At 39.1% G+C, this 71,154-nt stretch overlaps 1 protein-coding gene and 1 long non-coding RNA gene across 2 annotated transcripts; both read right to left on the reverse strand.

The window, feature by feature from the left end:
* Nucleotides 1-10,805: 10,805 nt before the first annotated feature.
* Nucleotides 10,806-46,262, reverse strand: LOC131690230 (clavesin-1-like). Its single transcript, XM_058975821.1, has 2 exons — nt 46,045-46,262; nt 10,806-12,318 (listed from the first exon to the last, which is right to left on the reverse strand). Coding segments are annotated over exons 1-2 (975 nt in total). The 5' UTR covers nt 46,046-46,262; the 3' UTR covers nt 10,806-11,344.
* Nucleotides 33,343-33,929, reverse strand: LOC131690231 (uncharacterized). Its single transcript, XR_009305536.1, has 3 exons — nt 33,604-33,929; nt 33,462-33,530; nt 33,343-33,408 (listed from the first exon to the last, which is right to left on the reverse strand). It is a non-coding gene; the product is annotated as an uncharacterized LOC131690231 (long non-coding RNA).
* Nucleotides 46,263-71,154: the final 24,892 nt, after the last annotated feature.

Consider the following 71,154-nt stretch of genomic DNA (forward strand, 5'->3'; position numbering starts at 1 on the left):
TACTACCGACATTACACGGTTTATCTTGCTCGAGATTTTTATTTATTTTTATTTACGTGACTTTAAAATTATTCATTCATTCGTCACGTTTGCTCGAGAAAGAAGCTGACATCGAAGGACAACTTTCATAGATGACCAACCAGCCGGAATATAGTACCAAGGCTTTTGTCTAGTAGTTCTAGAAAGGCAAATATAATAATGTCTATGTAGATTTTTGGGAAAAGCCATTTTTCAATCGTTGTCAAACGTAGACGTTTCTTAGAACCCTCTTTCTAAACTTTCTAAAAATTGAAGAACATTTCACAAAAAACTGGAAAATATCGTGCATAACGGAATGTTTTCAGAAATTTTTAGCAAACATCAGAAAGGTAAAACGATTTTTTAGTTATGTTAAATTTTCATCCCACTTATGTCCCGATTATGGAGGCCAATATTACAAACACGTGCCTTAACTTGACGTCGCGCGTCGGCGCGATTCGTAAGTGGATAAACTACGGTGCTAGAAAGAAGAAACAGAACCATACGCAACATCAACTCATAATTGGCACTTGAAAAGTTATGCATATCGACGGATGATACGAGGTCAGCTTCGATTGGAGGTCAAAGTTTCGGCAGGATGATCCCACTTATAATGAGTCATGAAATGCATGGTGCAAGAAAACGAGACTAATCGTGATTCCGCTGGAAGATCTTTATCGCTACTAATTAGGACCACGGTGAGTCACAGTCCCGAGTAACAGTTGCATGTGGTTTGGGCGGGCGGTTGGTAACTGATGGAGGCTGAAACTTCTAAACGGTTAATGTGTAGGTGTCGCATTGCGGTTGAAAATCAGTCAGGATCGCGTCGGGTATGGTGCGATGGTTATATAATTAGTGAATAAATAACGAATCAAGTTGTGATTTTTTTTATCGGTGAATGCGGTTATGCTGCCAACCGAACGCGCCGATTGTGTTGGAAAGGTTGGACAAGTTGACCTACCTGTCTGGCATAGGGGCTCCGTCAGACCGGGTGTCTGGTGGTTTGGTGTGAAGAGATGACACATTCGAACGTGCCGATCGCAGATGTGTAGTTTTGAATGAGGTGTTGAAAGTACATGTTATGAGAAAAAATATATAGTCAAGAATGTTGCATTCGTCGCGCTTTATCCGTCGATTGATTTTATGCTGCAGGTAAGGCACGACCCATTCAGTAGACCGTTTGTTTGTTATTCAATAAAATTTACTACTTGTACAGAAATTTTGCAGTTTTGTTCTGTTTGTTCCAAAATTATTGCGTACTCACCATTCCGTTCCACTAAACAGTGTGATGATCACGAAATCGCATTACAGTAATTGTAATTATATTTGTAACCCATGGAAAAAATGAATCAATCTCTGTGGCAGACTGGCTTTTGAACTGGTACGGAGAACTTACGAAACTGCCAATATATCGCATGCTCGAATGAATAAAAATGTGCCTGGGATGCATATGGTATGTTCGAGCCAAGATCATGAAGGACTTCATTTTCACCAGTACCGTAAATCTTCTGTGCACTGGACTGCGAGATTTTTCGAAACAAAAAATAGAATGTAAAAATTCCGCAATAGGATAGCAATACCAAGTCTTTGTGTTTATGAATTGTATATATTCACTGAAAGGTATGTATGGAGGAAAATGATCCTGTATAGTGGTTATAGTTATAGAGTGAAATTCTACTTTATATATGTTTTCTACCATTTAATTTCACTATGTTTGTTTTTTGTTTTTAATTGTCCATAAACTGTTGCTATTTTGTTGTAGTAACCAATCCTCGAAGAGGTTAATCGAATCTTTTAGAGGGACACTTGGGCATATTGCGGTTACGTCAAAGGAGACCATAATCTCATCGTCTAACTAAAGCAAAGTAAGATCTTATATCAAACTTACTCGTCTTTGCATGGAAGAAAATTATTTCACATTCCGAGATGTCTTCTACAAACATACGATACGTTGATGATATCTTCTGTATCATCAAACGTAAAAATTCATCCCGGATGTTGGAAACCATTAGGAGCATCCATAAAATTATCAATTTTACACATGAACAAGAGAAAGATAGAAAATTGCCCTTTTTGGATGTGCTTGTTAAAAGAGAGGGAGGGTCCTTGTCTTTCGAAATATATAGGAAACCTACAAATATCGAAACAATTGTACCTTCAAACCATTCTTATCAGCATAAATGGCCGCTTTTCATCACATGGCCCATAGAATGCTTACTTTACCATTAGGGGAAGAAGGAAAAATTAAAGAAACAGAATTCCTTTTCGAAATAGGCAAGCTCAACGGGTATCCAGAGCAAACCATCCAATAAATAATCAATAAAAAATCTAGAATGCCTTATAAGCGAAATCTCACAACATTAGCCCCAACAACTGAAAATTTAAAAAGGATGGCTTTCAGTAGTCGAAACTTCCAACTAAAATCAAAACTAGGGTTCACAAAGGATCCGACAGAAACACTGAGCAAATCGGAGGTATATAAAATATCATGTTCACATCGCGATAAAGTATATATTGGACAAACCAAAAGAACATTACAAATTCGGCTAAGAAGCATATTGCAGAAATAGCAAAAACTTCTAGGGAATCTGATAAAGATTTACCATTTCACCTCAAATCCAAGGTAGCGGAACACGCTTTTTAAAAAAAAACATTACCTAACTATAGAAGATATTAAAATTCAACGTCAAATCTCCAATCCCTGGCAATTAGACGTAGCTGAAAGCCTAGAATTTTTCGAACACTCCTCTCCTTCCTTGCTAAATCGAGACCAAAGGATATTAATGGCTCTCTGAAACATTACCTACGTGCAAAAAACGGCCAGCTTCACGCACCTAGGTATCCGCTGACCACAGCCTACCCATTTTTTCCTAGATAAAAGACTTAGCAATCCCGTAAATTACCTATAAACTGATACAAATGCTGAAGAAGATTACAAGTAGTAATCGAAATACTAGGTATCGGTTAACTAGTGAAGTGCAAGTGCATTTAACTAAAAACAAACATAGTGGAATTAAATGGTAGAAACATATATAAAGTACGTTCATTCCGCTAAGTCCTCCGTTCGCATATTGAACACTGAGAACTGACATACAAGTAAAGTTTTCAACTTGTGTAAGAAATTAAACTGTCGCTTTGAAATGACATCAGCAAGCAGAAAACTTGTCACTGGTCGGCGCTTCGATCGGCTAGCAATCGCTCTGCGGAACTTGTATGCAAACTTGGATGCAATGGTGACTCACATATACGAACCTGTAGGCGATGTTTTTTTGTTTTGATTAACGATATTTCGATGGTGATTTTCAACGTATTTTCATTTAAATGTTTACACAGGTTTTTTGGGAAAGTTTGTTCTAGCTTATATGTCTGTTCTCTGTGTATTGAATACTTTACGGTGACGTCACAAATGAACTGAGTGTTCATTTTTGACAGTTCGCTTGTACTGTTTACATGGACTTAGAAAAATCCTTTACGATTTGCTTCGAACGAATCGAGTCGTCCACAAATTTTTCTAAGTCCATGTAAACAGTACAATCGAACTGTCAAGAAAAGTGAGGTTAACTTTTTCAGTAAAGAACCTAATAGATTGTGAAATTCTAACAAAAATCATTACCGTCACCGCATATAATGGAGGTGCCGCAAAGCAGTCAAAGTCATCCATGAAAATTGTACTTTTGATGCCAAATTTCTAAAAAATAAATAAAACGTTAAAGGTGTTTTAAACACTCGGAGTTGCGATGAGATTAGAGTTTGGAAATGTAATTTTTGTTTTATTTAAAAGTCTTAGGAGTGTACGAAAGCCTTATAAATGCAGGAGATTTTCAAAACATTTTTCCTATTTTTTTTTCGAACTGACAACAGTTTTTGATACTTCATGCATTTCTTAGACATTTGGCATAAATAAAAATATTAAAAGTTGCATTGCCAAAGTTATGTGTCATCTTAACTAAAAAGTCCCAGAATGGCGATTTTAAAACATCCTTATGACACCAGATCCCCATGTTTCATCCGTTCCAGAAGCTTTTAAATAACGAAATCAATTTCCAAAATTTTGAAGGAAGTCTTTGGTATTTTTTGGTGATTTCGTTTTGAAAATTCAACGGTCACTTTTGGCCTTTACCTTCCATGAGCAACCTAATATAAGCTTACATTATAGCAACCCAACTAAACACGTTGCTAGCTTTTTAGCTGAAAAATGAGTCACACCAGAAGTAAGAGTAGTCAACTCTATTTTCTCACGGATTAACGATATCATCAACCACTATTCGAATAATTCCAATGAAGATGGGTGCGAACGGTGGAAATAATGGTGAATTTACCCACAAAGCTAAACCATTTGTAGCCTACATAAGGGCGCATTCCAACGATGTGGTGGGAATCAATGGCAATTGCATTGAAGCTGGTTTTCATGATTGATAGGGGCAAGGGCAAGAACGGCTCAACTCCAAAAAGCTTGTTTCGAGCTACCGTATTCACAGATTTTTCAGTGATGTCTCAGATTTTTTCATAATTTTGGATCACAGATTTTTTTTCACAGATGAAAGATTTTTGGCTAAATTAGTTATGGAATTTACGTTTTGACTCCGTCTTATCAGAATTCGACACTAACTTAGTTACAGGACTAAGTTTGTGCCGGATTGACACTTTGTCCAAAAAACGGACACACAATTTGTGTTCCTGACGAATTTAGTTATAGGTTTTGTGCTCTTCGCGTACAAAGAAGGTTTTAAATAATGTTCGCCTTAAGGAGGGGGGAGGGTGTCAAGGCTTACAAAACATTATTGAAATGATACAGTATATTGTACAAAAGTTTTAATCAATTTTCTTCATCCAAATTTCTAAAACAATTTGCAAAAAAGTGTTTTTTCCCGCGAAACCCTTGCAACCTCCCTCCCCCCTTAAACACCATTGTTCACAAATCGAAAGAAAATCACTTAACACTGATTACTACTATCGTCTAATTTACGTAAAATTTGTGCAATGTATCATTAATGATACCATCAAAATAACTAGTAACTACAAATATGAGTAAGCTCAATAATTTCAGCATCTCTTGTCTCCGACACATGGAAGGGAATAGGCATCGCACTTATTTCATCTTTCCGGAAGAGTAAGTAAGGGGTAAGACCAACTTTCTATGACGATTTCGGTTACACTTTCTAAGTTAATTCGTTACTTCGTTAAACAAATGTATTGACACTAATCTGCTAAGTAATTCGTTTGTTTTCCTTGAATAAAAGCAATTTGCTCTAATTTTTTCACCCAAGTACTACAAAGATTGCAAGATGTTCGACTACTTACACAAAGTTGTACTGTCTGTTTGTTTACAGGTTCATTTTACCACAATTTGAGAAACAGTTTCGATTATATATAATTAATATAACTATATAAGTTATAACTGTTGAACTTAACGCATCAAAGTCCTGCGGATAACGAAGACATAAGCGCCTTTCAGAAATGAGAGGATCAGACCACAATTCCGAAAGCACTTGAGTTGAGTGTATGGAAAAGATATAAGTGCTTTTGAGTCGATTTCAATTGATTGATTCTTTTTTTTCTTTTTTATCCGTGATTTTTGACAATCTCTCTCATTTTATTCCATAGCTAACAAAAATAAAACGAAAGACTCCCTGCCAAAAACAAAATGCGGACGAACATGGTCAGGCGATTTAAAAAGTTTGACGTTTGACTCAACTCGCCTGTGCTAATTACCCCTAGGAACAAATGCAATTTGCGAATGCGATTTAAAGGCAATTTCAATACTTAGACAAATTTTCTGGCGGCTGAAATGGACTTGGTTGTTTTTTTTTGCGTTTTTCAAACATGGCGGTTCATGTTTGGCTTAAGTTTAAAATTGTTTTTTTTTAACAATTGGCGTGTTCCCGCTTGTATTTTGTTTGTTTAGTGCACTTAATTTAGCCAACGAATGTGGAATCGTGTGTAAGTATAGTGGAACAAGATCTCTGAGTCTAAATGAAAGTCAGATTGTTATAAGTTTTGGTGTGCAATACGTGTGCAATGCAATTTCACCATCGATTCTTCCTATAGTCTGGTGGTGATTACCTAGTGTACCGATAAATTTATGTGAGTAAATAGGGAATCCGAAAATAATTATTATTTTTAATTTTCATATCAGGCAATTAAGGGCGATAAAATGGCGCGTTCCCTGGGCGATTTAGGGACGATTTAAGGGCGGGTTGAGCGGCAAAAAAATGACGGCGGCAAATCGCCCAAATGTTGCATATAAAATAGCCCCCTAATTGCCAGCAAATTGCTGGCAAATTGTAGGGCAATTAGCGCATCCAAGTTGGCAAATAGCCCCCCGCTAGCCAGCAACTTGCCCTTTTTGACTGGGCTGTCACATACTGAAAACATGAAATCGAAACAATAATCTCAACTTTTTTTTTTTTTTTTTTTTTTATTTTGATTATAGAGGTTTTAACCTTAAGGTCATTCGCCTCTTCGGGTTAGAAAAATCTCTTATGAAAAATTTCTAACCCTATGTGCGGGGTCGGGAATCGAACCCAGGTGCGCTGCGTACAAAGCAATCGATTTACCAACTACGCCACACCCACCCCCTAATCTCAACTTGTTGACTTATAGATTCAACCAGTTACAACATTTTAGTCGCTCTCCGTGATAGCCCACTGATGTCTGTTCACTGTATCGTCGCGTCGTTTTCAAGCTCACATAGACATTAATTAGAAACCATCGAAAACGACTAAAATGCGCCTGTTGGTTTCAATATCCGATGAAAAGTAAAGATAAAATCACGACAGTTAGTCCTACGCCTACTGTGTACGTTTCTGTATATCAGCGAGGTTAGTAGTATACAAGTGAATTTAATTCGTGGGTATATGAACATTTCATTAAACCCGTTGTTCTACCACTTTTTGGCTTGTTTACTTTTCATTTTTTCCTTTCTTATTTTTCAATTGTTGAAAATATCACGGCTTTCCGGATTAACAGGGTTTTTAGTGCGAAACATAAACATAAACATGAAATTGTTATCAACAAATTGAAATGTTTTTTTTTGCCTAGCACGTTTGAGTGAGATGCTTGGTGTTTTTACTAAATGTACAGTCCACTTTTTGACATTAAAAATGTCTTACTCCACTACCTGGGGCTAAGTGTCATTCTAAAATCTAAACTATCTCCCATGTAACGAAACTATGTAAGGTTTGCACGTTTATAACTCCGATATTACTAGATGGATTTTATTCATTCATACACCAACCGATTCAGAAACACCTAACTTAAATATTGGTAATAATTTAATATCTCCCCAATAAAAGTAGACTTTTAGAAATTGGTAAAATTAAAAAGTTCACGAAAAACGGGAAAATTACCATTCGTGAGGCAGATTTCTCAGACTCAGCCGTCAAGAGAGGGCAGCTTAGTTGCTCAATGAAACACGAAAAGTCATAAATAGAAGCAACGCATGTCCGTTTAAATCAGTTGTTGCTCTTATCCCATACGAGCAACATCGTCCCCGGGCGATGCAATAAGCGCTATCGATTTTCGGCAACGTTGGCATTTGCACACACTCGCACCTAAGTGACTAAACCATATACGGTTAGTTTATAAATAGAGGTGACGCGTACCCGTTTGAATCAGTTTTTGTTCTTATGTCGAACGGGTAAGATCATGGCTGTAGCGTCTGGGCACTACAATAAGCGGTAGACGCTATGCATTTTCGGCAGCGGTGGCCGCGTGCGTGATTTGCAAAGTGGGTGGGCGGGGTGGTTTGGATTTAATTCAATACGGTGTGTGCTGCTTAAGAGTGTTGCGTTTGAATAAAATATATTTATTTTTATGCATGCGTGTGCGTTGTAACTTGTTAATCCATGTTTACGGCGCTTTGTAGCTGCGTAGGGTAAAGAGCCTATTGGTTTTCATGTTTCATATTTCGGTTATATGTTTTTTTTATCAGTAAGGCATCTGACAACGTGCTTCTGTAGTTATTGCACTGTTCAGCAGCGTAGTATTTTATATAAGAGAGTACACTCAGGTTTTTTACGCGGATTTTGAAATTTACGCGGTTTTCATTTACACGGCCTGTATCCCCTGCGTGAAAAATCTGAGTGTAATTGCATCGGAAACAATCACATTCCCAGCAGAACTTTTTGTGTTTTCTAATTTCAAACACTTTTGTTTCGTACTGCACACAACGGAAAATTTTAAAACAGAACTTACCGTCCCAGCAGCAGTTGAAGCGGGTGTTCTTTTTCGATTCAAATTCAAGCTATGTCTTAAGCGTTACTGGACTTAAAATTGTTTTCCCAGTTTATCCAGTCAGAATATCTGTCCTACCCTATGTATTTAAAACACAGTTCTAATTGCGTTTTAAAGTATACAACAAATAGAACGGTTGGGTATATTCATTTAAATTTTAAAATAAAGCTTTTAAATTATGAAACAAACCGCTCTACTGAAGACATAATTATGTCAGTCCTATTACCACATAAAACACCTATATAACATAAAACGCTGCAGAATTGGTTTAAAAATACAATGTTTACACTAAAGAGTTATAACACGTTTTAATAATTAGCAACAAGAAAAATGTCACCAAGATAGCATAAAAACCCGTTTTAACTGGTAGTGCGAACGTTGCATAACAATGTAATTTATCAAATAATTTCATTTTTTCCACCACTAATCGATCAAGAAATATTTAAACTTAAGATTGTTTACTTAAGTTCATTAGTACATTATTGAAAATTTAAATGGAAAATGAAATTTCATATTTCATGGAGAATCTGTATATTTCCGTTGGCGGGCGTGGGCTTCCTCATCACAGCTCTCAATATGGAACTTTTTTTTTGAATATATTTTCTGGACAGACCAGCCTATTTTTACTAGATGGATCAGCCAAATAATGCCAATCACCTAGTGAGATACTTGATTAATTAATAGATTACCGTTAAAAGACCTTCAATAAATTATGTTTTGATGGGGAGGGTATATAGCAAATTGTAACATATGAAAACAGGCGAGTGAACAAGAACGTGAGTCGATATGTGTGATAGATAAAATTAATTTGCACGCTCTTGAAAAAAGCTACATTTTTAATGTCACCGTGGTCGTGTCCTGTACACAACCCCTTAATTTTTTTTTGTTTATTCGATTCTTTTCGATGCGTTAGCTAAACGGAACTGTGGGTCTTTCTTATATTTCCATAATGATGTTGGAGACTATGATTATACAAAGATGTTATGTGTGTAATGATACTATCGCATTATGGTTTGTACGTGCAGGGTCAGGTAGTAGGTAATGGGTCGGTTTACCTAGATTCCTACCACAAAACACCGGTTGAAATACGTGGAATTACTTCCTAGATTTAAAATGAATTATGTGATATGAATCTTTTAATGGTTCCGGTGAAAATAAGTGCTATCAGTTCTTGAAACCGAGCATTGATTTTCTTGAGGTTTTTATATATGAGAATTTTAATTATACTCAGGATTTTTACGCGGTTTTTTTGCGCGGATTTTTGAATTTACGCGGATTTTTGAATTTAGGCGGTTTTTATTTACGTGGGTTTTTTAATTTACGCGGTTTTCATTTACGCGGATTTTTTATGTACGCGGGTTCCATTAATACTGTTTTCATTACCGCGGTTCTTTAAATTATACGGTTTTCATATACACGGTTTTTTAAATTCACGCGGATTTTTAAATTTACACGGTTTTCATTTACGTAGATTTTTAAATTTACGCGGTTTTTTTTCAAATGGTCAGTGTTAAGTCAGACCGGACTAAGTCGCAAAACATCAAAAAATGAGATAATTATAACAATGGATAAAGAATTTCGTCAGCTACATTCGACTCTTGCCAGATTTGAAATATGTAACAATAAACAAGAATTACGGCAAAAATTAATTTCCAATCATAATGTAAAGGATGCTGCGATTCAAACTTTAAACTCGTGTTTCTCGAAATCAATATTTTGTCACTTAGTCCGGTCTGACTTAACACCGACCAAATATACTCGGTTTTCATTTACGCGGGCTGTATCTCCTGCTTAAAAAACCTGAGTGTATAGCGGCATCACAGAAACCACGTGCTACAAGTTATCATGCGAAATGGCTGGTTTCGCTCTCAGCACTGAATGCCTGACATGGTAAAACTCAATATAGGCGACTTCCGTCAGCATAACCTTCTTTTACACCGCCAGCAAATGTTTCACTTCACGAATACCGTATGCATCTTATGCGAAAATCCAGAATCTTGATAACCTCCATATTTGGCTGAAGCACCACTTTTTGCTTCTGCGATTCATTCATCTCGACAGATCACCACAGCAAGAATGAAAGTAGCAGTTCAGTTTCTGTTGTCCTTCCGACGAGTCACACATTATGAAAGGAACTGTTTTTGTCACACTCAGCATACTGAGTAGGTATCGTGATCGGTGTCTTTGGTGGTTCGAAATAGCAAAATTCCTCAACATTCTCTCATTAATTTGTTCAAACACAAGTTACAATTAGAAGCAAAATATGGATAGTCTGTCCATTTTCAAAAAAATCAATGATCGACCAATAATCGTCGCAAAAAAACGACCATTAAATGATCGTCATATGCGGTAATCGATTGACCGGTGACATTTAACATTTCTGCAAAGGATCGCTTAGAGGACTTTATTCACTACAGACAGTAACAGAAGACACTTTTAACATTGGATGAGTTTACATAGTATAGAACTAACTAAATTGAGAGCAATAAAAACATAAAACCAATATTAATGATTAGGTATGTAGGAATAAAAATAGCATAGCATTGCTTTCCAAAATTTTATTTTCAATTAAAATGACGAGGATACAATTTGACATACATAAAAACTTTGATATCATTGGACAGGGATCATTTCAAGCTAAGGCTTATCAGGTAAAGTAATATAGTTCTGGGGGAAATAATTTAAGGATTAGGATCTTTGTATTTCTTTATACGCGCTAGTTTCCACACCTTCATCACAGAAATTACATTCGCACAAACTTGAATAAAGCGATTATCTATATAATTGTTAACTGATAGTTGGGTTAGCGCCAATTCTAACAATCTGAACATTTAGCACGATTCTTGATATTAGACTTTTGGTAACTTGGTTCCACCTGTTTGGGGAAAGAGAAGTGTTTAAAGATGAAATCATCCCTTTCTTTCGCATTTAACATTGTTCTATTAGAATAAAAAGTGATAAGTTACCGATACACTTCAAGTTTACTCGATAAATTATGTAATATTAAAAACAAAAAGTTTAATAGGTATTTAGGAATAAGAGAATGGAATCGAAAATTGAGCTTCTCAGTCTGTCTACAGTCAAATTCAACCTAGTCAACCTCCAGCTTTCGGAAGCTACCGATCACTCCGGCGGCAATGTCAGCATCGGTACTGTCAGCCCAGTACGGCGAGTTCTTGTTGATTTCGATCTGCATTTCATCGAGAGCAACCAATTGGTCACGCTTGGACTTGAGGAAGGACTTGAACTGGGCGATACAATCGGCCATGGGAACGGTACCGCCATACTCTTGGGGCAGTAGTTTCGGGTTGACCTTGGTTTTCAGTTCGTCCATGTTTTTGTGCACGAATACACGATTCTTCAGTTTATCGCTCAGCACGGACAAAATGAATTCAGACAACTTGTTGGCGAACGTAGGCAGGTTGACGAAGTGGTTCTCCTTTTGACGCATCGGTAATGAGTTTTGGACGCAGTGAGCTAGATTCTTGATGTCAGCGAAAGACCAGATCCCGAGGAATCCCATTGACAGATCGGAATCATCGATCACGTGAACGTAACCGGCTATTTGGGATTCCTCTTCGTCGAGCAATGCTTCGACTACGAGCGAATGGATACGGATCAGTTGAGCAGCCGTGAATCGACTTGTGTCGAATTTTCCCGCACTCGAGAAAACAATTTTACGGCCATATTCATCGCGTTCGGGCAATGCGAACAAGTACCCGGTGTCGATGATCGCTTCCAGTTCCGCATCGTTGATGTCCAGCTTGTGGAACCAGTTGGGATAGATCTGACGAATGGATAGGTACTTTTCCAGCATTTCGGTCGCTGCCGGGATGGAGAATTTCTTCGTTCGGAGGAACCGCAGCAGGAACGGAGCATCGGTGCGGCATTTCTTGATCAGCGGATGTTTGGCGATCCACTCGCGGAACTGTTTCAAAGCGTTCTCCCGAATGTCGTCCTCCTCGCGGAGCTCGTCCTGTGCCACCAGCTTGTACTTGTCGGGAAGGGAGAATGTGTAATCGTCGTACGACTCGGGTGCTTTGCACATGCTCAGAGCGGCTGCCACTGAAAGAAAAGAGAGAACGGTTATTGTAGCTTTGTGTTGATGTTTGAATATTTGAACTGCTTGACTGTTTCGAGTACAACTGCCTTTAAGTATACAACCCACATAGCTTAATAAAACTAACGCCTTGGTGCATTTTCAGTTAATTTCCACCATTGTTATTGTAACGCTGTTTGAGTTAGCTGGAACAGTTGTTTGTTATCTTTGTTCACTATTATTCCAGATAAACCATTCCGGAACGAGCTCAAATCGGTTATGTATGGTTTCGAAATCGGTTTCTGCATTTGAGTTGGAATCCATCATAGGTTCCGAATCAAATTCCGAATGGTTTGACCGGGATTGACATAATAATGAGAAAATATTTCACGGTACTTTTTATATTAATCCACACGCATGTGAAAATCTATTCCTTGGGTTGTTTTATGTTTCTTTGCATGTGATGTAAATAATCGTGGATTCTTGGTGTAAATTACAATTGCAGGGCTAATGCTACGGTCCTGTTGACCAGCATCAGTATCATAGGAATCGTTCAATCTCAGAAGATCTATAGAAAATCGCAATAGGTGGAGATAATGACAGAAAGCATAAGTAATGTTGAGAATTAAATGGAAGATAGGTCGAGTCATTTCATGGATCTAGCGAGTTAACATCAGGAAACTCGTGAGCAAGAGGCTTCGTGATCGCCAAAACAAACGTCGTCATCATGTGCAGCTATGACGCACCTACAAGGTGGATAGTGGAGCAGTTCACCCTAATATTGGAATAGTTAACCGAGCAGTTGATGCGCCGAAAGCCGGTAGTCATTGATGGTGACTTCAATGCCTGGGCTGTGAAGTGGGTAGTAGAGTAACCAGCACAAGGGGATGTATCCTGCAGGAAGCTCTAGTGAAGTTAGAGGTGCGATTCTATAATGGTTCCGTTAGTACGTTTCGGAGAAACGAGACGGACTTTATCATCGACGTCACATTCTGTAGTCCCTCACTGACGGTGAACATGGACTGAAGCATGTGAGAGGAGTGTACCGGTAGTAACCACCAGGCGATTCGCTACCACATCAACCAAGGAACTCTGCTGCAGCACGGCGTAGGAAGACCGGTGACCGAAAGTGGAGGCACCTCAGCTGGACAGCGAGATCGAGAACGTTTATGCGGAAGATTTAACAAGGATTGTGACGGCTTGTAACGCCACAAAACCGTGAAAACTGAAGGCACGCAGCAGACAGCGTCGAGCCTCCGGTCCGGAAGGAATACCATACACGACACTGAAAGCTGTGATCCTGGTATATCCGGTTATGTTCAGGATGGTGCTGCAGAAGTATTTAGAAGACGGCAACTTCTCAGAAATGTGTAAGGTACATCAGCTGGTGATGCTGCTTAAATCAGGGAAGATACCGGGCGATCCCGCATTGTACAGGTTAATATGTCTGCTGGATACACTCAGAAAGCTCGGAAAATTAATCGACGCCCGGTTGAGCGTCAACAACCACATCGACTACACCTGCGAAATGTCGGCAAAGGCATCGAACGGGATATCGAAGATCATGTCAATCGTCGGCGGTCCGAGAAGTAGCACGAGACGTCGGTTAGCTAGTGATTCGTCATCGATATTGTAATATGGAGTTCCTTCCTGAGGGCAGCGCTGAAAACCAAACGGAGCCGAGAAATGCTGTACAGGACATTCCAGCAGATGGCCGTACGAGTACAAAACAATATCGCCATGTTCATCACCCTAGCGGAGGTTATCGAGTGCTACAATCGGGGAAACACGAGAAGCGTGAGGAAGATGATTGGAATAGATCTGATGGCGAGATGGCTGCGGGAATGGGACAATACGATAAAAAGGTGGACTGCATTAGACTTCAATGAAGTTCATGTGTTGCAGGTTACCCTATATGCGAGGTTACTTGCAACAGGCATAAATGTTGGCCTTCCTGCAAACAGGGAATGATACTTTCACTTGATAAGTACCATTTAGTATTCTTCATACTACCATTAGCGCTTGAACATGTTGATTTTTTTTCTTAAATTTCCGCATTTTTAGTTATACCGCTTTGAAGTTGAAAAGTGTTGCAAGTAACCCCGTTTGACAGTAATCATGTGGAACGAAGTCAACAGAGTGGTGATGCAGATCATGACTGCCTTAAAGCGGAAATGGCGTGATGAACAGCGAGCAAGAGTTTTGGGAGAGCTATCACCGCCGGGAAACCTTCTGTCGTAGTAGACTAGATCAACCGTTGGGGATTAGTCGAGTGCAGTCGACAGAGCACCGGGTATGGGTCGTCGGGCGCCAGCGAACCGTACGCCATGCTCCTCCCGCAATCACCAAACTACCAGTAGGCCCGAGAGAACAATAGCAAAAACAGAAGAAGAATTGTTGTCGGGTGAATTTCTTCCGCCGGGTAACTCTCCGTCGGCGAGGGCAAGATTTACCGTTGGGGACTAGATTGTGTAGATCGCGACGAGATACCACGGGTCGTAGGGACACTAGTGAACCAAACGCCTTGATCCACCGGAATCACCGGACCGACCTCGGAACCTAGATGGGAGAACTTCTACTGTCGGGGTTTTCTCCGTCCGAGTAAGCTAGGTCCATCATCCCGAGTAGTTCACGAACAAGTCGAGAGTTTAATGAGGAAGTGATACTAAACGGAACAAGATGCCCAAGTAGCACACTTTGTTACTGTATAGTATTTGTAACAACTATGTTATGGAAAAAGCGCACTTTGTTTGTATGTTGTGCAACATGTTCCTAATTGCAACAACATACTGAAAACAATAGATGTACTATTTGTCGAGCACTGGGTAGTTGGACAGCTCTGTTTTAGGGTGGAATGGCAAACAAAGAGGTATTTGCAACTTGTTAGACTGTTTGTGCAAGTTAGCAAAATTTCTGATTAGTTTCACAACTGTTATTGATGTTTGCATACTTAACACTATTGGCCAGCTCTATAGTTACATAGTTGCACAATCAGTTTAAAAACCCGTGGAAATTATTTTCAAATATATCCAACAATAAAAAATATTGTATAGCAATTGTGCAACATTTAAAACTTTCAACAAGTTGCAATTGCTACTTGGGTGGTAGCCAAAGGGCTTTAACGAGTTTCGGTGCTATATGGCACCGGATAGAAAGCCAAAGGCCTCAAGATGTTGCGGTGTTGAATGGCACAAGGGAGCCCAAGGGTACAGTAAATTAGACAGTCTGAAGTTTGCCGCCCAGATTGTCCTCGAAGGGGAAGAGCACACATTCTCGATCCACAGCTAGCTTTCCTACTGCCATACAGAAATTTCCACGTTTTTGTGGATGCTCGAAAACTATACATATAGTAACGTATGCGGAATTAAATTTGGACAACCCTTCCAGCATTAAAATTTTTTTTGCAATCCTGTGCAATGCATCATACTAAATGTCATACTCGAGGCACACATATTTTTAACATCCAGTGTTGATTTTGACCCGCTAGGAAATACCTTGTAAACAAAATGGCAGCGAACGAGGAACAACGACGAATAAATATTTGTAATTTTTTTGATAACCATCCTGACTGGAACAAACCAAGGGTGGTCAATCATGTCATCGCAGCTGGATTAAGTCGCAGTACTATTTATAACATTCTGTCGACATACCAAAATCGAAAAACTACTGCCAGAAAGTCTGGTTTTGGAAAATCATGCAGTTTAGGGGATCCTAAGGTAAGACGTCAACTGAAAAAAGCAACTGTCAACAAAGTTGCAAAATCATACAGAGAACTGGGCAGAAAGTATAATTGTGATGGGAAATCAGTGAAAACTTAAATAAGTAAAAGATCGAGAAAAGTGAGGCCAGCGGTTTCTAAGGAGCAAGAAATTACACAGAAACATCGTTTGAATTCGCTAGTTCAAAAAGTTTTCTTCGAAAAAAATGATGTAATTTGCATAATGGATGATGAAACATATTTCACTATGGAAGGAAATGAATGGCAAGGTCATCATTATTACGAAGCAAATGGGGGCGTAACTGATCAAGTAAAGTATGTAGAGCACACAAAATTTCCAAAAAAGGTCCTAATGTGGCTTGCAATCAGCCCGCTTGGAATGTCGGAGCCGATATTTTTCGAATCGGGTTTAGCCGTCAATGACGATAGCATAAGCATAAGCATGAGCATGAGAGATCGCCCGTAGTTGCTACTCCGTTATTGACCAGAACCAAAATAAGGTTGCAAAATGTTGATTGGAACAACATGCTTGGGAATAACATGATGAGCCACATTGTACAATCTATTCCGATCCCTGCATGCTGATCAATACCGACGCCGGCCACGTCCGAATGCAGATCTTCTGGGAAAGGAAGGAATGTTAGTCCGATACATGTTGCTACTAGAGACCGAGGAATCCTCTGCATCTCCACATGTATCACGGGAAGGGGAGAGTTGTTAGTAAGTGTGCCAATAGCGTTATCATGTAATAATTGCTCTGGGCAGCCGGCTGCCGAGAATTTGGGAAATTTATCATTTGTTGTATTAATACGATTAGCAAAATAAGCAACTTGAACTCCGGATAGCCAGCTATAAGGAGCACTGCTTATATTTTTTTTATTAATATTCAATCACGCGACGAATTTATTCGTGGTTTCTATCGTGTCGGTGCTGATTTTACCCGGCGATCGTTTGAATAAAATGAGGAATCTTATACCGAAGGTTCATCAGACTCTTCCATAGGTGTCGCGGAGTTGGTGGTTTGGAAGGAAATAGGGTCTAGGATTCGCTCCAAGCAAGCGATGCGACCTGTAAAGCATAGTTTATTAGGGATCATCCATAAATGACGTAGCATTTTTTGAGTAATTTTTACCACCCCCTCCCCCATCGTAGCATTTCGTCACAAACCTCTAAATACCTCCTGGTAATTACGTAGCTTGACGGTAACTCTCTCCCCCCTGTCCCCGTGATTTTTTTAAATAAAAACCGATGTTAGTTATTCCCTTTTGAAAAAGCTACATAGCCTGACATGACCCCCTACCCTCCCGTCGTCACACATCATCACAAAATGCAAAACTCTCCCCTCCCCCATATAATGCTACGTCATTTATGGATGATCCCTTAGTTTGTAGTTCAGTTAGTTTTCGAAAACACGATCGCTCGAAAAAGATCTTGTTTAGTTTTTTGTTCTTTTAAAATGGGTAGCCGGCTACCGAGAGTATCCTATGTTTTCTAAACAAAAGCAATTTCAACTCCACACAGCGGATCGTGGGAGTATTGCCCAGAAAAACTAATCTTATCTGCTTAACCCTCAAAAAGGCAACCGGGTCTCAGAGGCCCGGCACGTTACAATTTTTTAGTTACAAAAAAATGTGTATGCAGTATAAGCTTGGGCATGGAAATTTTGATAAGTAGCTTTGAAATCTATAACAAAAATAAAGAATTGTGAAATTTTCATTTATGGAGTGATGCGCAGCTATGTTTGAATTTTTTACATGCACAAAAAGGCAAGCCGGGCCTTGCAGGCCCAGTGTGCATGCAACATTTACTAGGAATACTACGGGTTTTATACATTAATATTTATCTGAAAAAAACATTTTGATGAGTTCATCTTCATATTAGCAGGAATTTTTTTCATGTTTTGATTGATTTTATCTTTTTACCTTTTCTTATAAGAAAAAAATCTTGAAAGTTTAGGCAAATTCTATACATTTCTTTTATAAGAAATGTAAAAATAGCATTCGATAATGACGTGTGTCATATTTTTTGGGTAAATACTGTTATTTCACCCACTGTGGTCTACTTGACAATTATTTGGATACAACATAACCTAACTCTGTCGTTATAGTCTATTTTTGTTGTCTATTCTTTGTGTTATAGTTGTCGTAATTATTCAAATTGTAGGATCTAAAAGCAACAAAAAATTGAAATGGCTATAAGACGATATGCCCATGTTTTCAATCGTCTCAAAGAATCTGAAATAATGGAAGAAATTCAAACAATTTCAACAGAAGACGATTCCGAAACTGATTTGCAAAGCGAGGTAGAAGATGTGGATGATATTGCTTCCGACGATTAATCTGATGCAGAAAAATATGAATATGTACTCCGGTTATGCATTAATAGCAACCCAGAAACATTTATTGGTCGTGTTCAAACCAAATGGAGCTCAGAACCAATCAACAGTCGACGTGATCTTCCGAGTACTCACCTTTTGGAAAAAAATTTGACCTTTTTACATCCATCGCCTTATACGCTGAAATCGGGATTTGCTGCGTGTTCGTACTCATCATCCTGTAATTCCGGAACCGGAAGTCGGATCAATTAGAAATTCAACAGCAGCCAATGGGAATGCTGTACCTTTCATTTGAAACCAATTTTGTAAAAATCGGTACGGAATTCGCTGAGAAATGGGTATGACATTATCTTAGGAACTTGGTAAGTTCCCCCGGGGCATCAAGAACCGCCATAGCTGGCCAATGTGGTCGAAGTGCCTTCGGTGGGTCATTAATGATCTAGACATGCAAAGTCAAGTAATTTTGCACATATTTTAATATATATTGCATTATTTGAACATCATGGTGGTATCAGTTTCTATGGAAATTTTCTGTGTGATTGTACTCTTCAACACGTAACTCCAGAACCGAAAGTCGGATCAATAAAAAAATCAATAGCGACCGATGGGAAGGGTGCACCTTTCATTTGAGACTAAATTTGTACAAATCGGTCCAGCCACCTCAGAGAAAAATCGGTGAGATTGTTTGCCACATACATACATCCATACATACATGCATACATACACACACATACAAACATTTTACGATCTCGACGAACTGAGTCGAATGGTATAAGAGATTTGGCTCTGCGGGTCTCGGTTAAAAAGTCGTAATTTCGACCGATTGCATAACCTTTCTATATGAGAAGGGCAAAAAGGAGCTTGAATTTAGACGGGCCTGAGAGGCCCGGCTTGCCCTTTAATGCTAGGATTTTAGCTTGCCTTCACAAGGGTTAATGAGCCGGATCACTATTTATTGCGACATTATTTAGACTAACTTCGCTATTCCTTCTCTACGATATATTTTTTGGGTTGCAAACTATCGAGTGATAACACGTTATACAGACAAAGAGTTATGATAGCTCTAGATGTTATAAATCAGCGAAAGTGTTTCCTATTTCTAATATCGGATTGTTTGTGAAATACATGTATACGAACGATTATATCGAACATTGAAGGGAAATACAAAGGATCGTTAACCTGATGGCCGGGCATGTTACCAAAAACGGAACTTGAAATTAGATTCATTAAAACAGACGCGGCGAATTTTCAGTACGTATTGATCCGCGTTCATCGATACTAGTCAAATAAAAGTCTTATTGGAACTGATTATTCACTTACTAATAGCTTTTTCAATATAATAAACTTTCCCCAAAAGTTGAACAAAATCTATTTTCACACATCGTCGAACCTCCTGTGTATTGAAAATGTCCAAAACTATTGATTGTCAACTGCCAATAACTTTCCCTTCAATATAAAACACTCTCGAAAAGTTGACAAAAAATCGATTTTGACACATCGTCGGACCCCCCCCCCCCCCTGTGCATAGAAAATGTCCAAACTATTGATTTTCAACTGCCAACAACATGTCCTTCAATAGTTATTTATTTCTAAACAATTGAAATTTAACCGCATCAACTTCAATTCCAATAAACGGGAAAGTAACGCAAAATGTATCGCGATAACCACCGATGAATTATCGACGATGACGATGAATACATTATCGTTAACGGAGTTTCCGATGACGTTGACGGGTGGTTAACGTTATCGACGATGACGATTAATTATCGATTAACAACCCTGAACCTTAAGGTCCGCCCAGGTTAAGTCTTCGGTACGGAGCAATACCTCGACCTAGGCACTTCTAGCATGTTGTTAGTCGCCTCTTACGACATGGGAGCAGATCCCAGAGGTTCTATTCTTGGCTGAAATAGTGCAAAAAGATTTCAGCCCGCCGGAAACCACACGGCTTAGGTTTAGCCGTCAATGACGATAGGTATATAAACTTTTGCTTACCAAAAGTTGTTGATTTCATCAACCGGAAGCACAAACACAAGAATATTGTGTTTTGGCCTGATCTGGCATCTAGCCATTACGCCAAGAAAACATTGGAGGCAATGAAGGAGTATGGCATACCTTTGATTCAAAAAACTGATAACCCTCCAAATGTACCACAACTGCGTCCTATTGAAGATTTCTGGGCTAATTTGAAACGTAGAGTATATAACAACAATTTTCGTTCGAAAACAATCAAACATCTGATAATCAAAATTAAGAAAGAAATCAAAGAAATGCCAACATCGACTTTTTCGACTGCCATGGAAAAAGTTCCTGCAAACTGGGGAGCAAGAGGCAGCTCGAGACGTTTCCTGGCGGATGTCTCATCCTCAATATTGAGGTATGGCGTACCGGTCTGGGCTGCTGCGCTGAACTCAAAGCGGAACTGGACGAAGTTGACACGTACGTTTCGCCTAATGGTTCGAAGAAGTTCGAAGGGACATACCTGGAACGTGAACAGAGTGGTTACGAGCATACTTTCTGAGCTGCAGAGCAAGTGGCGAAGGGACCAACAAAGTAGCGCTATTGGCTAGAATGCCGCTGTGGAACCACAAATCGGGTTTTGGGAGAATATCCGCCACCGGGGAACTCTGTAATAGTGAGACTGGGTCCACCGCCGGGGATTAGTTGAGTAGTACACGACGTAGCACTGCATTCGGGTCGTCGGAGCGCCAGTGAACCGGTCGTCAGGCTTCACCGGAATCGCAGGACCGACCACGACACCCTACTGGGTAGCTCGTGAGTAGGCTAGATCCGCCGCCGGGGATTGGACCAAGTAGATCGCATCGAATAGCTACCAGTGGGTCGTTAGAGCACCAGTGTGCCTTCTGCTTGGCCCATTGAGTAGGCTAGGTCCACCGCCGGGGACTAGATCGAGAGGCAGCGGAGAGCCAAATGACTCACGAAAACGAACATCGGTACCGGGAGCAATCTACCGCCGGGGAATTCACGGCAGGGTAGATTCACCGACAGGATCTTCACGAAAATGAGAGCTAATTGGTTCATGAAACAAACACCAGTACCGAAAGAAATTCCGTTGCCGGGAAACTCTCAGTCGGAGTAGGATAATATCCGAGTTGATCTCGATAAAGCTGGGAGCTAAGTGGCTCAATTAAACGGGTATCGGTGTGGGGAGAAATTCTTCCGTCGGGGAACTATCGGTCGGAGTAGGATGAGTTCCCCGTTGGGGATTATCCATATAGATCATGGTAAGGCCAGGAGCTGAATGACTCACTGAAACAGGAGCTAAATGACTCAAGGAATCAGCACCTAAATGGCTCATGGGTACGAGAGCTAAACGGCGACCCAATAGATGGAGACAAGAATTAAGAGAAGAGTCGAGAGTTAAATCAATGGTCAAAGGTCGCGCTATTCCATGAACCAAGCGAGGTTCCTAGGTAGAGCAGAAGAAAGAGGTGCGACGAAAGCACAATGAGCTCCCCTACGAAGTAATATCTTGAGGTAATTCCGTGCGGAAGAAGAACGTAAAATAGTAAGGAGTGGTTAGGCACGAACGTGCCACACAGTGCCAATACACTACAGGCCAGGCTTTTGAAGCTTTTTAAACCTTACTATAAAGAAAAAGTTTTCAAAATTTGAGCGAATCCTATACATTTCTTTTGTAAGAAATGTAAAACGCGGCCGGAATACGGTTACCGATTTTTAGCGTGATTGCATAACCTTTCTATATGAGAAGGGTAAAAATAATAAATCAAAATCCTTTCAGTAGATACTTTGCACTCTATTCCCCAAATATAGTTCAATTTCGCACCTTAAATAGAACGTTTCTTTAAATTTTAATAATGGTAATAGTCCAGATTAAGAAAATAGGAGTTTCTCTGCTTCTACACATCGCCTGCCCGATCAAAAACACCTTACAAACGTGTAGTTAGAACACCTTAAATTTTCTAGTACTATTAGTAAATCTCATATTCGGTTGGCGCATAAATACTTTGAACTCTTGAATATCCATTGAAAAATCTCTTATGAAAAATTCCTAACCCTATGTGCGGGGTCGTGACTCGAATCCAGGTGCGCTGCGTCCAAGGCAATTCTGGGCAATTAACCTTTTCCTATAAATTAATAAGATTTGACAAACAGAAATCAGCTTCAGCTTCTCAATGTAAGGTTATACTCAAGTGGCAATTTTACATTTCTCTTTGACATTGTTTATTTGTAAAAACTTGAATAGAGATGGTAATTAATGGTATTGTTCCAGTACCAGGAGCAACTGGAAGTACTCCGGAGCAAACAAGGAGAAAATCGTATTCTCTTCTTAGGGTAGCAAACTGGAGTAAAGACTAGCAATTTTGTTTTGTTCCTGTTTACTCCGGAGCAACGGGAAGCCAGAAGCTTGTACTGGAACAAACATAATTGCTCCAATAACTACTCTAAGCAGCATCCTGAAGAATGACGTACTCCCTTAGCAGCTTGTCGTCAGCTAACAATCAGAATTCGAGGTTATGTAATGCATAATTTCAATTTCGACTGCCATAATGACCTCAAATCAAGGCTCAGTTTATTCGCTCTAGTGACCACTATTCAGTCGCCAACTGTCCAAATTATACAATCTGAGATCTGAGTTCATCGTTATCAGAGGGTGACCATACAATTTTGTGTGCTCATGCGTGGTCTAATTAGCATGTGGCGGTAATGATGTTTTTTTTTGCACAGCGCCTCTATGTTATAACTATATAATCGAAGTTGATATTTAGAGCATATTGAGTTAGGTTTTTTTTGGATTTGTCGGTCATGGGAAACAACAACCGGCAACCGTGTTGCGATGCGGAGTGGAAGTCCTAATCGTAGAAACGAGTTTACCCTCTCCGTTCATTGATCGGTGACGAACATGTGTTGTAGTTATATCACGATCATAGTTTGCCGTCACCTAAGAGGAAAGCAATGTCGGTGCCGCTAGGCGCAAGGAAATCTACAACCGGTTTCTGTGCGTTTCGTATCTACGCAAATTTATGCATTCGATGTCTAGTTTCACTTTCCGTTGCAACATTGACGTATTAGCTTCTTTGCTATGGTGTACACAAACTCAACCATTAGGACCATAGAACGTCGGAAACTGCCAATTCGTAACTGGCTGTTGTTTCGTGATTTTTTTTTATTGAACCTAGGAAATACCCAATAATTAATGTTTTGCTGCTAAATCCTTCAACAAAGTTTGCGGAACTGAGATTCGCAATCGCTACTCTTCAGTTGATTGTCAGTTCTCGAGTTCTCTGTAGTATTAAAATAGATGTTTCTTAAACGTCTCGTTCTTCCATATATGCATACCAATAGTAATCCGATACAACACTGATGAAGATGAAATTTTACACACGTGATGTCATACACATACAAGTTTTACCCATCTATTCGACGATAGTCCAGCAAAAAAGACAACAAACCTTTATTTGGCATACAAAACAGAGTGCTCTTGACGTCACAGTCGGCGTCAATCTCACTTTAGGGGAGCAGTGGGAAACGCATGTCATAAATTTCAATGTCGCATGTTGATCAAATCAATTGCCATGGTAGTTTCACTGTTTTGAGTGATTCACAAGAGACGGTAAAGTAACTCGCGTAAAATAAGCAGTAAAATATGAACGCGCTTCTTATACTCGGAAACGGGTTTTAGGACTGCAATTGTGTTTATACAGCCTACGGTCCAACGGTCCAACGCCAATGAAAGTACCTTCACTTTTCTTTTTTTAGAGTTACAACATAACTCTCAAAAAAAAACGGAAACTATTAACAGTGAAAAACACGAATCTTAATTTCTTTATGTACAGGTATATGTGCACAAAAAGCCGGCTGGCTAGTGGGTTTCTTTCATAGTCGTCCAAACAGATATAAAACTACATAACTAGCAGGAAAGCAATGAAACTTCGGTTCGGTGGGGTGGGCAGCAAGGAAAACTTTCTCTTTTGCTACAACTCGACCGAATCGCGAGACTGCATTTACTGACGGTTCGGTTAGACTTACCCACAAGTCGGACCAATGTGAAGGTTATTGAACCAATTGGATGGATGGCTTACTGGCCTTTGGAGCTGGTGGGCTAACCTTGGGTCTAATTTGAGTCGGTGAATTTGGAAATCGGCCAGCTAGACACTTCAGTGAAGATGTATCTACTTTGGAATCAAATTAGGTAAAGTTGCCCATATGGAACATTTTGTGAGATGCCAGCTACTTGTGCAACAGGTAGGTTGCAGGGTTGCGCCCAAATGTGGAATAAGTTTCATATAAGCTGATCATATTTTTGAAATCTTAGGCTCCGAAAAAAGGATTTGTATTATATTTTTGTTTAAATAAATCACAGTCTAGTTCTATTTAAAGAAAAGTTTCTACATATACATGTGTTAATCGAATATTTCCAACTAATGAAGTGTGCATTTATCGAATATAAAGACCACTCCAAATAGTAATTAACAAGCATACCAACCATACGGAATTTAAGAGCACTATTTAGATTTTCGGAAAAACTGCCTTTCTTGAACTTCAGAAGTCTCGACTAAAACTCAAGAAAGAGAACTCCTAGTCATAACCAGGTTGAAAGGGCCAATGAATCATGCGAGGTTCGCCGTAACTTCTTTGAGATATTACGACATTGTGAGTTGTTACTTAAGGGGTTACATACCTTTTTGCGAAAAAAGACGAAAAATGTTTGAATTTTTTAATAGATCCACGTGAAATGCCTCGTACATGTACACTTGCGACTACTGCTATTCACGCATATCTTATAACGCACAACTCGAGATATTTCTGCTATCGCAGTCAATTTGACTGTTTATAACATAAACAGAAAGTACGTCCATTGTTCGGCTTATTTGCGCATAATGAACTATCACCTTCTGATAATTTCAAATTGGTTGTTTCATACTGTGGCAGAAATGGGTTTCCACTCTTAATCGGCAGTGATGCAAATGCCCACCATATAATTTGGAGCAACTCAGATATCAACTTGAGAGGCATCGAATTGATGGAATATTAAAATTTCTATTGAATTTTCTACCTTTATGGGACTGATTTGTGATTGTGGGCAGAATACTTAATGTAGAAACTTGCCCGACATTTGCATGATCTGGCAGAGAAGAGGTGTTAGATATAACTCTCTGCTCTGACAATATTACGCATGGTTGACAAACTGGCTTGTATCCGATGAGCTCGAACCGTCATTATCTGATCATAAGTACATCGTCTTTGATTATTTAAGCGTTTCGCTAGTTATCGTCATACATCGTAATCCCAAATCTATCAACTGGGACCTCTCCGAAGAAAGCTTGACGCGTAGGATTCGGGTGTATTTTCCAACGTTTGAATGTCCAAGTGACTTGGATATAAACGGCTTTACTTCCCTTTCGAAGGAAGACGTGACCACAGATTTTTTCACCTCTGAAAAATCTCAACGACCTCTGCTGGTATTGAACCCAGACCAAGTGGGATGGGTAGCGGTCACGCTTACCACTCAATCACCGGCGCTGTCAAGTGACTTGGATGGAATTGTGAATTAACCCATTATATCCTAGCGTATGAAATTTCATACGCAGAATTATCCATCGTTTAACGTGTATTTACTGTAGAATTTTGGCATCTAATTGCTTTATTATTGCACTAATGGGATCTTTACACCTCATATTTTATTGTGAAACAAGACTGCTGCCATTTTTTGTAATTTTATTTACATTTTTGAACCGTGTATAGTAGGGACAAATGGCGGCTGAAAAGTAAGCAATACATTTAATTAGATTTTATTGTTGGAATTCGTTCTAATAATTCCATTATGTGACAAAACGTTCCCACAGGTATAAAAGAAGTGTTGTTTATCAGAAAATCCGAAGAAATATGTGAAACAACTTAAAATTGGTTGTTTTTATTTAATCGTACGAAATTTTTTGCACGAGATATTTTCATTCTCAAACCCATTTTAAGCGGCGATTTTATTTTTCCCATAATCTTTGAAACATTTTTTGATGGAATTGAAGATATCACTGCATTTGGCTCACTTTTTGAAACCCCTGGGATATAATGGGTTAAACAAGCTCACTCATAGTAGCAGCATATCGAAAGGCTTGTCCGCTTCGAGTTATGTGAGAAGCCCCTTGATGGAATACCGAACTTACCACACTTAATAAGTTATGTAGAAGAGCTTGGAATCGTAGATGTAGGGACGGGTCGGAGGCATTTAAGTTGGCTCGCATAGCATACCAAAACCCTCGCATAGCATACCTTTCGACCCTCGGAGGGCAGTGGTTGGAAAAGCTAGGAGACTAGTAAATTAAATCAGAGGTAATTTTACGGCATTTCTCATTCATCGATTGTCATGGTAAAGAGAGACAAGTCTGTCTTTGCCGTGAGACATGCTGGTAGACTTGAACGATTCGTAGCCATGTTGCCTAAGCTCGACTCCTACTAGTAGAAGATAAAAGAGTAGTCTGTAACATTTTAAACCTGTTTCTAATGGCCCTGCCACTTCTGTAGCTGTTCTTTAATAATGCAATGACACATTCGGATTTTTGGTTCAAAATACATAGATGAACCTATGCTATGTAGAGGGAGCTAAACCTATGCTATTGTTTCTAATCCAGTGAAATAAAGAGCTATAGAGTTTTCTATGAACCAAGTCGAATACAGAGAAAATACAGCAGTAGTTTTGCAGTACCGACGAACGATCTTTTAAATTTCTAGCGAAAAAGGGTTATAGACTGAAAAATGGTTTCAAAAAAAAAAACACTGCGAAAGATTACAAACCTAAATTGGTTTAGGCCAACAATATCTCTTCGGGAGTGTTGTCGTTCTGTTATCTCAATAGCCCCTAACGCTTTAATTTGTGGCGATATTTGTTTGTTTTGTGGACTTCAGCCACGGTTGTTAAAGGCACAACCTGTAAGGAAGGTTTCGGCGATTTAAAAGTGGCGATTTTGAAGTTAGCAATAAAGAACGCGAGGGAGCCCCACAGAAATTCCCAGCTAAAATAATTACTTAGTGAAGAGCCATGCCGGATGCTCGAGGAACTGTCAAATACATTAAATGTTGATAAATCAACGGTTGGTAAAGACTTACACGCAATGGGTATGGTACATATCAGAGAGATATTGATGTGGTGGGCATTTGCATCACTGCCGACTAAGAATGGAAACCCATTTCTGCCACAGTATGATACAACCCTTTTGAAATCATCAGAATCATTATGTGGCAAATAAGCTGGAACTATACTGGTGATGAAAAATGGATCTACTACGACAACCCTAAGCGACCTAGGTCATGGACTATACCAGGAGAACCCGGTCGATCAGTACCGAAACGAAATATCCATAGTTCGAAGATTATGTTGTGCATTTGGTGGTAACAAAAAGGAGTTGTGTATTACGAAGTTCTTAAACCGTCCGAAACAATCACCGGAGATCGCAACCGACTGCAGCTTATACGTTTAAACAGAGCTAGAAAAAATGCCAGAATGGAACGATAGACACGAAAAATTAATTCTGTTACATGGCAGCGCCAGACCCCAAGCAAACCTGTCAAAAACTATCTAGCAAAACCCGTGAAAAGCTATCTAGAAGGAATTAAATGGGAAATCTAAGTGCACCCGCCGTACTCCCCAGACATCGCCCTTTAAGATTTTTAGTTGTTTCGATCTATGCAGTCTACGCTTTCTGGCGAAATGTTCGCATCTGCTGAAAACATCGAAATGTGGCTAGAAAATTGGGTCAAGTTTAAAGATCCAGATGTTTTCTACAAAGGAATGCATTTACTGCCTGAAAGACGGGCGAAAGTGGTCGCATCTATTGGGGATACTTTGCATAAAATTACTTGGGAAGCATATGTTCAAATAAATAACTTTGAACTGGAGTCGACTGTTTCCAATTTTTAGGTTAGGTGTATGGCTTTGCAGTCTAATTTTTAAGAAAAAACAAACTATTTTGTCTTCATCCGACGTTTCGGTCCGTTTGGGACCTTTTTCAAGGATTCGATAATTGTTGTTTTGTTGTCAGATCTGTTGTTGTACAACAATGGATTGTCATATGGTTTTTCAGGATCATCTGTTCCGATCGTGTAAAGTTTTATCGGGATCGAAATGCTCGTCTTTTCCTCTGAATTCGGTTCAGTTAATATCTTTCAGCTAACTGCTAACTTCGAATTCAGAGGAAAAGACGAGCATTTCGATCCCGATAAAACTTTACACGATCGGAACAGATGATCCTGAAAAACCATATGACAATCCATTGTTGTACAACAACAGATCTGACAACAAAACAACAATTATTGTCGAGGTTGTAGGGCGCAGGAAAAGACCGTTTTGATAGCGAACTTTTTAATAGGCTTCAACTAAAATTTAATTTGAAATTAGTGAAAGTTTTGGTACCTTAATTAACACTTACAATTTGGTGGGCTGTTCCTTCCTTGCGCCCTATTTAGCTGTAGCGATTTACAGCTTGAGATTTTCCTGTCTAACAAGTTTATAATAATATAATATAATATTTTAATATTATAATATTTTCTTCTCTTTTCAGGTTAACTCACCTCTTTTTTACAGGTACTCCACGACTTCCTTCTCTACTCTCCTATCTTTCACCTTTTCTAATTTAATTGATCTTTACTAATCTTACTATACTTCTCTATCAATGCTTCAATTTTCACCATCAACTTTATTTGCTGCCGTTCGCGCTGAGCTTCAGTAAGGAAAAGGAACTGCCAGAAGCAATGTGGTCTGGTCGCTGACAGTTTGATGACGTTATTCGACTGATGTCAAATGACGACTGTCACCCATTGACGCGACGCTTAACTGTTGCTGCTTTGCTTTGACGCTGACGCGTTGCCTTTGCCAGGCAGTGTTGCTAGCTCGACGGTTTCTGCGTTGACAGTCTCCCCCGGGTGTAGTCCGGAGTCTGCCGGAGCTCCACTCCTCTTGACGTCGAGCAAGGCCAACCGCGACACCGGTCGAACACAGATCTTGTCGCCTATCTTCACGACCGCTCGTCGATGTCTGCCGTCCGCATGCTGCTTCAGGCAAACTATTCGGCCTCGCTCCCAGCCACTCCGTCTCGTCGGCTCCGCGACCATCACCAGGTCGCCTGGTTTCAATGATGGTGTCTCGCTGAACCATTTCGGTTGCCGGCGGATCACCGGCAGATATTCCACCAACCAGCGCCCCCAGAATACATCTAGCTGATGCTGGATGTGCTCCCAGGAATCCCCCAGGATTCGACACCGAACTGATTCGCTGATCTGTCTCGGTCCTTCATCTTCGTCGTTCATTTGCTTCATCCCATTCGAACTTAACAACAGGAAGTGGTTCGGGGTGAGGGCCTCGGTCTCCTCGCTCTCCAATGGCAGATACGTCAGAGGCCTTGAGTTTACGACACTTTCAGCCTCCACGACCAACGTCTGCAACCCCTCGTCGTCAAGCTTCCCCTCGGAATACGCTTCTTTCATTGCAGCTTTAACGGACTGTACTAGGCGTTCCCACGCTCCGCCCATGTGTGGCGCTCCTGGTGGTATGAAGTTCCACTTCGTGTTTGCACTGGTAAACGTTGCGGACAGTCCCTGGCTTATCTGGTGCTGCAGTACTCGATCGGCTCCTTGGAAATTCGTTCCGTTGTCGCTGAAAAACTCGGCAGGTGGCCCGCGCCGTCCAACGAATCGGCGGACGCACGAAATACAGGACTCTGTTGATAGTGTGTAGGCGATTTCTAGGTGTACGGCACGAATCGTTAGGCAGGTGAACAGTGCGACCCATCGCTTTACATTGGATCGCCCCAACTTCACCAGCAATGGTCCGAAATAATCCACCCCTGTGTAGGTGAAAGCTCGCTCGTGATGGGCTAAGCGGGCAGATGGCAGTGGTGCCATTGGAGGGATCATTGGTCTGGTTCGCCGTATTTTGCAGGACGGGCATTCTCTGCCCACTTTTTTGACCACCAATCGAAGCCTCGGGATAGCGTACAATTGTCGAACTTCGTTAACGACCGTTTCAGCATTGCCATGGCGAAAGTTGCGGTGGAATCGATGCACCAGAAGTTCCGTGACGCGATGCCTTCTCGGTAGAATCACGGGATGGCGCACGTTGTAGGCGACGTTCTTAACTGCCGCGATTCGACCCTGTTCACGTAGCAAACCCTTCTCGTCCAGCTTCGGCATCATTTGGTAGATGCAACTGTTTTTCCCGATGACTTCTTGACCGGTCTCATTGGGCGCTTTGTTTGACAGCGCTGCAACTTCGTCCGGGTATTGTTCACGTTGCACCAACTTGAAGATGACTTCTTCAGCAGCCTTCAGTTCCGACTGTTGTAGCTGTCCACTATATCGTGGCTGTTTCTTCGATACATTGTGCAGAAAACGGAGAACGTATGCGGTCGCACGTTGCAACCTGTTCCAGGAAGAGAATCGGTCGAAATCGATCGTTGGTTCAAACGAACTGTGATGTAGTGTCGATACACGCATTTCTTCCACGGTAACCATCACCGGTTCCTTGCGACAGGTCCAATCTGCTTCCAGGAGATTCAGGAAATGCGGTCCTTGGAACCACTTGCTGTCGTGGTTGAAGTACGGTCCACTACCCCATTTCGTTGCTTCGTCCGCTGGATTGGATTTGGAAGGCACCCATCTCCAGTCGCTTACCGAAGTATGCTCAAGTATCTCACCTACTCTACAGGACACGAACTGTCGATAGTTTCGAGGGTCAGCATTAATCCAGGATAGCGCCGTTCTGGAATCGGTCCAGAAAACCGTTTTGGAAACCGGGACGTCGAGGTTTTCCTTGACAAATTTTGACCACCGTACGCCCAGTACACACGCCTGCAGTTCCAGCCTGGGAATAGACCACGGTTTCAGGGGGGCGACCTTTGATTTTGCCGCTACTAAGCTGCACTGTGGTTTACCGTGTTCGTTGAAGGTGCGTAAGTAGATAGCGCACGAATAGGCTACTTCGCTTGCGTCGACAAACACATGCATTTCAGCCCTGAGGTAGGTCCTTCTCGTGGCGTTGGGGAAGTAACATCTGGGAATTCGGATCTCTGCGATATGGTTGATCATCTCGATCCACCTCTGCCACTTCGCATAGACTAAATCGCCTACTTGTTCGTCCCAATCCGTGCCTTCGCGCCACAGGTCGTGGATCAAGACCTTTCCGTGGATGATAAACGGCGAGAGTAACCCCAGTGGATCAAACAACGTCATGACGCAACGTAGAATCTGCCTCTTCGTCGGTCGGGTTACCATGCGAATCAGTGTTTGTACCTCGTCGCTCATTTGAGTAGAGAAACTCAGTTCATCGGATGATGGGCTCCAAAGCATACCGAGCACTCTCTCGGTTGTCGACCCGTCGATCAGGTTCAGTTGCTTCTCAGTTCCATCTGGTACTTCGCCCAGTTGCTCGAGGACCGTGCCGCTATTTGATCGCCAGTTGTGCAATTTGAAGCCTCCTTGGCCGTGAATGTATCGCACGTCGTTTGCTACCTTTGTCGCCTCTTCTACGGATCCGAAACTCGACAGGTAATCGTCAACGTAGTGATCGTGGACGATCGCTTTCGATGCCTCAGGAAACAGTTCAGCGTGCTGTACTGCGTTCCGATTTTTGACGAATTGTGCCGAAGCTGGTGAACAGGTGCTCCCGAAGGTAGCGACATCCATCAAGTAGATCGTAGGTTTCGCCGATGGACAAGCGCGCCACAAGAAGCGCTGGGAATTCTTATCTTCCTCTCGGATACGAATTTGGTGGAACATTTCCTGAATATCCGAGCTGACCGCCACCCCATACTGTCGAAAGCGGAATAGCACGGCTGGAAGTGACGAGAGTTGATCCGGACCTTTGAGAAGAGCGCTGTTAAGTGAGACTCCATCGACTTTGGCGGCTGCATCCCAAATAACTCGGACCTTTCCTGGTTTCTTAGGGTTTATTACCGCTCCCACCGGGAGGTACCATACCCTTCTTGGGTCCGCTGCATCTATCTCCGCTTTCGTAGCCCTGTGCGCGTAACCCTTTGCCTCGTATTCGCACATCTGTCGATGGAGGTTCTCTTTTAGCAGCGGATCGCGATCCATTCTGCGTTCGAGACATTCTAGACGACGTACCGCCATCGTGTAGCTGTTCGGGAATTCTACATTGTCTTCTTTCCACAACAAACCCGTTTCGAAACGGTTCTCTACTCGTCGGGTTGTAGTTTCCAGGATGGTTAGCGCTCGTTGTTCTTCCTTAGACATTGGAATGTTTGACGGGCGCACGCCTGCTTCTTCGATGGCAAAAAACTGCTTCACCGTATCGTGAAGTTCTTCGTCGCAATCGCATCTGCTTACGTGGAAATTATAAGCTTCGGTGTCACCGCTTTCTCGCGGGCCGTAGACACACCAGCCCAATCTGGTTCTCGCAGCTATCGGACCGGTACCATCGCCCTCTCTTACTTTAAGTGGTAGCGCAAGTCGTAGGTTGTCGATTCCTATGAGGATCTTAGGCTTTGCGTTATGGTAGCTGCTAACCGGAATCCCCCTAAGGTGGGCGTGTTTTGTCGCTGCTTCTTCCACCTGGAAACTCTGACTCGGCAGATTGAGACATTGAACCGTTCTTGCGTTCACTATCTTGTGCCGTTTGTGCTGTCCTTCACCTGCGATCTCGAAAGTGATGCGTTGCGATTCCTTTTCCATGCGGGAAGTGTTTCCCGTCCAGCGTAGACACAAAGGCTGAGGGCTACCTTTCAGACCCAACGATACAGCCAGATCATGTTCCATTAGTGTCAGATCTGATCCCTCGTCCAAGAATGCAAAGGTATCAATCGAGACGTCGCTTCCATGTAGGATCACGGGAATTATCCGAAACAGCGTCGACGAAGTCAGAAGACGGTGGGTGTGATTCTCCGCCACTAATGCATTCGATGCTGGAGCCTTTGGAGGCCCACGTAGAGAGTGAATTATTCCACATTAGCCGTGAACGAGAACAGGACTGAACTAGCAAAGTGCTGAAAATTAAACAAATTTTGAAGATTGTCGAGGTTGTAGGGCGCAGGAAAAGACCGTTTTGATAGCGAACTTTTTAATAGGCTTCAACTAAAATTTAATTTGAAATTAGTGAAAGTTTTGGTACCTTAATTAACACTTACAATTTGGTGGGCTGTTCCTTCCTTGCGCCCTATTTAGCTGTAGCGATTTACAGCTTGAGATTTTCCTGTCTAACAAGTTTATAATAATATAATATAATATTTTAATATTATAATATTTTCTTCTCTTTTCAGGTTAACTCACCTCTTTTTTACAGGTACTCCACGACTTCCTTCTCTACTCTCCTATCTTTCACCTTTTCTAATTTAATTGATCTTTACTAATCTTACTATACTTCTCTATCAATGCTTCAATTTTCACCATCAACTTTATTTGCTGCCGTTCGCGCTGAGCTTCAGTAAGGAAAAGGAACTGCCAGAAGCAATGTGGTCTGGTCGCTGACAGTTTGATGACGTTATTCGACTGATGTCAAATGACGACTGTCACCCATTGACGCGACGCTTAACTGTTGCTGCTTTGCTTTGACGCTGACGCGTTGCCTTTGCCAGGCAGTGTTGCTAGCTCGACGGTTTCTGCGTTGACAATTATCGAATCCTTGAAAAAGGTCCCAAACGGACCGAAACGTCGGATGAAGACAAAATAGTTTGTTTTTGCTTAAAAATTAGACTGCAAAGCCATACACCTAACCCAAATTAATAACAAAAAAGGCGGGATAATTAAAATAGTTCTGTGTTAAGTCCTGCTCTACAATCCAATCGTCGCAGGTTCGAATCCCACTATTCCTCTGTACGGTTGGTTTGGCATCGATTCATACAATCAGCGTGTTCGTTTTTTCTTCTCAGACCCCGCCTTTTTGCGTGTTTCATTATGCTGGAAACAGAGTTAAAAATATTCAAATTCATTGAATGAAAATTGATCATAGCCAGGCGCATTCATTTTCAATATTCAGTGGCGCAGCTGAAAACGTCAAACAAACAAACCGCCCATTCATCCATACAGATTTTCATTCGTCTCCGATTATTACACGATGCGACTTTACTGGCATTTGAAAACATTTCTAGATAATTACTGAAATGAATATATTGTACGATATTCAACTGAATGAATAAGGATGGATATGTGAATGAATATTTTTTCTATTCACCGCGAGTCGCGTCAGGTTCAGTTTCAGGCATCAAAAAAGAGCTTCGACTATTTTTAACTCTGGCTGGAGATGATTGATGTTCCCGATTACTGTTTTTTATAATTTGACCTTCTTTACCGACGAATCAGAGTTAATCGTATACGTTACGTGTTCTTGAATCGTATACTATTTAAGGATATGGTATGTAATGTGAGATTTTATCGCTTATGCAATCGTAAATATATTGCCTAGAATCGGTTTAATACTAATAATGATCGCGCTTAATGTGTATATTGTTGACAGAAATCGTCAATTTCAATAGATGTGTACGTATATCGCCTCCAGATTGGTACGCATGTGCCGTTTTTTGTGCATTTAGTGCGACTGTTTTGGTGGTATATAAATACGTATTATTCAGCTGCATCTGGGATATGACATCAAAAAGGCTGGCTGGGTTTTCGTGGTTGTGAGATAATTCACAAAATTAAAAGTCTTGTTATTTTCTCGTGAATATTATTCATTGTTCCATTCATCCCTCACGATGGCTTCATTCATTAGTCACGATTCACCTTTCGTGCTCGTCAAATATTTCACAAATCATAAAATGCGTCTCCACTTTCATGATATAGTCATTGGAGTATGCAATTTTGTGCATAATTATTACATTTTTAGGTGAACAATTTGACAGAACTCGCGTTCCGTGAACTGGTTCATGATTCCTAGTGTATTTGTCACATAGTCATGTTGTATTAGTTCATAGTATATTGTCCACGATCTATCTTTTTGACTTTCATGCAACTGTGCACATGATCTTGAAATTTTCACGTGAACTTTATCAAAATTAAAAATATTATTCACTATTCATGAAATATAACATAGTTGTGTACAACTGTAGGGAAACTATTAGAACTTCGATCACCGTTATTCATTTGATAAGGGTTTGTGTGATGCCCGAAAAGAGACCGAAAAATACCCTGATCGCCAAAAAATTGTTAAGGGGTGCGTCTGGTGCAAAATGCTCCAACCGAAAGTAGTTTCGTTTTGCGATTTTGATGGCTAGGCAACAATTCATTCAAAAAAGTATTTTTCAGTCACGCAGAGAGTAAAAGTCCAACCATTTCCACGGCGAGGAGCGCCACGGCGGATATGATAACTCTTGGTAAACTTGTCTGGTCAAGAAATTCAGTTCCATTTATAAAGATTCGACTTGTAGTTACTCGATGAAACAAAAAAAAAAGCAAATGAATTTCGGAAAATGGCATATAAAAACGGAAAAATCGCATATTCATGTTGCTCACTTTCCTTATAAAAAATGGAGAGAAAAAAATGTTTATGCAGTTCTCCGAGGTTCATCGACTGGCTACATAATTGAGTTGAGTTGCGCATTTAAATTTATCTCATGATCATTTCTTAGCTTCCTGATGTGCTGGTCTTATGATCTGTTTGCTTCAAAAGGTGTTCTTTTGTTATGGATATTTTCCACATACATTATGCATTTTACTATAAAAATGAGTAATGAATGGCAGGAGTGGTTATGGTTATCCAAGAATTACCTGGCGTACAGTACTTTGAAATAATATTCAATTGAAAACCGAACTGCATTGCATTGCAAATTCAGGTACAGGGTTTTAATGCCATATTAGTGATATTTTAATGCCTATATGATGCAATAGACCAATGCTTACTGTTACTTGAGTTAGTGTAGCTAGTGTGATATGATTTGGCCGCACATTCGAAGCCAAGAAAGCGTAACGGCGTAAAGCTAGACCCGTCGTCGGAGCCAGAGGCCCCTCGCAAGCAAACCTGGGTACCACTCGTTTGTGCGATTCACTGAAATTTGGGGGATATAGTTTAGTTTAGGTTCAACTGAGCATAGCAAAGTTTGGTAGCACACGAATAAAAACGATGTGACGTATCCGCATTAGGTGGCAGCGGTATTTATTTATTTGTTTATTTTATTGCTTCAGTTGCACTTGTTCTTTAAAAATAATGAACTAAATAAGTTGGGTTTGCAACAAGTGTAATTAGAAATTTATGATATTGTTATCGAAAATCACAGCACCTATATTTTTATGTGCAACAATAACAGCAAGATATGCTGAGAAATAAAAATTAATAAGTTTCAATCATATTCATAAGGTTCAAGAGACTTTAGGTGAGCGTGTATCAGAACTACTATGCGTAGGAAGAAATGTGTTCAGCAACCGGTTTGTTCATATAAAATCTTCATTAAACTCTAGAAGAAGAATATAAATCGATTTTCTATATAATTATGTTTCAAATAATGCAAAATAATTGCTGGAAAAAATATCAACCTATTTGAATGGTGCTTTTGAAATAGTTCTGTTTTTGTCACACTAGCATGCATTACTGGGGCTCGCAAAGCAACTGTATAGCGAAAAAACCCGCAGATACTTTTTCAGAAGCACCGTTCAGCTAGTTCGATTGCTTGCAACTTTGCATAATTTGAAGCATGGTAATCTAATATATCGACTGATATTCTTGTTTTAGAGTATAGTAAAGGTTTTATATGGGTAAACCGGTGACAAACATGACATATTTTTTTCTCCTGTGTATACTACCAAGCGTTCAACCAAAGTTTCATGAACCTTAATAAAAATGTACCTTTCTTTGAAAGCTACTTATTCTTTGAAATCATGTTTTCTGCTTCTATAAAAATGATTGCTATTGTTAAAACTAAATGGCGATGTCAAATGATAACTATTCTATTCAGTCTGCTTCCTCATCTCGTACAGATCAGAAGCCAAATAGCGCGCCGCTTGCGAACAGCACACAAACAAAAAATACTATCCGCGCCGCGCCGTTCTAACGTGTACATATAGACACAGGAAAGTTCCGTTGCACCTAACTTCGAGTGAAATGCAACAACAACAAAATAAATTTCGCCCATTACGGGAGAACACAATCGCGATTGATTTTTCGCAAACCTTCAGTGCGCGAGGTGGAACAGTTGGTCAAGGTGAAAATGGAACTTGATCTTACAGAGGTTTAACACGTCCAGCTTCACCACACCAGGAATGTAGTACTAATAACGTTCAACTCCTTAGCCGAGGCAGAAAGCTTCGTAGCAAAGAACAACATGCAACATGTCGTCGAATATGAAAACGTCAAAACCAAGATCCCCGTGTATATGGATCTCGATCTAACTGAAATAAAACTCCATGATCTGGCACCTCGTACTGGCACGGAATATATTAAAAGATTCATGTCGAAGTATGGAGAAGTGAAATCAGTCTTTAACGACACATGGAGAAACTTTTTTCCTGGCATTCCCAACGGTGTTCGGGTTGAATGCGACGGAACCAACCTATACCGTCTTATTTAACATTCGAGGTCAGATCATCGCAAGGTGTTAACTACATACAAAGAACCCTTTGCACATACCCTGGACAGGCGCCCACGTGTCAGTTTTGTAACAAAACGGCACACTACGGAAAGCCATGTGCCAAATCAACTAAAGAAAATTCATCTACTACAACCCACACCACCTAACAGCCTTCGACATCTACTGATACACCACAGACAGCCGGTCAAAAAATGCATGCCGGACAAACAATATTCCACGGTATCATACCAGATACCAGAGTCATACGAAAACGCAAAGAGCACCAAGAATCTAACAGCGACGAACAAAGCTCCCACGATGAAGACATGGACGTAAACATGAGCGAAGGAGAGGGCAGACGGACTGAGCAGCAAGCTACAGTAGGTAAACCGGGCCCATATTATTGGCTCGAATCAAAACTCGTCGAAATGTCAATTGACGATAGGTTCATCCGGAGTGTTCATTTGTGTTTACATTTTACTAGCGTTGCCAATTTTATTTTGTGTCCAGCAACCAATGTGGCTACGCCACATCGCTTTTACGCGTGCTGTCCGACTTCGCTACCGCTCAGTCGGACTTAAACTAGGAATAGCCCCTATGTTTGAGTAAGTCGGGCAAACGAGTGGGTCACAGGTTCGCTTGCTTCCGACGGCGGGTCGGTGGCCACCTCGCCCGGCGGATCCTCAGCGGCTTTGCGCCGCTTCGGTTTCTAGGCCTCGGTTATGCGGCTAGGCCGCATCGAAATGGTACCCCTTGAACATTCTAACTTGAATCGGTTGTGTCACAGGAGCCGGAATACGAATTAGAACCAGCCAGCATTCCGGCTGAGTTAAACTGGGAAGTTTAGTAAAATTTAATCTGGAAATAAAATTTTTTTGGCAACGCTCCAGCACTCCGTTGATTTCACCACCTGGGCGCCAGGTTGACGACATGAAATGAACTTTGTTTACTTTCGACAAGTTTTGATTCGAGCCAACAACATCCAGCCGGGTAAACCTGACCATTGCTCACCACCAAGAAAGAAGATAAACACGAGAAGCGGAAAGCAGTGCGCCCAGAAAGGCAGCAATAATATTTGATTATTTTTTACTATTATTTTATGAACTGTAATCTTTGAATTGTATACGAAATCAAAAAGGCGAAGGAGCCTTGGGGTTGAAACCTTAATAAACAAACAAACAACCGAACTATTCTATTACTTTGGATATTTAATTTATCTTTTTTTGTTTCAAACATTTATCAAACAAATATTTGAATATCTAGATTTAGACCGTTTTTACAATTGCTTGTATTCTAAATTTTGCACTATGCTATATTTCTCCTTAGTGGAGAACAATTTTGGTACAAACTATATTTTCTCCATTAACAACAAAGTTACTTAAAACCATCTGTGCGCGTGAAAGTCACAAAACCTACAATTGAATTAGTTATGGAATTTGCGCTTCGACTTCGTCTCATCAAAATCCGACACTAACTTAGTTAACGGACTAAGCTAGCGCCTAGTGCATCTTGCATTGGCCTGCTAAGCCAAATCAAATGTTTCAATTTCATTACTTCTCATCAGCTTAAAATGAGCTTCTTTTCTTGTAAGACATCACGCTTGACTAGGAGTTTGTTAGTATTTTGTCAAAGAGTGTCTAGAGCGTCTTCTAAAAGAACGCTACAGATTCCTCGGGCGCTGTTTGTACACGGGACATGGTATAGACTCTCCCCACAATAGGTACACTTTTTCACAATCCCAATGCAAGAGTCATACTTGTCACACCGAGACTAATTTCCAAAATTGCACATTTTCTTCTATTTAGTGCAATGCGGAAAATGCCCCGCCAAATACAAGTTTATAAGGACACACACACTTTTGTTCCGTCTAATGCGATTACCATTCAATGAAGCAAACGGTGCTTCAAACAGTCATCTCTGTGTTTCAGTATACAAACTCAAATCACACCATTGATTTCAATTTGTGAGTGGACACATAGACGCGGTATTACTTAGGGGCCGTACACAAATGACGTAGCTTTTTTTGGTGATTTTTTACCCCTCCCTCCCCCCTCGTAGCATTTGGTCACAAAATTCTAACCTCCCCCTCGTAAATAACGTAGCATTTACCTACCCCATCCCCCTCGTCCCATGCAAAGCGCCCGGGTGATGAAAAAAAATTACATGTTTTTCAATTATTTTATATACATGTGCTTTCAAAATGTTTGACGACTTTTATCAACATTTTCATTATAACAGCAAATTGCGTGCAACATAAGCCCATTTCATCACAAATATAGTGTTGATAGTTTTGTTTTCAATTTTATATGTCAAGGGGAGCATGAAGAGAAGTTCTCTCAGTTCACAATCCTGCAGCTGCCAATGATTCTAAGAAGCATACGTTCATCTAAATTACTAAATTTTGTTTGGTTGAATCCGAAGTGAAAATTTAATTCAGCTTCCAAACGAAGTCTACTGGTTAGCAACATTAGCTAACTAATGTAGCAAGTTAAATCTGCATACAAAATCTTTTCGTATTTTTGCGAACTTGTAATTCCGCGAATCGTAAAATTTACCTTATGAAAAACCGCATCAAAAGTAATTTGTTTGAATTTAAATTCATTTCTCTTGGGAATGGAACATCATTAAATTGTTTTCTCTAAACAATGGGTTTTAAACTTAATGCTACGTCGCACAACTTCTAACCCTACCCTCCCCCTCGTCACACTTCGTCACAAATTTGGTATATCCTCCCTACCCCCCAAAATGCTACGTCATTTATGCATGGCCCCTTACCTCGTCCTCACTAACGTCATTTACTTGCTTTAGACAAAATATCACAATTAAAGGGAGGACTTAGCGTTGTTGGTAAATTGATTGCCTTATACGCAATTTACCTGGCTTTCGACCCCTCAAATTGAGTTTTTTTTGCACAGGGTTTTCTAGCTCGAAAAATGAAGTGAATGATCCTAAGGTTAAAACCTCTATAATAGAAACAAAAAAATCATAATTCGGAGCTTACCTGGGTGAACTTTCGAGATCTGCCAAGGCTGAATATTTCTAAGTCACTTCTTTCGAAATCTTTAGATTAATTAGCGGATTATCTTTGATCCGAAAGAAGATCATATTTGGTCCGACTGAGTTCAATGTGTATGGTTAAAACGAGAAGATGGAGTGCTACAGATTTACTTAGCAGCTAGCAAATTAATGTATATAAATTTTCATCGGTAATAGATAATAAGAGCATCTTTGTCTCACACGCATTTGTAAACAGGTAGGGGTAGGTAATATTTGGTACATAGCCGGACTATTGTAACGGCGCTTGGACGGGAAATTCAAATCCAATGGTTTGCACAGTAATCTACAACGCAACAATCAGGTCATAGCTCCCAAAAACTGCCTCATCAGTATACTGGTCTTAATACACAGTCTCCTGATTAGATGCTCGCTATGTCGCCTTCAAACACCTACCGTCAAACTAATTTCACAAATATATAATTCAAGATTTGCGACTGGAATAAGACGAATGTCGCGCCAACTCGAACACATGTTGGCAGCACCCTCTCAGATTTTTTTCTGGTGTAGGGCTCTGTGCTCTGGACTCGAGACACTGGGCTCAGTATTTTGGGTTGAGGACTCTGGTCTCTGGACTCTGAACTCTGGTCTCAGGATTCTCGTCACTGGACTCTGAGCTCTAGATTCTAGACTTTGAACTCTTGATGCTGCACTCCTCACCAGGCATGCACAAGAACGGTGCTGCTCAGTGTCCTATTCCTGTGCACTGGCTCATAATGTGTCAGAGCTAAATTCATTGAGCTAGTGCTTGTGCTGGTTTTCGATGAGCTAGAGTTAGCAAGTAGCACGAGCACCAATGAGCGACAGCTCTCGCTAGCACGGTGATAGTTAGCACGCTGCACGGAGCTATAGCTTAGCTATAGCAAAGTAGAATAAAAAACAATGCGTTTGTGTGAGTAATGATGCCTGCATCGTATTTTTAGCAACCTGTCGCACATTTCCCAACGGATATTTCTTGCTTTGTCCTATTCTTTCGTTCCATAGCTTACACTACTGTACCGTTCTAGCTCATCGGACAAGCTTACCGTGTCAGCTCATTGAGTTAGCTCGCGCTAGCTCACTGAGCTAGCTCACTGAGCTTGCTCGTGCCAGTTTACCGAGCTAGCTCATCGTGCTAACTCGTTGTGCAAGCTGTTCGAATCCTGCAGCTCGAGCACGAAGGTTACCTAGCACGAGCGGTGTCAGTGCTTATTGCTTTTGGTTCGTTCAAAGCGGCCGCTCAGCTCGTGTTAGGCTCTCGTGCTGTGCTTCATGCATCCCTGCTCCTCACGCTGGATTCTGGAGACTGAACTCTTGCCTCAGTATTTTGGGTTAAGTACTTCGGGCTCTGGATTCTGGTCTTAGAGCTCTGGACTCTGTCCACAGTAATTTGGGTTGAGGACCCTGAACTCTGGACCCAGGGTTCTTGACTCTGTTCTCTGCACTCTGAACACTGAGCTCTGCATTCTTAGCTCTGGATTCTGAGCTCTCGCCTCGTGATTCTGTGCTATGAACTCTGGACTGTAGACTGTGGTCTTTGAGCCATGGGCTCTGGGTCTTGATTCTGGAATTTTGGACTCTGTGCTCTGAACTCTACGGTTTGGACTCTGAACTCTGCACTCGGAACTCTGGATTCTGAGCTCTGTCTTCGGAACTCGGGGTTCTGATCGCTGCGCCATGGGCTCTGGACTCTGCATTCTCGACACTCAACTCTGGATTCTGGACTCTAGACTCGCCTCAGTATTTTGGGTTCTGTTCTCTCTCTCTCCTCGGGACCCTGGACTCTGGGCTATGGAATCTGGAGTCTGCAGTTTTCTCCTCGGGATTTTAGGTTCTGGTCTCTGGGTTATAGACCCTTAATTAAAATACACTGGAAAATAATTTAGTTTGGACAAGGAAAAGTTTTTTCCATTAACTTTTTTTTCTCGAAAGGGAATTTTAGACGGTAGGTAGGTAGCATAATTACCGTAAACCGGGGTGATTTTGATCATCGGGGTGACTTTGATCACTCGAAACTTTTTTCGTAGATTGCTTATTAAACCAGAATAGTCTACCGAATCATTTTAATTCGAAATGATTTTTACTCTAAACTTATAAAATACTGATTTGCTATACTTTTTGAGTATATTGTTCGGTTTTTGGATACAAAAACTACAAAAAACCGAAATCTGACTTTACCTGATTTTTACGAAGCTTCGTAAAGTGTCTATTTTTTATAAAACAAATAAATCTCAGATTTGAGCAAGAGTAATAAATTACAAGCGAGTTTTTATTTTCCTTTATATTGGGATATGCTAAATTTAGTTTTAAGAGCTTGTTTATTTTCAATAAATTTTAGTTTCACAATGGCAATTATTTCAAATTATTTTAAGCTAAAATTCATTTTTTTATTGTTCAATATTCCAACGTGTTGAAAAGGATGAAACTTTTTGTACATTGATTAAACACTGAAACAAAACAATTTTAGCAGTTTTAAAGGTTTCCAGAATCTTTTATTCTAGTTGGACACAAATTATACGAATTTTGGTTACTCAAATTTTACAGTACATTGAAATACTTTGTATAATACTAATTAACATCTATTTAACAATGAGTATCTTTCCATAATTAGTTTAAACAAACATTTGAATGAAAAAAATTGACATCAATAACTTAATGTGGGTGAACATGCAGGTTATCAAAGTCACCCCGGAACACGAAAACGGACTTCAACTTGAAATCATTTTTTAAAAAATAGCTGTAAACGGACAATTTCAGGTAAAACCATCCAATCTTATTCTCCAAACATCAGTACATGGTTTAAAAATATTAAACTTGTTAAAAATGTGTTGCGTCTAAAAATATGTAATGATTACTTCGAAAAGTGATCAATGTCACCCCGGTTTACGGTACCTATCTTGGAACAAAATTTCATCCAAATCAAAGATGTTTTTTTTTGCATATCACCTTTAAATTTTTAAAATCGATTTTTTTCAGTGTAAGAGTCGAGGAAGATTTTTTTCAATATTTTCATTCAAAAATTTGACTAATTTTGTGATAATCACTCCCACAAATTTTCTTTGTAGACATTTGAAAAAAATTGGTAAAGAAAATTCGACCCTTTTCAAAAGACAGTCTAGATCATTTTTGGGAAAACAAAGTATGCAAAGTGGCTTTTTGTGGCAAAGTCTTCATGTACAGAAAGTTTCATTAAAATCTGAGAGGGTGCTGCCAACTCTGAATACGATTTAGCGCGAAATTTGTCATGAGCGGCAGTCAAACAGAAACAAGCTTCGCTCGCATCTTTTGAAGTTCTTTTTTTAGTTTCTAACCATCGGAAATTAATACAACGCTTTAGGAAGGAGCATATATACTAATAAATTCTTCCGATTATTCTATAATAGAGGTGTTGTAACAGGCCCGTAACCAGGATTTTGTTTCGTGAGGGACTTAAAAATTATTTATTAAATATATTAATTCTGATGACTTGAGATAGTCACTGGAAACTGAATTATGTAATTATGAAAAGTTATTAGTAAAAACAGTTCCAAAACTGAGATAATACATACTAAAAATATGTTTTCTGTTACAAGACACTAAATAAAATGGCGGAATTTTTCGTGAAAAATAACAACTTTTATTTCAAATGAGTAAAAAAACCCCTGAATCGCAAAATTGTCTCGAAAAGTCATCGTAGGGATCAGGTACTTTTTACATAGAATGTGTATGCAAAGTTTGAAATAAATCGGAATGGAAATTAATACCGCAAATCGTGTTTTCCCCGGGGACGTTCTATAAAAAGTTTCGCAACCGAGTCGCTTGGCGATATGTTTGCATAGTAAAATTACGGAATGTTATTGAATATATACAAAAGCTTTGATCAATTCGCTTTACCCAAACTTCTAAAAAACGCGAAATTGGGCTATGAGGACAAAATAATTATTTTTGAGCCACCCCAATAAGCGTTAAAGTCAATTTCAAATATATTTAAATATCCTAATAGAAATTCGAAGCACAAACTGTTCTTTAAATAAACGTATAAACCTTCACGACATAATAATCATTTGTAAGCCACCCTAATGAGTAATTAAGGTTTTTTTCTAAGTTTAAAACGATTCAGTGCACAAAAATTATTAAAAAAATTTTTGGCTTTAGAATTTCTAAGAACAGTTTCGACAAAATAAATACTTTTGAGCCACCCTAATGAATAGTTAAAAAAAATTTTAATGTTATAATATCAAAAACGAATTCAGCGTACCAAAATAGAATGAAAACAGCATATTTTATCGACAAAGTTCCCTTTTGTTTTTAGTCGAGCCACTATTTGCTGGCGTTAGAGTGGAAAAATTAAACATATTAGATATATAAAACATATGATTTTTGTTCACGGTCCTGTTTTCGTAATGTAAAAACTTGATTGTTCTAGAAGTAATGGGACTTTGTTCACAAATTTGAGAACAACTTGTTTTCATGTTATTTATATTTTTACAATAACAAATTAGCTAAGGTTTTAACGAAAACCAAATTTTTTTGGCTTCCAACTGCTACGAAATATTGAAAAATAAGGAAATATAAATTTATCCAGGCACATAGTTTTTCTTGCAATGCATTTAAAATTGACCTTAACGTCGAGTAGTATAAAAAGATCCGTTCTTCAACTAAAGTTTAAGCTAAAAAAAAATCAATCATTCGGCCGTTTACCAAACATAAACAATCTCGGCACTTCATCCAGCCCACAGCCAAAGGTCAAATTGTCGCAACTCAGCTTGCTAGCACTTAATGTTCAGCTAGCAGGATGCACTTAGGTAGAGTACATTTTTCACGTGTCTGTTCCCGAACCAACCAAAAATTTCTGCATTCAAATGAGTTCAGCCGGTCGTCTTCCGTTCCACTGACCGACAAACATCATTCCAATTTGGTGAATGCAGGTGTCCGGTATATTGGCCATAATGGATACACAAATTGGTGAAAGAAAGAAACCGCACTTTCTGCCAAAGTTTCCCGGTTTCGGTAATTGTTCCACCCATTTTTCTCTCTTCTCGTGGCTTTTGATTAAATTGCACCATGCAGTCCATTCCGTGGAAACAGTTTATTGACTTTCATCTTTCATCCCATCGAACACTGTATGATCACTTTCTCTTTTAGCAATGCTTTGTGGGTGGAATAATGATCTCACTCGATAATAACTATGGTTAAAACTCACTTTTAAACTGTGAATCCCTTCGATTTGCTATGCAATGATGTGTTGGAAAAATGGATGGGGGCTGCTTTGCTCCTTTCTGGGCTGGTTACTAGCTCCTGCTGGGGTCCGGATCCTCCGAGTAGAAATCCTTAACAGAAGAAAACGGGGAACGCGTCGCGTCGCGAAGCTCAAACACTACCGAATTTCGAGATGGATAAATCCAAACTGACTGCTGGACTGGTGGACTCGAAAGCTTTCAGCATTGCTGGGCGCAAACCGATCGACTCCCCACCTCGCGGTGATGCCAGTTTTGTTTCTCCTTCTTCTCTATTTGGCGGCACGTGGTCTTTCACTTCACTCCATGGTGTGATCGCGTACGCACGTTGGATTTCGTTGCATACAGCTTCAACATGCGGTTGTGTGGGTACAACAACGACTGCGAAAACGACGAGTTTGGGTTCGTCGCTTAGCGGCGTTCGAGTCGTGTGCTAGAAATTGACCCATCCAAAAATGGTTCGATATGGATTATGGCCGCATGCTTGGAAAGTTATCACCAAGCCAATGTTACCAATATCTAACGGTGTTGGAGTCGACGGGATATTTGAACTTGGATATTCTGCCCCTTTCAGCGTAGTGATGATTAAGCGTCACTCACCCGTTTTGCAACTTTTGGCGATTGGTCCGAAAATTGTTTGTCACTTTGAAAAGAAAGATGTCCTACACGCGGCGAAGTTCATCAGCATTTCACCAACTCGAAAAACAAGTTCCAAGCCAAGCTAATTTGAATACCGGTCACTGGGAGCTTTTTATGCTCTGATGTTAAAATTCGAAATGGCAGTGGCGGTGAAATAATTTTTTGCTAAACAAGTACACTAGTTTATTTGAATCGATTCGTATTTAATCATTTGGAATCCCCGTCTGATGGTACAGGATCTAAGACACTGATCTTAGAAGTGAGTTGTCGAATGTTCAAGCCCCTACCAGAGAGGATTTTTTTGTCAATTGGTTCATATTGCCGCGTGTAGGAGTATTTGACTCAAAAAGATGGCCGAAATTCAAAATTTCAACTATATCATCATATTCCCTAGCAATTACTGCATTAAATGGCAATCATATTGTGAACATTTATTATAAATTGGCGAAACTACTAACTGTCAAAAGCATCACTTTTTTATAGTTCTACTTGATTGATTGAAAATCATGTGTGGAAACAAAATCTTCCATAGCATGCACATTTTCTATTTGTTAATAAACCAAATTCATGGTTTTATTTGAGTGTATATAGACCCTTGTATTCTAAAAAATATCAGTTCTAGAGACTTTAGATGTAAAAAAACAAAACCCGCGTTTTGCTCACCTTTCAAAATTTAAAAAGTTCCTGCTCCCAGTTCGTCCCAGTGCACAGTGGTCCAGATCGCTAATTTAGGAGGAATTTTTACTTTCTGCCAAACCTGTATAATTTAGCCGTATCATGTCTTAGGATGAATTTGTGTACATCAAAAGATGCTTCTTTTTATTGGAATAGTTATTAGGGTGGTTTTAATTTATCTAAAATACGAAAATAAACTTTTTACTGATGAAAGATAGAGCTCCACAGTCTTCCACAAAGTTGCAAAGTAACTTATTTTGAATAAATTTGTTGAATATATTAAAGTTCTATCTCTTCTAGTTTTTGTTATACAAGAAATTTAAAAAAAGATTAGGGTGTTCCTGAAAAAAAAGTTTTTTTAGTATAACTTTCGTATCTTTTACTTTTTGTTAACACAACCTTTGAACAGCTTATCGAAAACTGCAAGCCGAGTATTTTTTTCCAAGACACCGAAGGTCTAACTTTTGAAGTAGAATACTTCTAACGTTTCAATATGGGGTCCCGTTTCAAAAATTTCAGTTGAGAAATTTTCCCAGATTTGAAATGCAAATATCTTCCGTTCTACTGGACGAAATCGCAATATTTTTGCACTATCTGATCGGAAATTTGTGCACGTATTTCGTATTAAATTTTGGAATTACTGCGACTACTATAAATAAACCAAAACAAGGATTTTCAGAAAACAACGAGGAAAATGCGCAATTTGCCAGCATATCCAGTCAAGCCGTCAAAAAGGAGCATGTAAGCGTTTCATTACATACGGGAATGTTATATATACAGGTCACGCGAGCTTGTTTTGTATCAGTGGGTGCTCGCTTACCACACGAGCAACATGCTCGTCCGGACGGTACAATGAGCGGTATCATGTTTGCGTTCCCGTACCAAGCGTCATCGCAAGGTTCTTCGTGATAAAATGCAGGGAATCACCAAATCCGCCATTCGGCGTCTGGCTCGTCGTGGTGGTGTAAAATGCATCTTCGATTTAATCTACGAATGATGATGGTGTGCAAGAAAATGTCATCCGAGATGCCGTGACCTACACTGAACACGCCAAGCGCAAAACGGCAATGAATGTCGTCTATACTCTGAAGCGGCAGGGACGCACTTTGTATGGATTTGGAAGTTGAAAAGGTAGAACTCACTTGTATCATTATAAAAAAGGCCCTTTTCAGGGCCACCAAAATCATTTCAAAGAATAAGTTTGCATTTTCTGTTTCATGGACTGTTTCTCCCTGGAGAGCAATTTATGTTAAACCCTAAATTATGATTTATTTCAGTACGCAAATTGCAAATATGGTCAGAAACAAACTGGAGTGAAGTGGAAAACATTTTTACTAGGCGCATTCAAAAAAGGTTTCAATTCTCAAACATTTTACCAAGGTGCCGTATTACATTACTCTCTTTACCCTGAGTGTTCGATAATCTCCGTAGTGGAAACACAATTTCAATTTTGTTTTTTATCAAAAATATGTGGTCGGCCAACAAAGGTGTGGAGCTACGAAGAACACATATTGAGGACAACACAAAAAAGGACGAGCTTACATTGTGCTGTAGTCAGGTAAAAAAACTCAGCATGCTGTTGCTCACGCTCAGTTCGTTTCCAGCATCAGCATACAGCAGTTCGTTTGCAGCATCGCCCGCAAAATTCAAACCGCCGTCCTTTTGCTGCTGTCAGAAGAGTTGGCCAAGCACGCCGTCTTCGATGAAACCAAAACTGTTACCATATACACCAGCACCAAGTAAATTTCGAACACTGCCCAAACAAAAGGCCCTTTTCAAGGCCATCAATTTATCGACAAAGAATGAAATTGAAGTTTTGTTATTACAAGCATCAGCTTGTCAAGAGCGTTGGATGGTAAGTGAGCCACTTGTGAACAATACCGTCGCTTTCACGAGAATGGCACAAAATCAAAAGTTATTTGTGATTTATAGACAGTTTAGTGTAATGATTCAATTTACACAAATCGAACGTTTTCTAACGTTTCGATATAGGTGCTCCGTTTCAAAATTTTCGGCCAGAATGCTGCCTGTTTTTTCAAACGTGAAAATCTGCTGTTGTATTGAATGAAAACCTTCGATTTTTGCGCTGATTGGAAATAGTTGTGACTAATTCTGTAGAATGTACAATTACTGAAAATAACGGATTTTGTGAAAGCAGTGGTTGGTCCATACAATTCGATTCTAAGCGAGCCAGACTAGTTTTCGTTGGAAGGTCCACCTCTGACAATAGAAGTAAACTATTTTATTTTGAATTCAACTACAACTTCCTTGAAAACAGCACAGCTAAAAAACTTTTGGGAAAAACGCGCAGACCTAAATTTTCCACTATAATGGAAACTGCCTGTGCCCCGCCGCACAGCATCATCAAGATTGATAGTAATTCAAGCCGGGAGGAAAGAGGTTGTAAGGCAATGGAAAACGAAAATTTCATTTATATCTTACTGGAATATAATTGGCTGGTCCTGAAAAGAACTTGTTGGTTTGTGGTTTATTTTGGGTCACAATTTAGGCCTGCTCGATTGCTGATAGCTGTGAATTTCTCGCAGGGCGACAGTTTCTGTTCAGTAGTGATGAGGCTTCCTAACGCCAACCGTGACTGGGGTACTTTTACACGACCTTCGTTGCTTACTGCTTGCGGGGAGGCTTTCCTCTGGTGGACTTACGAGCGGTTTGTTTGGTACGGGCCATTTATCAACAAAGAATCGAATTGAAGTTTTGTTATTACAAGCATCCGAAAGTAGCTTGCCAAGAGCGTTCGATGGCAAGTGAGCTACTTGTGAACAATATCGTCGATTTCACGTATTTCACAAAAGAAAAAGTTATCATTTGTTTGTTTGTTTACAGTTTCGTGTTTACTAGGCGCATTCAAAAAATTCTCAAACATTTTACCAAGGTGCCGTATTACATTACTCTTTCTACCCTGAGTGTTCGATAACCTCCGTATTGAAAACACAATTTCAATTTTGTTCTTTATCAAAAATATGTGGTCGACCAACGAAGGGGTGGAGCTACGAAAAACACATATTGAGGACAACACAAAAAAGGACGAGCTTACATTGTGCTGTAGTCAGGTATAAAAACTCAGTATGCTGTTGTTCACGATCAGTTCGTTTGCAGCATCAGCATACAGCAGTTCGTTTGCAGCATCTCCCGCAAAATTCAAACCGTCGTCCGTTTGCTGCTGCTAGAAGAGTTGGCCAATCACGCCGTCTTCGATGGCACCAAAACTATTACCATATACACCAGCTCCAAGTAAATTCCGAACACTGCCCAAACAAAAGGCCCTTTTCAGGGCCATCAATTTATCGACAAAGAATGAAATTGAAATTTTGTTATTACAAGCATCAGAAAGTGGCTTGCCAAGGGCGTTGGATGGTAAATGAGCCACTTGTGAACAATACCGTCGCTTTCAAGTAGAATGGCACAAAATAAAAAAGTTATTTGTGTGATTTGTAGACAGGTTAGTGTAATGATTCAATTTACAAAAATCGAACGTTTTCTAACGTTTCGATATAGGTGCTCCATTTCGGCCAGAATGTTGCCTGTTTTTCTAAAAGTGAAAATCTTCTATTGTACTGAATAAAAATCTTCGATTTTTGCGCTGATTGGAAATAGTTGTGTAGAATGTTCAATTACTGAAAATAACAGATTTTGTGTAAGCAGTGGTTGGTCCATACAATTCGATTCAGAGCGAGCCAGACTAGTTTTCGTTGGAAGGTCCATCTCTGACAATATAAATAAACTATTTTATTTTGAATTCAACTACAACTTCCTTGAAAACGCACAGCTAAAAAACTTTTGGGAAAAACGCGCAAACCTAAATTTTCCACTATAATAAAAACTAGTGCCCCCGCCGCACAGCATCATCAAGATTGATAGTTATTCAAGCCGGGTGGAAAGGGGGAGGGAGGTTGTAAGGCAATGGAAAATTTCATTTATAATAATAATACTTTATAATTGGCTGGTCCTGAAAAGAACTTGTTGGTTTGTGGTTTATTTTGGGTCACAATTTAGGCCCGCTCGATTTCTGATAGCTGTGAATTTTTCGCAGGACGACTGTTTCTGTTCGGTAGCGATGAGGCTTCTTAACGCCAACCGTGTCTGGGGCACTTTTACACGGCCTTCGTTGCCAACTAGCCCCCTGTCAAGGACGACGTCTCTGTACAGCCAGCATCACTGCCATGAAAGGCAAAACATTGATTTTGAACCGAATGATTAGAAGCTGTATTTAGTTACAAAATGTCAAATTAAATTATTAAATCATCCCACAAGATGCAAAACGTCGTGTGGAATGCTTGAATATCGAGCATAGTGCCGAACATAATTCTTTGTTTGGGGCTTTATAGCTATAACACCCCATACATGTCGGTCGCTGTCAAACTCCATATGATGGTATAGGGTTGCCAGGGGGCTGTTGCCAACTGCTTGCGGGGAACCTTTCCTCCGGTGGACTTACGAGCGGTTTGTTTGGTACAGGCCATGTAGCGAAAAATGCTGATCTGCTACTTCTCTGATGCTGGTAGTAGGATGACGGTCAAACGCTCGTTTGCGTGCCTTCATTCATAAAAGTTCAACAATATTTTCAAAGAATGTTGCAAATTGTCAACTTGATAATTCCAAAAATACTCCAAATAAACTATGAATGCGCTAAAGTCGACAAAGTCGCATAGAAATTGCTTATTCCAGAGCAGAATTTACCGGTCTAAAGTGTATTCTACTTCACTCCGGTTATGTCTCTGACATTACCCACCCATCTTTTTTCTTAAAAAAGTTATGAACACTTTTCGTTTATAAAAATAGCCTATTTCAAGGCTCAATATCGCTGATGCGGGGACCTAAAATTGAATACTGTTTCAACCACATGAAAGACCATACTTTTTAGTATATTTGAGCAAAAATTGGCGAAAACGATATTTTTTTTAAATTTGCAATTTAGATTTAAAATTTGTAGTTTTGTAGGTTCAACGCATTAACGCATTAACGCATTTACACACATATCGTTGTATTATGAAAAAAGCCACTTTCAAATGTCATTCTCTCATCGCAGCAAGCTTTGCATAAGTGGAACGACTGTCAAAAAATGTTTTCTGATTTTATTCGTTTTAAATAAAACTAGTAAATATGGATATTAGTCGAAGAGAGTTGGCGAATTTGCTTATCACTGGTAAAAAGACAGATGAACAGCTTAAGTTCATTACAAGTAGTAATCCAAATGTTAAATCGAGACTTGTTAATGTTCGAAAGAAATTTTATATTTTGTTAAAACAACCTTTGAACAGCTTTTAGAAAACTTCAATCCACGTTTTTTTCATAACTCTAACGTCTAACTTTATTCTTTCAAAAGTTATGGAAACTTTTCGCTCATAAATAGCTCTTTTTCAAATCTCTGATTGGGGCAAATAAAAGTAAGTTCGGATTGAACCATAGAAAAGAACATACTTTTAAGTATATTTGAGCAAAAATAGGAAAATATTATTTTTTTAAACATGTAATTTTAAATTTATTAACCAAAGTTTTAAATTTTGTCGCATATCGACATAAAAGAAATTGCCTAAAGCCTTTGTATTTCCTTTTCTGTTTTGCTTACATATCAACGATAAAGAATATGTTCATTAAAAATAATTTGGCTATAAAAACAATTTATGGTTTATATAAGGAGAATTTTTCCAATGCCAATTAAATCAAAAGTAGATGCATTGCATTTTCAGGTATATCCAGCGGTGCTCTTTGAATTCGACGTTTACATTTAAGAGAAATTATAGGATCTGATGAAACAAGAAGTCTCTGGAAAACGTCATCAAGATTGACGAGTCGATCGAATTTGCGTGCGTGGAATTCTCGGAATCTGCGAATACTTTTATTCCTGGTTTCTTGAACTTCTTCACTGCACATGCTTCCTCCATGGACCAGGAGTTTATGCACGGTTGGTGAGAGAGCGTACCAGCCATACAGGCGTACATAAAGCAATCGTGTATTTTCGGCGTAACTTCGGTAAGCATCAGCGTCGATTCCCAATTTGCTGTTGATGATTGTTAACAGCACATACATACGTTCTAGCAACATTTCGTCCAACCCGGTTTCTTCTGCAACGACATCTCGGTTTCTGAAAAATTTTCGAGCTGTGTTACCATCGTTAGAATTTCCGCCACCTGGCAAAGGTTCGCTAATACGAAGACCTAAACGGTCACGTAACGCTTGTCGAATTTTTATTTGTCGTTCCTTAAGCTCGCTGGTATTTTTGCCTACGCGCCAACGCGGTTTTGCTAGAGCTAAACGGTAAGCAATATTCAATAGTAACTCCATTGCTCGTATTAAGGCATGTAAAGGTGAAAAAACATATAAACTATCCGGTGGATCGCTGGCTTCCAGTAAAAGATCATTCAATCGCTTTCCGGAGCGTTTGCATATATAACACGCCTGAGACGGTGTGCCTGTTACGTCATTCACTACCTTCGTATCAACCATGGAAAATATGAAGCTTGAACTAATCGGAATCTTGCGCATATTAACATTTACTATAGTCGGGACTAATTCATCGATTTGCTTGTTCATCGCGGCAACTTCATCCTTTGTTAATTCAGGATTTTCCTTCTTGAAAATTAATTTTACTACTTGTAATGAACTTATGTTGTTCATCTGTCTTTTTACCAGTGATAAGCAAATTCGCCAACTCTCTTCGACTAATATCCATATTTACTGGTTTTATTTAAAACGAATAAAATCAGAAAACATTTTTTGACAGTCGTTCCACTTATGCAAAGCTTGCTGCGATGAGAGAATGACATTTGAAAGTGGCTTTTATTTCATAATACAACGATATGTGTGTAAATGCTCTAATGCGTTGAACCTGCAAAATTACAAACTTTAAATCTAAATTGCAAATTTAAAAAAAATAACGCATTCGCCAATTTTTGCTCAAATATACTAAAAAGTATGGTCTTTCATGTGGTTGAAACAGTATTCAATTTTAGGTGCCCGCATCAGCGATATTGAGCCTTGAAATAGGCTATTTTTTAACGAAAAGTGTCCATAACTTTTTTAAGAAAAAAGTTAGACCTTCGGTGTCTTGGAGAAAAATACTCGGCTTGAAGTTTTCAATAAGCTGTTCAAAGGTTGTGTCAACAAAAAATAAAAGATACGAAAGTTATACTAAAAAAACGTTTTTTTCAGGAACGCCCTAATTTTTTTAAAATTTCTTGTATAACAAAAACTAAAAGAGATAGAGCTTTAATATGTTCAACAAATTTATTCAAAATAAGTTACTTTACAACTCTATGGAAGACTGTGGAGCTATATCTTTCATCAGTAAAAAGTTTATTTTCGTATTTTAGATAAATTAGAACCACCCTAATAACTATTCCAATAAAAAGAAGCATCTTCTGATGTACACAAATTCATCCTAAGACAAGATACATTATACAGGTTTGTCAAATAGTAAAAATTCCTCCTAAATTAGCGATCTGGACCACTGTGCAGTGGAAGCTATTGTGCCCCAATTAGGTTTAATCCAAATACTACTAAATCGTCAAAAAAAACTTGCGCATTATTGCACCATTTTGAAAGTGAGCCTTTGAATGATTTGGTATTTTTCATATTTTTCCTTATTTTATTACATGGTTTTTTTTTTGGAACCAAAATGAGGATTTTGTTGAACTGTTAAGTGGTTCGGCACGAGCAAAGTCATTTCAAAACACAGTTGAAGCAAAATAGTCCTGGCAAAAGAATTCGATACATATATATATATATAAATAAAAAACTTCATTCGTGCGTTGAGCGTTTTACTAAAAGTTTTGGAGAGGGAAGTCAAAGTAGTAAAAGAAAAACAAAACTCCTGAACTTGAACAGTTTTGGTTTATGAATATCGTCTGCAGCTCATATGGTGCAGGTAATTCAGTTGTTTTATCGATTATGAAAATTTTCTCAGAATTTCCAGGAAAAACCGTTGATATCAATCACCAAAGTCCCCCTTCCCCGTAACTTTTTTCTTTTTTTCATTTTACATTTTAAAACTACGGACGGGATCATAATATGAGATTTTTAAAACTACATTCAAAAATTAAGAAGCAATTTTAGACTATCTTAAAATTAGGGACAATTTTAGACTACATTAAACGCGTAAGAAAAGGATACACACCAAAAAATAATGAAATTTAAACGACATGTAAATCAATACGAATCAATACAAAGCTTGAATCAAAAATTTGATTGAAAACTAAGTTAAATTCGATGCACTCAATGGGAGCATCAAAAAGCATATAATTTTACACTTTCGTTCGTGTAATATTACATGTCATTTATTTTACAGCAATATTGAATTAAAAATACATTAAAGTGCATTGGTATCCCGTTTAATGAAACTGTAATCTCCAATCAACGTGTAAAATTAGAATAACATTTATTGAAGAAAGCACGACAAGTTGTGTGTGTTTATGATGGAACTTAATTTTACATTTATATTTATGCTCCAAATATGTGCATGAAAATAAATTTAAAATCACAACAAATTTTTTTCTGTGTAGATACTTGTTGATAGTTGTAGCTTCGTAATTTTATATGTTTATAGTCGTTCGAAGCTGCTATTCATATACATTATGTGATGGTTTCAACTCCTATCAGCTTCAATGAGAGTAATGTTACGCCAGTTTATCACCTGAAAACACACTCGAAATCGGCCCATAAATGACACATTATTGCGCGGTGGCAAAATTGATGCCAATCTGCACACGTTGAAACGATTAGAAAATTGTTTCATGAAAATGAAACTCCGCGAAAAGCCACAACTGTTGGTTTTTCCGTCAATATTCCTATTTAGGTATCGTTCACCCGTCAGTTAACTAATGGATTGCCGTGCACTGTACCGGTCTACTTTCGTCATTTATTGCTCATTACCACAGCTCAATGTTTCGAGAGAAAAAGCTCATCAAAGTTCAGTCACTTTCTTCTTCATCGGCCCCGTGCTTCGTCTCTCTCTCTCTCTCTCTATCACAGCCCCAAAATGGCTATAAGATTCACTTTCAATGCTAAACCAGCATTCCGAGAGCGCGATTAGGTTCAATCTTCGCGAGTCGCGCTGGAAGTAGGTAGTAGGTTTGTGCTTGTCCTACGGTTAGTAAACTGGTGTTAGCGCAGCGCGCTGACACAAGAAACGAAGCGTCACCATTATTGAAAGCCCCAGCTTAGATGAGTTTTCATGAGCATCAGCTCAGGAGATCGTTGACTCCGATAGTGTTGTGTGTAGGAAATAATGTCAAGCAGAAATTGCGGTTGAGTTGTATAAAAGCTTTCGTAATAAGTTAACGATATGCAAAGAGAGTTGGCCTGAGATGGTTGTGTGGAACTGGATGCCTAATGATAGGCAAAATTTGGGCCGCACATGCACAATCCTAGTTTAGAATAGCGTCCTTCCGACTAAATATTCTTTAGTTTATTCTAGATTTAAGGAAATTGAATTTGAAAATTTCTCGACAATTTCTCATATGATTAGGGCTCAAAAGCCACATATCAAAATCCACAAGTTTTCTCTTTCGTTGACTGTTATGCACTGTGCTGGAGTAATAACGGTTTCTCCAGAATTTCTTCTCAAAGTGAATTTTGACATACAGTGGTGACCCGATTTTATCAGCAACCGATTTTATCAGCCTCTGATCTCATCTACCCCCGATTTTATCAGCTTTTTGACCCGATTTTATCAGCTTCATATAAAAATTGATAGTTGGTAGTTTGATGGCTACTAGCAGACCAACCAAGTTGAATTCGAATATCCTTTCTTGAGCATATATTTCTTATCTCAGAGATCCGAAAAAATGCTAAACTAAAAATATTATTATTTTTTTTTTTTAATTTTGCATTGTCAGACGCCCTTAAGGGGAACTTAAAGTAAATAATCAGAAAAGGTTTCAGGGCTATACCTAAGGACCAAAGAAGAATATTTTAAGAGCTTCGGTTTATTAAAAAGGCAGAAAAATATATGTCCCGATTTTGTCAATGTTCCTGTTTTATCAGCTTAAAATTCGCCAAGGGGCTGATAAACACGGGTAGGCTTGTGAGCCCTAATCATATGTTTGTCGAGATTTGAACATATGAGATTAGTAGAGTAGGGAAATTATACCATCCTCAAAACAAATCAGTATTGTTACACGGATAAATGAGTTCTGAAACCATGATTAGCTTCGCATTCATGGAACTATAGGACGCTTGTCCGTTGGAAGAAATCACAGAAAGTTTCAAATGCGCTAATTGTAGCGAATACCATAAATCGAATTTCAACAACAAAAAAAAAAAACAAATAAAAAAATACCTACTTCAGGTATACCTCAAGAACTGAGAAACAAAAATATGCCTAGTTAGCATACTTTCTATTTCCGTCTTTTTTCTGCTGTGATTTTTATGCATTTTCATACATATACTTCTATTAAGCATTCAATGAGTGGATAGACCGAATATGTACAATGCATAAAATTTAAGGCAGAAGAAACGAGAGGCAGATAGAAAAGTATGCTATCGATGCATGTACCTAGACAAGGATTTTCTATCTCCATCATAGTATTCTACAATGGCGCACAATCTTATGCTTCAGTGGCAAGTAACACGGCTAAAAGAACGATAACTACCATACCTCCATTTTTGTTTTCACATAATGCTTGCTTTGCTCCGATCTAGATAGCATGGCGGAAGAAAAATTGAATTTATTCTAGCAATCAATATTTTAATTGATGACTATGATGCTAAATTTGGAATTTGATAACAAAATTGTAATGAGTTTAAAGTTAAATAATGACTTTAAATAATCATTTTAATGTAATAAATTGAAATGCTCGTTCATTAAAAATGTGCGAAGGTGGATTTTTCAACTTCTTGATGGTACAGAATTGTGACCAAAACTTATTTAAAAAATAAAATATTAAATTGAAGAGTAACTCTAATTTTGTTATTCATCGATTTGATCGATGAATTGGATTCGGCGGAAGAATCGCAAATGCGGTTAATCGCAGAATCGAACATCGCGTCTTGCCGTCTCTTGACACCGAGGTGATCGAGAGTTTGTGTATCAAGGTTTAAACCGATCTTGGTATCATTTTTATTGCTGCAGAGTATTTGCCATTTCAGTGCACTGGCGAGCAAAATAATTTCTTGAACGTAGACTTACAAAAACGTACAAGAAATCGGTCAAAATTCTTTATATTCGGTGATGATCTGGGGGTTAATCCAGGAGTAATGCTCAAAGCAATTCGAACGCTAAACTACTTTTTAATGGTTGCTCTGCTGGTTATTATTCAATTTTGTTCCAGAATGGACCTATGTGCTATTCGTCTGTAAGAAATCCATCAACAATTGATTTGGTTTTGACACAGTAAAGTTACTTTTGTAGCGAACTGACTTTGATCACCTTTCAGTAACTTTTCGCTTACTCAAGAAGTAGTGTTTAATCCCATTAGATCATCACACTTATCACAAAGAGAATTGGAAAAGGTACAAAACTTATATTGAGAATAATTTTAATCATGATTATGATTTACAAAATTAAGCTGACATTGATACGGTATTACAAGATTTAAGTGGTTTGTTTTTTATGGAGAAGCGCGAATAACTTCTTGAAAGGTCGTAATAAAACAAAATAATTGTTTTTGTTGAAACAGGATTTACAATTTCTCGAAAACGACTACATTTTCGAATTTTTTATGAGCATCAGCAAGAAATGTCATTCAGAATTTAATTCAATAAGAAAATCGTATTTTTGACCGCATATAATATGAATTATAATTGTTATTGCAGAGGTCGCTCATGTTGCTTGAATTAGATACACGTTAGAGAGCACCGTTGGCGACTGTCATTTCGACTGTTACTGTGAATAAGCTGTTTTAGTTACGGCGTTGTTTATGTTTTCGTGTGTTGTTCTGCGAAAACGCATTATCTTTTGTCCTCAGTACAGCACATTTAATCAATGTAAAAAATGTCATGTGAGCTTTTTCTTACGTAAAAAATTAATGCTGAACACTAGTTTTGTGTTGGTTTTTCGATCATTTTGTCTTTGAAAAAAAGACTGACATCAACATGAAACATACGCATGGGGCACGATAGGTCAGCCGTTTGGGGACACTATAGGTCACTAGTATAATGTAAATTAAAATTATTTTAGTAGGAAAATTGTGCGTAATTTTGTGCGCCGAAACGAAATGAAGAGGACATAAAGAACACAATTGCATCTGTTCAAGATGTTGCCAGCATTCGATTAGCCTCTAAACAATTCAAGATTCCGTTCAAAACATTACGTGCTCGTTTGAAAGCAAAGTGTTCGTCATCAATGAATGCGTGTCAGATGTTTCGCGTGAGTTAACAATAGAATAATTTAAGCTGTTGCTTAAGTAAATAATCAAAAAAAAAACATGATCGTAAAAGAGAAGGAAAAGAAATCCAAAATAAATTCTCTGAAACGTGATCGTTGCACAGCTAAGCAACCACGTGAGCCGAAATGCACAACTTCACTTCCACACTCTGGCGACGATGAGGACACCGAAGAAGTCATTCGCAAGTACAAAGTCAGCCGCAGTTGCTGAAAAATATATTTTTTCAGCATTTTCTTGATTTTTGACATCATTTGCCACTTTCTTTTATTACCTCATTGACTTTAATAGATTGCATGTATTATTTGTGTTATTTATTTTTAAAAGATCTGCAGTATTCATACACTTCAAATAAACCGTTCAACCGCTGATTTTCTAGGCATGTACATTTTTTTAGTTAACCTCGAATACAGTGACCTACCGTACCACTAGATTTTGAAAACTTCAAAAAAGTACCTTCGCCTTGTTGGGATTTTGCATGAAAAATGTTTAGCCAGGTATAAAATCATTATCGCCAAAACGTTGCCAGATGTATAACCTTTTCAACGAATATTTGTTGGTCACAATCAGTGCAAATATATCATCGCGCGAGCTCGCCAAAAAAAACTGACCTATTTAACCCCACTCTACTCTGTAGTTTCACGAATTAATTGTTTTTGTTGAAACAAAATTCCAAACATCTCGAAAATTATCGCATTTTGGAAGATTTTGATTTGAAATGACATTATACTTTAAAGTATAAAGTAAAATTATAGTTTTGTCAGTCAATTTAAATTTAAAAATACATTTAAAGTTATCGTCAGAAGAATTTTTTTTGCTGATAGTTTCTCGATTATGTAGTTACCTTTAAAATATTTCCTTTCTCTTTTGGTTTCTATTTTATAAAAGATGAAAATTGAAAATGTTTTTTTAAATTTAAGTTTTGTGGACTTTTTTTCAATGTATAGGGTTACCAAATGGGCTAAGAGCAAAATAAGGACACACTGAATGTCGACCGCCCCAAACTACCCTCCCCCTTTCAGTATCAGTAGATTATATCCTAACGAAAATGAATGAACAAACGAGTAGTTAATTTTGAAAATCAATCGATTTATTATCGCTTTTAACTATAATAAAAGAATCAATGTTCGTTTTCATGCACATATTTTTCAGTACCTACTGCTAATTTTCTCCACAAGACCTACATTATGTGTTTGAAACAACGCGTTAGTTCCTAAATCCTGCATATTTGTTCACATTGATCGATTGGAATCGTTGGTTTGGGTTCGATTGGAACTTTTAGTTCCAGTCTTCGCGCATCTCAATATGTTTGTTATCTCTGGCCTAGACAAAGTTTCAATAGTTTATCGCTCGTCGGCGTCTATTTAAATCAGCCTAGTCGCCTTTTTGTTTACTGGGTATATACGCCTCTCCAGTAAATCCATCCCATCCAGCTAGAATACGTGCCAGAGTTCTGGCTGGCTTCTGTCGGAATTTTGGTTTATCCGCCGCAGTGAAAAACACTAACTCAAACATGAGTAAAATTTGTTAAATTGGTCAATATCAACATTGTAAAAGTAGCCATATCTATTGACAAAAAAAACTCGTTGGAAAGAAGTGATGAATGAAAATGATTGAATAGTTTAATTCTCTCGTAATAAATTTGATCTGAAAGATTTCAAATATGCCTACCACGGCTTAAGACTAAAATAAGGACATTTGAAGTAAAATAAGGACGCTTTTCAAAGTCGTAGAAAATAAGGACATGTCCTTTAAAATAAGGACGGTTGGTAACCCTATCAATGTATATTGTCGTCGTGTGAAAGTTTTCATTTCCTGAAACTCTTTCTCAAATAGTTTTGCTGTATTAAATACGGCAATCGAAAAACTATTTTTTGGAAAATGCTGACAGCAAAAACACCCACGTGCTTTTAAAATATTGCTCTTGAGTCAAAATGAAAAATGTTTTGTCTTCCATACCGGTGAAATGTATAAAGTTCTAGCCAAACATGCCAAATGGTCCTAAGTGCAAATGACAGTTTCTCTTTGTTTACTTTCTCTTTTGCTAGTAACTCGGCCGTTTATGTGTTTATTTCTTACCTCTTAGCATGATATGCGCAGAAAAAATACTTTGTAATTTTAAATTTATTTTGATGCACATATTTAGAGCATGAATATAAATGTAAAATTAAGATTCACCACAAATACACACAACTTGTCGTGCTTTCTTCAACGAATGTTACTAAAATTTTACACGTTGATTGAAAATTACAGTTTCATTAAACGGCAAACCAATACAACTTAATGTATTTTTAATCCAATATTGCTCTAAAATAAATGACATGTAATATCACACGAACGTAAGTGTATGATCATATGCTTTTTGATGCCCTCATTGAGTGCAACGAATTCAATTTAATTTTCAATCAAATTTTAGATTCAAGCTACATTCATATTGATTCGCATGTCGTTTAAATTTCATTATTTTTTGGTGTGTGCTAATCGAAATCAGAATTTTTCGATATATCCTGAAACAATATTGAAAAGTTTTATGAAGACGCCGTAATAATCAAATGAGAAAGTAAACAAAGAGAGGCTCTAATTTCACTTAGGACCATTTGACATGTTTGTCTAGAGTTGTCCATACAAACTCGTGTGAGCGACGCATTTAACCCCTCAATGCCCAATGGGCGCTTCGTTTTCCCTCTGCGCCAATCCTATCTTCGCTGGCGTATTGCTAGGTAGATACGAACAATTTCACTTTCAAGAAGCATCGAACTTGTTTCTTTTTTTCGGTTCGCGGACATACCAAAAAAGCACCTGGAAAAGTGTGTCGTCAAACGGGAAACTTGCTTGACGAGTTCATCGGAGTCGCTGATCGCTGACTGCTGCAGAGTGCAGAGTCCGATCACATCGCTTTGCTCTTGGGAGGTAGGTATATGTACAGACTTATGCTGCTCTCGCTGCAGCAGAAGGTTGTTTGCTGGGATCTGCGCAGCATAACACGAGTTTTCATGCTTGTGCTTTTCCTGCTTTCATTAAAGGTTCGATGAACTTTTGCGTTGATGTTGTTTTGGTAGGAAATTAAGAGTTAAAATTTAATTGATTGTTATCGTGTAATTAAAGAATTGATAATACATAACATACTCACTAGCACTCAAACGTACAATTAGTTGAAATTAAGGTTGCGTTTTGCGACACAGATATCATTAGTATGGATCGGTTAGCAAGCATAGCCGCTGGTAAGTGGTATGAGCTTGAACAACCGACACACAGTGCCAGTACGCGATGGACGCGTGTTACACTTTTGTAATAGCCTGTGTATGTACTTAATTGCGGCAATGAGTGCTTTGCGTTGCGCTGAATTATATCACATGTCGCGATTATGTGTGGTCAATGAAAAGGGTTAACAATGCAATGAGGAGTTTTTGGTCTTGTCCAGTATGAACAAACAGGCGTGTGTCAACCTGTTAAACGTGTGCATTACTACCTCAACATAGTTAAATAAGCAAATTGTTTTGGAAACAAGCCGCTGGTGAACAAAAGAAAAAAATCCAGCAGGTTGTAATGATTTACTTCGCATGTTTTAAGGCTTAGTTCAATGAAATATGAATCAAGCGTTACTTGCTGAATAACAGGACCAAAATGCTAAATAATAAAGGCTAAAGTGTCAAAGTGAACCAAGGTTGAAATTTGAACATGGCTAAGATTAATATTTTTGAAATTAACATTCTTTTACTTTTTCTACTCGTTACTTGTCTTGGTGTGAGTTTTAAAAATGCGTTAATTTCAACAAAGGGTGTGCTAATATTTTATATAACGCTTAATAATTTGTAATAGTAGGGGAGACTGGGTAGACTTGATCCCCTTTGTATTTTTTGTTTATAACTCTGATAATAATCAACTAATTTCATTAAAATAAATGGCATTTAAAGGTCATTTCAAAATGCATCAAGTTTAGTGAATATGGTGTTCAAAAGTACTAATCCATCCACCAGAAGGGGCGGATTTTAAAACTACGCAAAATTCACATTTTGCAAAAATGTGTGGTGACTTGGTCCTTTACATGAGGAGATTTGATTCCTTTAGAGTAGAGCCAACAGAATTTTAAAAAAAACATGAAAATCATGTTTTCGGATAGCACCAAACAAAAAATAAAATTATATTCGTTTGCAGCATCTTATTGATGTTTATTTTATTTTATGCATATCATTTAATTGAAAAAAACATGATTCTGATGGTCGAAATTTTAGGGTCAAATTCGGAACTGGTTTTAATATTCTTCGCTAATTTTACAAAAGTTTACTTGATTTCCTCCCTTTCTTCTTTCCCTTCTCTTGACTATTACATTTTTCTTGTTTTATCTCCAGCGCTGCCTCTAGTTTAATTTTAACTGGTGTATCTGTAAGAATCTGTGCTTCTCCACGTTTGCGCCCTTTTCTGTTGTTCTTACGTGGCGATGCTTTGGGAAAGGGTTGCATTTCCTCCGGTGTTCTGATTTTCATACATCCATTAGATTGAGTTGAATCAGAGTGTTCGAATTATTCCAATTTAATTATTTTATTTGCAGGGGTTGATGGGTTCACTGAAGGAGTAACTTGTCTTGAAGGCTTAGTTTCCTTTGCGCAGACGCAGCGGAATCTGGCTGGCTTACGTCGACATCTCGTTCGTGATTGTTGAGGTGCTTTGGCGACAGTAGTCGGCTCATTTTTATCCAATAAACAGTCTTTGCAGTTCCCTGACCCAAAAGGCGAAGCTTCAGAAGTCGATTTAGGAGCTGTAATTTCTTGAATAGAAATATCGTTTTTCGCTGGCTGCTCGTTTCGAGGGATTGGTCTGTCAGTTACATACGACAAGAGATAGTCAGCGTCATTGAAAATGTTAGAATTTAGAGGATGAATTCCAGAGACTCGAAAACCACTTCGTATGTTTTCCGCTGTAAATGCTCTTGTGAAGGCTTTTGCAAAACATTCCGCTATTTCATAAATTGTTATAGTTTTACCTCCATGTTGTGCCATCCAATCATCACAGACACTGTTATAATAAGCCTTCAGTGGCCCGTACACCATTCTATCTAAAGGTTGCAGTTTATGCGAAGTGTGAGGAGGAATAGTCAATAAGTGAATTCCGTGCGATTTGGCGAAATTCAGTGAATCGATACAGGTATGGCTATCGTGATTGTCCATAATTATTAAAGACGAATTTTCAATTGAGCATTTGGCATATTTAACAAAATGTTCAAGAAATTTAATAAAATTCGGTGCTGCCATCCAGCCGCTTGGATAAACACCTTGAGTTCCAATGGGGGAGTTATTCAACATTCTATGCTGCCAATTTTTCCGAGAAAACACCATGAAATGTTCTCTCCTCTAGCGTTTATTGCACAACATGCTGTCACCAGTTCGCCTCGTTCTCCTGATGTCGCTTTGCTTACCTGCTTTGTCCCTTTTGGGGCTAAAATTTTCTTTGGCTTATGGACTGTTGTGAGGCCAGTCTCATCAATATTCCAGATGGACTCGGGTCCGAATGAGAATCGATTCATCAGACTGCGAAGGTTGTCGAAAATTTTTTCCTCGTTATTTCTATTGAAGCTTGTGGCACGACTCAGACTTGTTGGCTCAGCTACTCGCAGGGAGAGCCGTTTGCAGCGACGCATAAAACCGTAATACCACTCAACACCAGCTATCTCGTTTTTCCATCTGGCAGCAATTGGCTTCCCGTTTTGTATCGCAAATTGAAAGGCAAGTTTACGCACAGAAAGTGGAGTTAATCCATGATTAAGTTTGCTTGCCATTTCGATGTAGTCCGCTAGTAAAGTCTCCTCTTCGTTTGAAAAAGCGCGAGAATGTGCCCCATGATCTGGTTGATAGCTAATAACATCCGGCTCAGCTGCTTACTGCCGGCGACTGTACTGCCCATAACAGCATAAGAGTCCCATGTTGAAAAACAGCAAGCCGAGAAAAACGCTGTTCAAGATTGTCCCATCTATTGAGTCAAATGGATGGGATAACCATGTTTTGGTATTTTTTTTTGATATTTTCTGAATAAACCCGGTAATCTTATTTGTGCAGTGTGATTCAGTGGTGATACAGAATACAATCCAACGGATAACTCATTTTCGACAAAAATCCACATGGGACTCTTATGCGTTTATGGGCAGTGTATCTTTTCAATGTCATGACAGGCACATCAAAGATCTTAGCTGTCGTTTTAATCAGGTTTCCTTCTGATACGAACGATGCAGCCCGTTTCAGATTTTCGGGGTTTATGGGAACGCGCTTTTTCCCCGAAGATTTGTACACTCTTGCCATTCTGAAAAATACATCATCAAAACATTGAAAATGTGACTAAGAGATGCGAAAGTGCATTTGCTCACCTGAGGTCCAGTCAAATAACAGGAAAACGAATAAATTCTAGACGGCAAAAAGAACGGCAATCAAAACAATGCGGGCAAAATAATATTATGACAGGTAACAGAAAACCGCCAGTGCTGCTAGTATATCTTTCTCTAAATGATGTCGTTCGTTATTTTGTCTAGAAAAATAAATGATTCTTCAATGAAAACTGGCAGGCATTCTGCGTAAATGTAATTTGTATATCTTTGAATGACTCGAATGTGTGCGTTTGTAATAATGGTGAGGATCGATTGTACCCACGATTACAGGGATCAAGTGTTCTCGTTGATAGGATTTTATAGAATATGGTATTTTAAGTAAATGTTTCCTGTTTTTGCAATCAAACATACTACTGACGCTAATAGAAATCACCAAAAAGCAATTTTCTTTTGAAAACCCTTGCGGAAAAATCGTTATTTTGTCTCTATGAGAGGAACGCAAATCATTTTTTTCTGTAACATCAAATATCTTCTCAAAAACTGTTGGTAAGCTTGTAAATTGTTTTTGAAACATCATATATTCCCAAATGTGTCATTTTTTATATATATTGCTATACTTTTATGTCAATAGATTAAGAGAGGTGGCCATGGGATCACACGTCCCCAAGGAACAAGTGTCCTCACTCTTCCCTACAATCATTTTGGAAAATTTTACATAAAGCACAGAAATACGATACGCCGGACCAACACATGTTGCGTAAGACCAATAAAATGTTTTTGAAGTTAATAGCAACACGGGCAGTATAATCATACACTGGAGCAAACTTGGAAAAAAGCGTTTCTTTTTCTGGTAGAAAACCATCGTAAATAATCAAATTTTCTTTGTTTTTGTTTGCTCCGGAGTAACTGTGAGCAAACCCATAATCATATCGTGCCAAAGAATCAGCCTACTCTGCAAGCAGAAGATAAATTTGCTGAACGTATTCGCCTACATGTATACAACGTTCGATGCATCTGAATTATTGTAGGGTAAGCTACAACATGCTTGCCATACGCATCACATGGATTCTCTTCCAGCACTTTTATCAAAAACTTAAGAGAATTAGGGTGACATTTCAAAACTCAACTTAATTGAATAAAAATATGTAAAATCATTTATTTCTTTTTAACGACATTCAATTAGCCAGGGATTACTGAGTAGAGAAAGTTATGAAAAGTTAGATCCATGTCTAGCACTTAAGTGAGAACAAGGATATGAAATATACAGATCGGAAATCTAAAAGTGGCAAGGTCATTCGAAACGGGCCTAAAATCTTACGGACTAATCGTTTATCTTCTGCTGGCAGGAGTCGAGCTTAGGTAGCATTAGGTTTGTTCCAGTACACGGAAGTTACTTCCTGTTACTCCGGAGCAAAAAATTCTTGCTCCTTTTCACATCGGTTTGCTACCAAAAGAAGAAAAAGGGAAGAAGATAATACAGGAACGTTTTTCTCCCTGTTTGCTCCGGAGTACTTCCAGTTTCTCCTGGTACTGGAACAAACCTATTACTACGTCTTGTCCCTCTTTACCATGAGAACCGACACTAATTGAATGTCGTTTAAAAGTAAAAAGGAGCATGTGACTACATATCAGTCGACATAAAAATGGAAAATATTTTAAATCATTTCAAAAAATTATACAGAAGAGTTTCCGCGACTAGCTGCTTAAAAAATTAAAAAAAACAAAACAAATAACTTACAACCTAATTAAATTAGTGAATATTCTTGTAGAATCACTCAATATTCTGAAACTACGCACTACTATTCCCAAGGCCCAAGAGATGAAATACGAGAAGAATTTCTACGGAGGCCAATCACCTGCTTAGAAACATCCGCAAATGCAAATGCGCTGACAAGATTCGATCGTGCAGGTGGCCACAAGACATATTTTTTTTCGTGAAAACCAGTTTTTCTTCTTTGACCATAGCGAAAGCGAATGTGTTCAACTTTTCATACGTGACTTCACATCTAGAACGTTTGTCATTCCCAGGTGCGACTGAACTGCTGTGATCAATAGAACGTAGGTTTAGCACCGAATCGGAAATCTCTGCCGGTAACGATCATGCCCAGCAGCATGTTGGGTAGGTACGGTAGCAGCATGGAAACTGAACTGTTTGTAAAGTTTCACCACAGCTTGTAGGTCTAGAAGCAGAACTAGTTTTTAACCACTAACTAGGGCATTTATGATTGATAAAGAGGGGTAGCGTCTTGACCTATGTTGGAAGGCGTGACACACGGGGTTCTTGGCGACAAGCTGGTTTCTAGTTTTGCCTTTGTCGTTCAATTAGGCGTTGGATTGAAGAATCATGGTAGCAACAAACAGCTATAGAACCGGATGAAAGATAAATAAATTATGTTAGAAATATCTCAGCACTACTGCCAATTCGAGAGATTTTCAGTTATGAATGAACGTTTGCTTTAATCTCTGTGTAGTGTGGAGGATACATTTTCGATTTTTAATGACCTTAGTTTAAATTTGGAATTTTGAAAAGGAGAACAAAGAACAAGGTAAGCAAGTTTCAGGTTTTGCGTTACGTACGATGAAGGAAACAAGAAGCGTTGGGTTGAAAATGAATGATTTGTATATTGGAGTATGCAACTGTTTAAATGATTTCTACTAACACTATCTGTACGAGATTAAGAACTGCTAATGTTAGATTGAATATGTAAAGTTGAAAATCCTTGGACAAAATTTTTCTAATAACAAGAAACATAGCTGATACCGGGAAAATTCGTTATAATACGTGCTTCGACAATTGGTTGACAATTTTTCACACTGGATGGGTCACCCGGTTTGTCGAAGACTGATGCTGCCGAGCCGGGTATATAAAGCGGGAATACAATTTCAAACTAAATATAAGAAAAAAAATGTTTTTCAATATTAAAAAAAATGATAAAATTCTGCTATTATTTTTGAACGACGAAGGCGAAATATGTACTATACACACACACTTCCGATACTATTTTAAACTTTCTTCGGGGCGGTAGATAAAACATAATCTAGTGACCAGAACATCCGCTCGGAAGTTGTACGACCGGATGCGGTATGAAGTGTCCAATAAAGTCCTGTCAGTCAGTTGACGTCTATTCGGCCGAATTCATGTTTTAAATTGGCATATTTTGCATTTGACTGGTTCAGGCGAATTTCTCGTTCCACGAAAACCAGATTTCCGTAAAAGCAATCAGAGACCAACTAGCATAAGTCCAAGTACAAGTGGTGGTTACACCACATTCAAGAAAGGTCAGTTTGTTGAGAAGCGCCGTTTCTCACTCGAGGGCCATTGTTGATTGAAATCCAATATCTTAATGCAGCCTTTGAAGGGTTGGTACCTTAGGCTTACTCTTAATTGAAATACCTATAGGTTTTACACAAGGAAGTCACTTAGGACAATTGATTTTTGGTTTATTCGCTAAAAATCTATACCATTATGACGAGAAAACTGAACCCCGTAACTGTGCGGCAAATCCGTCTTCGAAGAGGATATAAATGTCACCGAGCAAATAAACAATCTAACAGTAGCCCCAAGCAACAGAAACCGGTCAGAACCCGGACCCGTTAGCTGTACGGCCAGGTGCTGACGAAATTTGGTGGATGTGTCGTGATCGACGATGGAACTTATGCGAAAACAAATTTCAAATTTATGCAATAATGGGGCTCGAATTTGACAAGGCTAAACAGAAAAAAATATTTTGTAATTTTAAGTTTATTTTCATGCACATATCTGGAGCATGAATATAAAATTAAGTTCCACCACAAATCCACACGACTTTTCGTGCCTTTTTAAATGAATTTTATTATAATTTAACACGTGGATTAAAAATTACAGTTGCTTTAAACGGAAAACCAAAACAATTAAATGTATTTTTATTTGTATATTACTGTAAAATAAATGGCATGCAATATTACACGAATGAAAATGTAAAATTGTATGCTTTTTGATGCTCCAAATTTGCATTGATTTTAACGTAATTTTCAATCAAATTTTTGATTCAATCTTTGTACGTTTAAATTCGTATTCATTTACATGTTGTTTAAATTTCATTATTTTTGGGTGTGTACTGCTAACGGTTTTTTTTGCAGAATAAAGTTTGTTTTCGAAACAAATGGTTTGGCTAGGGAACTGTTCCTGTGGCAAAATGACTCATGGGACTAGCATGAGCTATCCCATGATGGCTCAAATACGTTATGGCCAAATCTAGCCAGCTGCCATAACAGCAAGGGCTTGCTTCAATGTTCAACAATGGGTTCCAGTTGTGCGTGTGTGTTTTTCTTACTTGGCTTTTACGCCGATCCAGCACACGTTTAATAGTTAGACCACAGTCGTCCATTTCGAGTGATTTCATTCATCGTGTCCAGAGTGAGGGACTCTAAACAGAAAAGATAACTCTGAACCCTACTCGTCTAACCTCCACTAAGGAGTTCGACATTTTTCTGATTCCCAAGATTCCATTTGAAATGAGTACTTCGCGGGTCGTGCTAGTTCGCTGGTCTCATAACTTCCATATCAGTCCTTCCAGTTCACTGGTTCCCCGACGACCCTATACTGGTGGTTTGTCGCGTTCGGTGCTGCTCGGCATAGTCCCCGACGGTGGAACTAGCCTACCTCAGCGGAGAGCTCCCCGACGAAAGAATGTCTTCCGCAACCATTGACGCACGTGTTATTCTTGCTTCGATGCAGTCCGGTAGAGTGACGTGGTCTGTCCTGCGATTCCCGGTGGAGGATTGCGTCCGGCTTACTGGTGCCGCGACGATTCAAGCCGGTGATTCGCTAAGGACTACTCGGAATAATCATCGCTGGATCTTTCCTACTCCGACGAAGAGTTCCCCGATAGTGCAAGATCTTCCGAAACCGATGCTACCCGGGCAGATGCCGAGGTCGTTCCTGCGATTCTGGGTGGTGGGTGACTTCCAGTTGACAGGCGACCCCTCGAACTAGTCCGCGTCGGTGGGCCTAGCGTATTAGGTGCCGAGGTCAGTCCAGCGATTTCGGGGAAGGGGGAGGGGGGTAGGATGACTTCCAGTTCTCAGGTCCCCCGACCATCTATCGTCGACGATGCATCCGCTCAGTC

Source organism: Topomyia yanbarensis, chromosome 3, assembly GCF_030247195.1.
Source record: "Topomyia yanbarensis strain Yona2022 chromosome 3, ASM3024719v1, whole genome shotgun sequence".
Taxonomy (NCBI): Eukaryota; Metazoa; Arthropoda; class Insecta; order Diptera; family Culicidae; genus Topomyia; species Topomyia yanbarensis.